The sequence below is a fragment of the Xenopus laevis genome, chromosome 8S (assembly GCF_017654675.1).
Source record: "Xenopus laevis strain J_2021 chromosome 8S, Xenopus_laevis_v10.1, whole genome shotgun sequence".
NCBI lineage: Eukaryota > Metazoa > Chordata > Amphibia > Anura > Pipidae > Xenopus > Xenopus laevis.
This window is the reverse complement of record NC_054386.1, coordinates 103,099,341-103,155,521: the sequence shown is the minus strand read 5'-3', so window position 1 is coordinate 103,155,521 and position 56,181 is coordinate 103,099,341. Positions and strand designations below refer to the sequence as shown.

The 56,181-nt window shown below is 48.5% G+C and overlaps 2 protein-coding genes and 1 pseudogene across 3 annotated transcripts in view; all 3 read right to left on the bottom strand.

Annotated features, from left to right (window-relative positions):
* Positions 1-8,152: 8,152 nt before the first annotated feature.
* zbtb7b.S (zinc finger and BTB domain containing 7B S homeolog) lies at positions 8,153-27,709 on the bottom strand. 2 transcript variants are annotated; one of them, XM_041574056.1, is made up of 4 exons: positions 25,401-25,679; positions 16,125-16,214; positions 12,091-13,121; positions 8,153-10,658 (listed from the first exon to the last, which is right to left on the bottom strand). In XM_041574056.1, the coding sequence occupies exons 3-4, from the start codon at positions 13,113-13,115 to the stop codon at positions 10,271-10,273; spliced, it is 1,413 nt and encodes a 470-aa protein (XP_041429990.1). In that variant the 5' UTR covers positions 13,116-13,121; positions 16,125-16,214; positions 25,401-25,679; the 3' UTR covers positions 8,153-10,270.
* Positions 27,710-33,071: 5,362 nt separating this feature from the next.
* Positions 33,072-36,560, bottom strand: LOC108700695 (annotated as a pseudogene).
* Positions 36,561-54,265: 17,705 nt separating this feature from the next.
* psmd4.S (proteasome 26S subunit ubiquitin receptor, non-ATPase 4 S homeolog) overlaps positions 54,266-56,181 on the bottom strand; it is an 11,441-nt gene continuing 9,525 nt past the window's right edge. The window contains 3 exon segments of the mRNA NM_001090827.1: positions 54,266-54,949; positions 55,227-55,294; positions 55,416-55,547. Coding sequence (NP_001084296.1) covers positions 54,782-54,949; positions 55,227-55,294; positions 55,416-55,547 — 368 coding nt within the window. The 3' untranslated portion in view covers positions 54,266-54,781.

Here is a 56,181-nt window from a genome sequence, read left to right as displayed (position 1 = left end):
GATATTGTACATCAGTCAGGAACCCCACTGTCCCCTCTATACTCCTGTACCCCCAAACCTTGGGATAATAATCTATATCTCACACATATATTGATATTGTACATCAGTCAGGAACCCCACTGTCCCCTCTATACTCCTGCACCCCCAAACCTTGGGATAATAATCTGTATCTCACACATATATTGATATTGTACATCAGTCAGGAACCCCACTGTCCCTCTATACTCCTGCACCCCCAAACCTTGGGATAATAATCTGTATCTCACACATATATTGATATTGTACATCAGTCAGGAACCCCACTGTCCCTCTATACTCCTGTACCCCCAAACCTTGGGATAATAATCTGTATCTCACACATATATTGATATTGTACATCAGTCAGGAACCCCACTGTCCCTCTATACTCCTGTACCCCCAAACCTTGGGATAATGATCTGTATCTCACACATATATTGATATTGTACATCAGTCAGGAACCCCACTGTCCCTCTATACTCCTGCACCCCCAAACCTTGGGATAATGATCTGTATCTCACACATATATTGATATTGTACATCAGTCAGGAACCCCACTGTCCCTCTATACTCCTGTACCCCCAAACCTTGGGATAATGATCTGTATCTCACACATATATTGATATTGTACATCAGTCAGGAACCCCACTGTCCCTCTATACTCCTGCACCCCCAAACCTTGGGATAATAATCTGTATCTCACACATATATTGATATTGTACATCAGTCAGGAACCCCACTGTCCCCTCTATACTCCTGTACCCCCAAACCTTGGGATAATGATCTGTATCTCACACATATATTGATATTGTACATCAGTCAGGAACCCCACTGTCCCTCTATACTCCTGCACCCCCAAACCTTGGATAATAATCTGTATCTCACACATATATTGATATTGTACATCAGTCAGGAACCCCACTGTCCCCTCTATACTCCTGTACCCCCAAACCTTGGGATAATGATCTGTATCTCACACATATATTGATATTGTACATCAGTCAGGAACCCCACTGTCCCCTCTATACTCCTGTACCCCCAAACCTTGGATAATGATCTGTATCTCACACATATATTGATATTGTACATCAGTCAGGAACCCCACTGTCCCCTCTATACTCCTGTACCCCCAAACCTTGGGATAATGATCTGTATCTCACACATATATTGATATTGTACATCAGTCAGGAACCCCACTGTCCCTCTATACTCCTGCACCCCCAAACCTTGGGATAATAATCTGTATCTCACACATATATTGATATTGTACATCAGTCAGGAACCCCACTGTCCCCTCTATACTCCTGTACCCCAAACCTTGGGATAATGATCTGTATCTCACACATATATTGATATTGTACATCAGTCAGGAACCCCCACTGTCCCTCTATACTCCTGCACCCCCAAACCTTGGGATAATAATCTGTATCTCACACATATATTGATATTGTACATCAGTCAGGAACCCCACTGTCCCCTCTATACTCCTGTACCCCCAAACCTTGGGATAATGATCTGTATCTCACACATATATTGATATTGTACATCAGTCAGGAACCCCACTGTCCCTCTATACTCCTGTACCCCCAAACCTTGGGATAATGATCTGTATCTCACACATATATTGATATTGTACATCAGTCAGGAACCCCACTGTCCCTCTATACTCCTGTACCCCAAACCTTGGGATAATGATCTGTATCTCACACATATATTGATATTGTACATCAGTCAGGAACCCCACTGTCCCCTCTATACTCCTGTACCCCCCAAACCTTGGATAATGATCTGTATCTCATACATATATTGATATTGTACATCAGTCAGGAACCCCACTGTCCCTCTATACTCCTGTACCCCCAAACCTTGGGATAATGATCTGTATCTCACACATATATTGATATTGTACATCAGTCAGGAACCCCACTGTCCTCTATACTCCTGTACCCCCAAACCTTGGGATAATGATCTGTATCTCACACATATATTGATATTGTACATCAGTCAGGAACCCCACTGTCCCCTCTATACTCCTGTACCCCCAAACCTTGGGATAATGATCTGTATCTCACACATATATTGATATTGTACATCAGTCAGGAACCCCACTGTCCCTCTATACTCCTGTACCCCCAAACCTTGGGATAATGATCTGTATCTCACACATATATTGATATTGTACATCAGTCAGGAACCCCACTGTCCCTCTATACTCCTGTACCCCCAAACCTTGGGATAATGATCTGTATCTCACACATATATTGATATTGTACATCAGTCAGGAACCCCACTGTCCCTCTATACTCCTGTACCCCCAAACCTTGGGATAATGATCTGTATCTCACACATATATTGATATTGTACATCAGTCAGGAACCCCACTGTCCCTCTATACTCCTGTACCCCCAAACCTTGGGATAATGATCTGTATCTCACACATATATTGATATTGTACATCAGTCAGGAACCCCACTGTCCCCTCTATACTCCTGTACCCCCAAACCTTGGGATAATGATCTGTATCTCACACACATATATTGATATTGTACATCAGTCAGGAACCCCACTGTCCCCTCTATACTCCTGTACCCCCAAACCTTGGGATAATGATCTGTATCTCACACACATATATTGATATTGTACATCAGTCAGGAACCCCACTGTCCCTCTATACTCCTGCACCCCCAAACCTTGGGATAATGATCTGTATCTCACACATATATTGATATTGTACATCAGTCAGGAACCCCACTGTCCCTCTATACTCCTGTACCCCCAAACCTTGGGATAATGATCTGTATCTCACACATATATTGATATTGTACATCAGTCAGGAACCCCACTGTCCCTCTATACTCCTGCACCCCCAAACCTTGGATAATGATCTGTATCTCACACATATATTGATATTGTACATCAGTCAGGAACCCCACTGTCCCTCTATACTCCTGTACCCCCAAACCTTGGGATAATGATCTGTATCTCACACATATATTGATATTGTACATCAGTCAGGAACCCCACTGTCCCTCTATACTCCTGCACCCCAAACCTTGGGATAATGATCTGTATCTCACACATATATTGATATTGTACATCAGTCAGGAACCCCACTGTCCCTCTATACTCCTGTACCCCCAATCCTTGGGATAATAATCTGTATCTCACACATATATTGATATTGTACATCAGTCAGGAACCCCACTGTCCCTCTATACTCCTGCACCCCCAAACCTTGGGATAATGATCTGTATCTCACACATATATTGATATGTACATCAGTCAGGAACCCCACTGTCCCCTCTATACTCCTGCACCCCCAAACCTTGGGAAAATGATCTGTATCTCACACATATATTGATATTGTACATCAGTCAGGAACCCCACTGTCCCTCTATACTCCTGCACCCCCAAACCTTGGGATAATGATCTGTATCTCACACATATATTGATATTGTACATCAGTCAGGAACCCCACTGTCCCTCTATACTCCTGCACCCCCAAACCTTGGGATAATGATCTGTATCTCACACATATATTGATATTGTACATCAGTCAGGAACCCCACTGTCCCCCTCTATACTCCTGTACCCCCAAACCTTGGGATAATAATCTGTATCTCACACATATATTGATATTGTACATCAGTCAGGAACCCCACTGTCCCTCTATACTCCTGTACCCCCAAACCTTGGGATAATAATCTGTATCTCACACATATATTGATATTGTACATCAGTCAGGAACCCCACTGTCCCTCTATACTCCTGCACCCCCAAACCTTGGGATAATGATCTGTATCTCACACATATATTGATATTGTACATCAGTCAGGAACCCCACTGTCCCTCTATACTCCTGCACCCCCAAACCTTGGGATAATGATCTGTATCTCACACATATATTGATATTGTACATCAGTCAGGAACCCCACTGTCCCCTCTATACTCCTGTACCCCCAAACCTTGGGATAATAATCTGTATCTCACACATATATTGATATTGTACATCAGTCAGGAACCCCACTGTCCCCTCTATACTCCTGTACCCCCAAACCTTGGGATAATAATCTGTATCTCACACATATATTGATATTGTACATCAGTCAGGAACCCCACTGTCCCTCTATACTCCTGTACCCCCAAACCTTGGGATAATAATCTGTATCTCACACATATATTGATATTGTACATCAGTCAGGAAACCCACTGTCCCCTCTATACTCCTGCACCCCCAAACCTTGGGATAATGATCTGTATCTCACACATATATTGATATTGTACATCAGTCAGGAACCCCACTGTCCCTCTATACTCCTGCACCCCCAAACCTTGGGATAATGATCTGTATCTCACACATATATTGATATTGTACATCAGTCAGGAACCCCACTGTCCCCTCTATACTCCTGCACCCCCAAACCTTGGGATAATGATCTGTATCTCACACATATATTGATATTGTACATCAGTCAGGAACCCCACTGTCCCTCTATACTCCTGCACCCCCAAACCTTGGGATAACGATCTGTATCTCACACATATATTGATATTGTACATCAGTCAGGAACCCCACTGTCCCTCTATACTCCTGCACCCCCAAACCTTGGGATAATGATCTGTATCTCACACATATATTGATATTGTACATCAGTCAGGAACCCCACTGTCCCCTCTATACTCCTGTACCCCCAAACCTTGGGATAATGATCTGTATCTCACACATATATTGATATTGTACATCAGTTAGGAACCCCACTGTCCCCTCTATACTCCTGCACCCCCAAACCTTGGGATAATGATCTGTATCTCACACATATATTGATATTGTACATCAGTCAGGAACCCCACTGTCCCTCTATACTCCTGCACCCCCAAACCTTGGGATAATGATCTGTATCTCACACATATATTGATATTGTACATCAGTCAGGAACCCCACTGTCCCCTCTATACTCCTGTACCCCCAAACCTTGGGATAATAATCTGTATCTCACACATATATTGATATTGTACATCAGTCAGGAACCCCACTGTCCCCTCTATACTCCTGTACCCCCAAACCTTGGGATAATAATCTGTATCTCACACATATATTGATATTGTACATCAGTCAGGAACCCCACTGTCCCTCTATACTCCTGTACCCCCAAACCTTGGGATAATAATCTGTATCTCACACATATATTGATATTGTACATCAGTCAGGAAACCCACTGTCCCCTCTATACTCCTGTACCCCCAAACCTTGGGATAATGATCTGTATCTCACACATATATTGATATTGTACATCAGTCAGGAACCCCACTGTCCCTCTATACTCCTGCACCCCCAAACCTTGGGATAATGATCTGTATCTCACACATATATTGATATTGTACATCAGTCAGGAACCCCACTGTCCCCTCTATACTCCTGCACCCCCAAACCTTGGGATAATGACCTGTATCTCACACATATATTGATATTGTACATCAGTCAGGAACCCCACTGTCCCTCTATACTCCTGCACCCCCAAACCTTGGGATAATGATCTGTATCTCACACATATATTGATATTGTACATCAGTCAGGAACCCCACTGTCCCCTCTATACTCCTGCACCCCCAAACCTTGGGATAATGATCTGTATCTAACACATATATTGATATTGTACATCAGTCAGGAACCCCACTGTCCCCTCTATACTCCTGCACCCCCAAACCTTGGGATAATGATCTGTATCTCACACATATATTGATATTGTACATCAGTCATGAACCCCACTGTCCCCTCTATACTCCTGTACCCCCAAACCTTGGTATAATGATCTGTATCTCACACATATATTGATATTGTACATCAGTCAGGAACCCCACTGTCCCCTATATATTCCTGGGGTCCTGGGGAAAACTGTGCAGGTGCCTGGGAGCCAGTAAGACTTTTACATTAAGGGGCAAATAAAATAAAAACAAGATTTTTTTTCCTAAATATTTTTATTTTCTGATATTTTCCAACCAACCTTCATTATAAAAGCAAAACAAAACAAGAGAAAGCGGAACAATTAAATAATCGGAACATTTCCCTCTTTTCACACCAGTGTAGAAGTTCAAGTAAAATGATGGGTTAGTTTTGGGACAAGGGAAGGCACACACCTGTCCCCCCTCTCAGGGGGGTTTTACCTGTTGCTCTGCAATACTCTGACACTCCGCTCTGCAGAGACACACAAAGCCTGCTAGCGGCAGGGCAGGGGTTAATGTAATTAGTGCAAGGAAAGAGACATACACAGCAGTGGGGATCCCCCTAAAAAACACCACCTGCTCCTCTGTGTCCCCCCGAGCAGGTAAGGGACAGATCTGGGCTCCTCGGGGAGAGTAGGGTCACAGCTGATTCAGCGCTTCTTGGGCGGCACAGTAGCAACTAGGATTGGTTGGTTACTGACATGACCTGGCCCATTTATGTAAGAAAGGTACCCCCATAATGCACCCCTTTCCTTTGGGGAGCAGCACAGAGGAGCACATACAGGACAATCATTCCACACGTACAGAACACGCTACCAGGCACCTGCTGACAAGTGTCGGGGGTCTGCCAATCAGGAGGAACCAGAGAAGTGACCAATTCTACATGGAAAATGGAGTGCGACAGGTTCAAGTGTCTCAGGACTGGTCAGGCTCTTACCCATGTACAGCACTTTCAGCCTGTGTATTTCCTGCTCCTGGGCTGCTCTCTTTCCCATGGTCAGACAGGAACCTCTACTGAGAGGAATGCAACCTTTCTGCAGTTCTTCCCTGACCATGGGAAAGAGAACAGCCCAGGAGCAGGAAGTACAGAGAATCAGAGCTCTGTACCTGGGTAAGTACTGGGGGAGATTGGATTCACTTACCCAGGGGGAGGTTCCTGTCTGACCATGGGAAAGAGAACAGCCCAGGAGCAGGAAGTACAGAGAATCAGAGCTCTGTACCTGGGTAAGTACTGGGGGAGATTCACTTACCCAGGGGGATGTTCCTGTCTGACCATGGGAAAGAGAACAGCCCAGGAGCAGGAAGTACAGAGAATCAGAGCTCTGTACCTGGGTAAGTACTGGGGGAGATTGGATTCACTTACCCCAGGGGGAGGTTCCTGTCTGACCATGGAAAGAGAACAGCCCAGGAGCAGGAAGTACAGAGAATCAGAGCTCTGTACCTGGGTAAGTACTGGGGGAGATTCACTTACCCAGGGGGAGGTTCCTGTCTGACCATGGGAAAGAGAACAGCCCAGGAGCAGGAAGTACAGAGAATCAGAGCTCTGTACCTGGGTAAGTACTGGGGGAGATTGGATTCACTTACCCAGGGGGAGGTTCCTGTCTGACCATGGGAAAGAGAACAGCCCAGGAGCAGGAAGTACAGAGAATCAGAACTCTGTACCTGGGTAAGTACTGGGGGAGATTGGATTCACTTACCCAGGGGGAGGTTCCTGTCTGACCATGGGAAAGAGAACAGCCCAGGAGCAGGAAGTACAGAGAATCAGTTCCTTAAGTGGGTAAGTAGTCGGCTCTAGTTGTGAGCTTTAATAGGTGGCTAAATATCTCCCAGGGTTCAATCCTGTGGCTCCTGCTGAGCAGACCCACTGTACATTCATTGCCTTGGCTTGCCAAAAGGGTCAGCTCCACCCACAGACACAAATTGGGCGGAGCCGACACCCCGGCATGGCTGCCATACTCCATACCACTGTAAACTGGAGCACATTTGGAATATTAAACTTCAGTAAATAGATTTATATACACAGCAGTAAATATATGCAGTGATGCGTCAATGTAGAGTGGTACAGACAACCAGTCCGCTCGGGGGAGGGAGGAGCTTAAAAGACCAAAATAAAAACAATAACGAAACACCCAGCAGCTGTGCAAGCAGACATAAGGGGGGCAGATATTTTACAAGCCCTTGGGGCTATGGCTTTGGAATTTTGTACCCCACGGACCCCCTTTATCTTTTAAACAAATATATTTACAGAAATTCTCACAAAACCTAATTATGTACAAAATGCAACTGGAACCATTTAGAAACCTGCGTCGTTCCATCGTACCCAGCGGCACCAACGGGTCAGCTCCACCGGCTCCCAGTTATCAGTTAGAGCGCGAGCCGACACCACAATCCACGGATAGATCTATTTGTATGTGGAGCTTTCTCCATGAGCAAAGAACACTGGGGGGGGGGGAGAAAGCATGGGAGCAGCCCCCCAGCACCTATATTCATGGAGAAGGGCACCCAACACTCTATGCACATTAATAAACACCTCAAGGCCCTAAACCAATCAATGCTCCCCATTCCATGCGTCTTAGGGACAAACAACCAGGATTAGCAAAATAAATCAAATAATAAAGGAAACCATTCACATCATGCTGCCCCCCCCCACACACATCTGTAAATGGGAGGGGACACAGCCCAAGCCCCTCCTCTCTAGCCTTGGTCCATGAATAAATATTATTTCATACTAAACATTTCAGCTCACACCCCTCATATCCTGCTGAGCTACAACTCCCAGCAGCCTACACCTGGGAATGTTAGTTCAACAAGATTGTGGGAGGAGCTTGCAGGGACTGCCAATCACACACACACATAATGTATATATATATATAGATATAGGTGGGAGGGGAGAGAGGCCAAGATGTAAAATACGGGTTTTGGTCAACACCTTCCTCAGAGGGACTGGGCCCCGACTGCGTCTCATGGAAACGGGGTGTTTAAAACAAAAAGGGGTAAAAAGTGCAAAACTGCTCCCTGCGTTGTGGGAAAAGCCACCCCCATGTGCCGTGATTCTCTATTGGCCCCCCCACATTATTTATAGACAACTGGACAGGACCCCCCCCCCCATTCCTCACTCTGTTTGCGGCAACATATAATGCTGCTGAGCATCTTTACATCATTCAAGGGAAACTCATACCCCCCCCCCGACATTTCTCAGGGGGTTGCTATTGGGACCAACTCAACTGTACAGCCGGGGGGGGGGGGAGAAGCAGCCAGCTCCATGAGAGGGGATGCTGGGAAATGTAGTTCAGCATCATTAGTACAAGCACAGCCTGAGACTCTCTCGGAAGTGGCAGGACATGGGGCTCATTCACTGGTTTCATTTAAAATAATAATTTAAATAAGATACAAAAAAAAAGTGACCCCTCACCCCCAACCAATTGGATTGTAAGGGGTGATCATTATACATGGACTCCCCCAACCCTTTAGTGCTGCTTCTTCATCCCATTGAGGGGTGGGAGGCATAAGCTCCGCCCCCTGCGCCATGCTCTATAGTGCAGTTACCCCAAACACTTCCGTGCAACGGGCGAGTAAATACGTCATCAAGCAACGTAAATAAAAAAACAATCAAACAAAATGGGGTTGGGGCTTTACCCACTCTAAGCGCAACACCCTCTGTCTCACCGTAAACCCGTTTTCAGATTTATTTTTGACTATTATTTATTTATTTATGGGGGGGGATTAAGACCGAAAGCTGCAGGCGATCATTTTTGGAGAGGTCAATAAAAATGAATGACATCACGAAGTTCTAGTGATGACATCAGAGCCGCTCGACTGGTCAGAGATGGGTAAATATGAACCCACCATCAGCCGGGCGACACCTGCCTGCGCCGAGGGGGCCGCAAATAAGTGCATCCCCCAAATCTATCAAGCGCACCCCCCCCTGGTGCCCCAAACCCACAGTAAAGCACAGCGATGGCGCCCGTTCTTACCCTGACAGCAAGGTGTTGCCATGGAACGTTGCTAGGGCACCGAGACACGGGCAGCCTGGTCACAATATTATTATTATTGCTATAACTTGTCAGCCTTAATCCTAAGCATTTATACTTCTATTTATATATACTCCATAATATATATATATATTTATATAGGCATCTCCATCTCTATATACAGACACAGTATATATTAGATTTCTCATTCAATAAAAAATAGCAATTCAATTTATCTCTTTTCTTCCTAAATAAGGAGACGCGGGGCTGGAAAGTGGCGCCTCATCAACGTGGGGGGAGAGAGGCCGAATTTACTGATCCCTGAGGCTTAAAAACTTCCCGCGCTCCAACAGTCTCTTCTCTTACCCCCTCCTGGGGGCCTTATGGACAGTTAAGTCTGCTATTAAGGTGATGATGTCATCAGATCTGTGTGACATCATCTGGTGTGTAATGCGGGGGAGGGGGGAGTCTCACACTAAAGTGGAGGGGGAATGGGGCTTTAGTGGGGGGAGGGGTTAGCGGAAGTGCTGCAGTGAACTGGGAAACATCCCTCCTGACCCCTATGAAGCGTCCAAAACCCCCTCCGGACTGCCCCCCCCAGAGCGAGGCACCGGGATCCCCCAGAAGCGAATCATGGAGAGAGGCACATCGTCTAGCTTGCCATTGGACAGGTCGAGGGCGGGGTGCATGTGGGGTACAGTGGGCTCCTCCTTGCGTCGGCGTCGGGTGCGCACCTCCAGGCAGTTCTGCCCCTTCATGTGGCGCTGCAGGTGGTCCTCCTTGGCAAAGGCTTTGTGGCACAGGGAGCACTCGAAGGGCCGGTCGCCCGTGTGCAGGTGCATGTGGTTCTTCAGGTCGTAGCTGTGCAAGAAGCGGGCGCTGCAGTGCTCACAGCAATACGGACGCTCACCCGTGTGCTTGCGCATGTGGATCTTCAGCTTGTCATTCCTGCCAACCACACAGAGGAAAGGGTTAATGAATGTGTAACTGTCACACAAACTGACACTCGGGCGGGACATGCAAGAGGGAACACACCTGGCAGCATGAGAGAGGTGGGCATGAGAGAGGTGGGCATGAGACGGATGGGCATGAGAGAGGTGGGCATGAGAGAGGTGGGCATGAGAGAGGTGGGCATGAGAGAGGTGGGCATGAGAGAGGTGGGCATGAGAGAGGTGGGCATGAGAGAGATGGGCATGAGAGAGGTGGGCATGAGAGAGGTGGGCATGAGAGAGGTGGGCATGAGAAGAGGAAGCAAACCCCTGATGCATAGGAATACACTGTGCCAACTGGAGCAATGTTATGCACTTGTGTTGTTTTCCAACCTCAGCCAATCAGGAAGCAATGTGTGTCACACAAACACCAGTGTCACAGACAGAAACAACAAAAGGCTGGAAATCTTTTGTCCGGCCCCTACACACCCCAGAGTCACCCCCCCCCAACGTCCCACACCCCCTGCCCCTCCTGTATTGTACTCACCCACAGCACCCTGACCTGCAACGCCACTAACTATACAACATGGGCACAGGTACGGACTCGAATAATAACTGGCCTCACAGCAGGGACAGACAGACAGACAGACAGACAGACAGACAGACAAAATACACCTGTGCAAAGAACAACCCCTTCTCTCTCACGTAACTGCTTATATGAACAAAGGGGAAACTGCTCTGCCCAATAAACCCAAAGAACCCCACAGACTGACAGACAGAGAGGACAGAGAGAGACGTGGAACAGGAGAAGAACAGACAAGGATAGAGAGAATAGAGACAAAGGAGAGGGAAGAAGAAGAAGAGACAGGCAGGGAAGTGAGGGGATAGACAGAGGAGGAAGAAGAGAGGATGTTTTTTATTGAAACGCTTACAACAGAATATGAACATAATTTAGACATTACAATAAGAAGAAGAGAGTCAGGGATAGAGAGGAAAGAGACAGAGGAGAGGAAAGCAGAAGAAGAGAGAAAGAGAGACAGAGGAAGAGGTGGAGTGGGAAGAAGAAGAGAGACCGGATAACGACAAGGATAGTGAGGAAAGAGACAGAGGAGAGGAAATCAGAAGAAGAAGAGGAGAGAGACAGAAGAGTAAGGGGAGAGGGAAGAAGAATAGTTAGACTGGGATAGAGAGGAGTAACGGGAGAGGGAAGAAGAGACGGGATAGAGAGGAAAGAGACAGAGGAGAGGAATTAATAGGAAGAAGAGGAGAGAGACAGAGGAGTAAGGGGAGAGGGAAGAAGAAGAAAGACGGATATAGAGGAGAGGAGTAAGGGGAGAGAGAAGAAGAGACAGACAGAGAGGAGAGACAGAATAAAAGGGTGAGTGGAAAGAGGAGACAGACAGGGGGGCAGGTAAGAGTCAGACATTAACCCCGTGCAGCCCAACACTCACCTGGTGAACCTGACTCCGCACACCTGGCACACAAAGGGTTTCTCGCCAGTGTGGGTGCGCATGTGCCGGGGCAGTTTGCCGGCTCCGTGGATAATCTTGTGACAGACGGGACATTCCTGGGGCAGCTGAGAGCGTCGTTTCCTCACCAGCTTGTCGCTCACATCCAGTCCTGCACTCACCGGATTCTCCAGGTCGTACGGGTTGTGGAAGCCCATGTCGGACGTCTCCTCATCAGACAGGATTTCTTCTGGGGGTGAAGGGGGGACAAAGATGGTGTGGCCCCCCAATCCATTATCCTGTGCGTATGTCTCGTAGCCCAGGCTTGGCTCATTAGGGGGCGACCCAGCGTGACTGGCATCTCTTTCCAGCGAGTCGTCTGCCCCTCGGAGGAGATTCCCGTTCTGGTTCCTGCGGTTGGGATTGACCTGTAGGAATTTCTTCCTGCCCCGCCGGGGAATGATCTGCACGGATTTGGGGGGCACGGGAATATTGTGAGGATGAGGAGGGGGGCTCTCTGCTTCAGGGGGCGGAGTTGCATTCTCCCCATTCTCCATATAACTATCCAAGTACTGACGTGCCCGCAGGAAACACTCCAGATCCTCCGCGTCGCCCCCCATCTCCTCCCGGTGCCCGTTGCACTGCAGGATGTCCACACACGCATGCACCACGCAGGGGATCTCCAGCAGCCTGGCAGCGCGCAGCACGTCCCGCATGTTGCCATTACTGATGGTCAGGGTCGCCGTGTAGGCAAAGTCCAGCAGGGCACCCAGGGCGTCGGGTTTGAGGAAATCCAGCTGGCACACGTCTGGGCACTTGCCTCGGCCTGGCATGCCAGTGAACATCTTGCGGAAGTAGTCGCTACAGGCCGCCAGCACTGCGCGGTGGGTGGGGTACTCAAGCCCGCGGGTCTTAATGGTGATGTCACAGAGCACCCCGCTGTGCCGCTGCTCATTCAGACTGCTCAGGAGATCACTGCTGTGCTCTGGGAAAGGGATCCCGATCAGCTCGTCCTCAGAGCTTGCCATCTTCACCTGTAAAGGGCAAACAGTCAGTACTTCCTAGCTACAAGTGCGTCTCTACAGGATGCCAGGAGCAGCCCTACTCATGTGCATTATGGTGCTTATTCATAGGACTGCTCATCCAATTACCATAATGAAACAGCGCCCCCCAGTGACCAGTCAGCAAACTTTACCCAATACTGAATCCCTGCTGGGACATGGGGAGGTTCATTTTACTCCCTACAGGGGAAACTGCCCTGAAGTCTTATTGCTATAGTAACTAGGGGTTTGATTGATGGGCTGCAGGATAAGAAAAGAAAGGGACACATATCCTGGTAATAAATCCAACCACAGAATTTGTTTGCTTTCTGGTTTCCAGGGTCACTGCTCCTAGCAACCAGATAGCATTATATTTCAGACTATAAATATAAAGAATAATATAAATACCACTATACTCTGCCTTATGCAAACAGTACATCCTTGATTTCCCCTTGAAGGGCAGGAGTTAGCCCCGGATATGAATGGTTAATAGACTGTAAGCTCCTGGGGAGAGGAGAGGGGAGGCTTGTGGGAGAGAGGGAGCTGGGGAGACAGCAAGAGCTCAGATCCCACCTCTACTATGGGGTAGAGGAGTAGAAGGGGTAGTTAGAGGGCAATACTATGGGTAGAGGAGTAGAAGGGGTAGTTAGAAGGCAATACTATGGGTAGAGGAGTAGAAGGGGTAGTTAGAGGGCAATACTATGGGTAGAGGAGTAGAAGGGGTAGTTAGAGGGCAATACTATGGGTAGAGGAGTAGAGGGTTAGAGGGCAATACTATGGGTAGAAGAGTAGAAGGGGTAGTTAGAGGGCAATACTATGGGTAGAGGAGTAGAAGGGGTAGTTAGAGGGCAATACTATGGGGTAGAGGAGTAGAAGGGGTAGTTAGAGGGCAATACTATGGGTAGAGGAGTAGAAGGGGTAGTTAGAGGGCAATACTATGGGTAGAGGAGTAGAAGGGGTAGTTAGAGGGCAATACTATGGGTAGAGGAGTAGAAGGGGTAGTTAGAGGGCAATACTATGGGTAGAGGAGTAGAAGGGGTAGTTAGAGGGCCAATACTATGGGGTAGAGGAGTAGAAGGGGTAGTTAGAGGGCAATACTATGGGGTAGAGGGTAGAAGGGGTAGTTAGAGGCAATACTATGGGTAGAGGAGTAGAAGGAGTAGTTAGAGGGAAATACTATGGGTAGAGGAGTAGAAGGGGTAGTTAGAGGGCAATACTATGGGTAGAGGAGTAGAAGGAGTAGTTAGAGGGAAATACTATGGGTAGAGGAGTAGAAGGGGTAGTTAGAGGGCAATATTATGGGCTAGAGGAGTAGAAGAGGAAGGTGCCAGGCACATGAGTGAAAGCAGTAGCAGTTGTGTTATTGTTGGAATAATGTGTCGGGGATATTCCTGGCACACACCTTGCCCCCTGGTGTTGGTTTGGCTGCAGGTGCGGGGGGGGGACTGTAAGGCTCTAATTACCTGTAAGCCCCCCTCCCAGTACAGCCCAGAGCGGCCCCTCCCTGCACAGGAATGAGTCCTCGGCTGGTGGGTGTGTGGGGCGGTTGGGGATACAGAGCAGGACAGACCTGTCGGGCGAGGGGCTTTTTAACCCCTGGGCTGCTGGACAGACACGCAGGCTGTGGGAGGAGCTGAAGGTAGAACAGTGAAAGTGTAGGGAGGGAAGGTGCCGGGACTAAACAAGCTCATGTGGGACGCAGAGTCAGGGAATACCAGGCTGGAGAGGCCACATGTAACATATAATATGTAGAGGGATGCTGGGAGTTGTAGTTAAGCGTGGGTGCAAGTGGCTGCTGTACAGAAAGTGATGTTGCGTGGGGCGCGCGCCCGGTTTCACATCCTTTCTCTCTTCCTGTAAACAACTTCCTAGAAGTTTATAAAAAAAATGTCACCCTGTTTCTGTGGCAGTTTGTTGGGTGCCAACTGCTCGCTGAGAATGCTGGGAATGGAGTCTGGTTACCAACTCATGCCAAATGTATAAACCTGAGGGCCCTACTGTGTCCCCCACACTTTGGCACCCCCACACTTATTCCTGGGCATATGGGCACAGACTGGTACCTGTAGGGCTACACAACGTTACTACTCCTGCCCCCCCACTCCTCAGTTCTGACCAATTACACTGTGCTTTACCAGCAAACAGGACTGGCTATGGGGTGTAGAGAAAAAGGGGCCCACGTCTACCCAAATGTAACCAGCCCCCCAGTAAACCCAGGGCAAATGCCCCGCTCTGTGACCTTCAAGCCTGACCCAGCTACAGACAATCTATTAAAGGGGTTGTTTGCCTTTAAGTTAACTGTTAGTATGATGTAGTCAGGGATATTCTGAGACAATTTGTAATTGGTTTTCATTTTTTATTACTTGTGGTTTTTGGGTTATTTAGCTTTTTATTCAGCAGCTCTCCAGTTTGCAATTTCAGTAATCTGGTTGCTCGGGTCCAAATTCCCCTAGCAACCATGCATTGATTTGAATAAGAGACTGGAATATGAATAGGAGAGGCCTGAATAGAAAGATGAGGAATATCAAGTAGCAATAATAATAATAAATGTGTAGCCTCAGTGAGCATTGGTTGTAGATGGGGTCAGTGACTCCCATTTGAAATCTGGAAAGAGTCTGAAGAAGAAGAAGGCAAATAATAAAAAAATAAATATATAAAAAATAAATAACGAAGGGCAATTGAAAAGTTGCTCAGAATGGTCCATTCTATAACATACTAAACGTTAACTTGAAGGTGAACCACCCCTTTAAGCATTTTAATTGAAAGTAACATAAATGACGGCCAATCTGTACCCCCATAAGTAGATATATATATATATATATGAGTATGTAATGGGGCCCCAACGGGTCCCCTGACTTGTGGCCTTCACTTACCCACTACTCTCCTGTCCAATCAAAGAGGTAGAGTAATAACTACCCTCACCCCCATCTGTACCCCATCTGTACCACCCAATCTGTACCTCCCATAGAGCCACAGGCACCCCAAGTCTATACACCGTACCTGAGGGTTGAGCGGGGTCCCTGGTTCTGAGCGGAGAGGCTCCTTGTCCCGTCAGTGCGTCGGAGGCCACCTGTAGCGTGCGAATTCGAGCTGCCGAGAGAAAAAAAAACATCTATATCAATTTATGTCGCAAACCCCAAAAATTCCACCTCCGAAAACTTTTAAAATTTAAAATTTTTTTTTGTCAAAGTCGCCGCCCACATTTGATCTTCCCAGAACTGCGAATAGGAGAATGCTCGGTTAACCCTTTGAAGTTGGGGGTTAGAAGCGGCAGGGTGGGGGTGGAGGGGAGAATGGAAGGAGGGGGCGGGGACATCCTTTGTCACTTGTTTTTGCAGACGACAGTTAGATAAGGGACACATTGTACATTTTCCACCGACACACGACACACATGGGGGGGACAATGACATATTCCCGGGGGCACCCACTATACACAATCATGGCCAACATGGGTAATGGGCAGCTGCAGGAACAAGATGGCGGCCAGGAGAATGGCGGGACTGGGCCCCGGGCTCAGAGGAGTCACATGGGGTGTTGCTTGTGCCAATAGGAAGATAAAGGGGAAGAAGCAGAAGGTGTAGTGGATGTTGTTATTAAAGGGTGCTAATCAGGGTGGGGTCACACACACACACGAGTGCAACACACAGACCAGTGGTCACTCATGTTTCATTACGGAGAGAACTCGGCCGCCTCTTCTCATTACACAAGTGATGGCTGAATTATTCAAGGGCCCCTTCCCCCCTACAAATAAACCCCCCCAGTACAAGAGATCCCGCCACCACCATGAAAATTTAATGGCAGATCCAAGTATCAGATGATTAGAAAGCAAGGCCAGGGGGTGTCCTGTTGTAGGGCTACAGGTTGGAGGATAGCACGAGCCAATGGCAATCCTACACATAGTGCGTGCCTCTGTGCCTCACAACATCTCCAGCAACGGACACCGTCCAGGAAGTGCGTTCCGGTTAGTCTGACCTGTGCCTGTGAATGGTATAGACTCAAATGAGGAGGGTGCAAGATCCTGGGGTGGTACCAGTTAGTGCCCAGCTGATTCAAAGCCAGCAGCTCCTCACAGTAAACTGGAAGTCACAGCATAGGAATGTTAATGAGCATAAGCTGTAATTACACCGTGTCAGACCCAGAGCCAGTCACCAACCTTAATTAACTACAGGGACGGGGCTGCCATTCACCTGAGTGAACTAAGGGGTTAACATACGCTCCCACCTGGCCCTTGTCTACGGAGAATGGGACCAACAGGTTCCAGCCACACCCTCCATTCAATGAGTCTAAAGAAAATACCAGGAGGGCAGCCTGAGCATTATAGTTACGCTGGGGCCCGGCCAACTGGCGACACCCCAAGCTGAAGCCCTGCTAATCTCAGGTGTTTAACCCCGCGTCAGACAGACTACTGCAATTACACAAATAAAAGCCCCGTGCCTTAGCTTCAACTTCTACCCTACCCCTAGATTGTAAGCTCCTTGGGACAGAAAGCTGGCAAATGAGGGAGGGGGAGGGTAATTCAACAAATAATGATTCAGGTGACAGAACCTGCTGTTTGGGTTTGTATACTCTTCGCTGGGGAATATGCAGAATTACCAAAGCATCGGCACATCCAAGAGCTGGATTAAAGGGGAAGGACACCCAAGAATAACCTTTTGCCTAATGAAAAAGCAGGGGATTCTGGGTATTGTCGTAATATACAGATAATTGCAAATGTAACCACTATTAAACGTCCGTCTGTCCATTTCTTGTTCACGAAACAATGTAACTGTCAGTTTCTTCCCCCGCTGCTTCTGCTACGTTGCTTCAAGGAAAGACCCAGAAATGGACAGACAGACGTTGCTTAAAATATCGATTACATTCGCAATTATCTGTATAACCGACGAGAATGAGATGAAAGTATATTGGGATATGACCCAGAATCCCCTGCTTTTTCATTAGGCAAAGGGTTTTTCTTGGGTGTACTTCCCCTTTAACTTGCCTTTACTTCCTGGTATTTGCGGCTGCAGCAGAAAAGAATCCAATAAAAGTAAATGGAGAAAGAGTTGTTTGTGGGTTCAATCCCGTTCCTGCGCTCAGATTCGAATAAACCCCCTGAGCAGCACCCCAATAGCAACAGCTGTCAGCTCAGTCATACGGACATGGAGTCATCCCTTGGCAGAGGCTGCTGGGAGTTGGAGTTCAGAGTCAGTTTATGGTTTTTGGTGGGTGCGGGGAGTTCCTGCTCAGCCTTAAAAGTGGGTCAGCGTGACCTTGAAGAAGTCCTAAGAACAACGTGACTGTGGGATGGTTTGGGGGCCACACGTTATGCAGTGAGATAGGAGGAGGCATGGGGGGCCCCTGATAAGTGCAGGAGGCTGTGGCAAGTACCATGTGACCAGAGATAATAGGTGTCTGCTGGGAGCTCAGGTGAGACAACCCCCCCCCCCACACACCTCAGGGCGGGTCTCACAGGAGTTTATGACGGGCCTGAAGGACTTTGGTCGGATAATCAGCCGCTCCCAAAAGAAAGGGGGCTTGGAACTCCCCCCAGTGGAACCAGGAAACAAACAAGGGAGTTAAGGTGCGGGGGGGGCTGCTGCCTCTCATCTTGGCACCTTCACCTGCCCCACAACTGCACCCACACAACTCCTGGCACCCTGCACCCCCCCAACTGGCCACACTTCAACTACCCCAACTGAACGCCCCAAAAGTGCTGATGCCCCAAAGCTTCCCAGCATGCCCCTCTGCAGAGCAGGAAACAAGTGCAGCAGAAATAGACTGTGGTTGAGCCTGAAGGTCTGCTGAGGAGGTGCAGGGAGTGGCCACACGGACCTTCAGTAGCGGCAAAAGGGGAACTAAAGAAACTGCACTGACCCCTGAAATGCCTCTTGTTCTGGGGGGTCAGGCCTGGAAATGAGGAGCAGTGTATAGAGTAAGGCAAGATGGACTCACTAGGGATTCCCAGAGAGAGACAATTAAGGAGCCTTTGACTGGCAGGGGCTGCTGGGAGTTGTAGTAAGTGTGAGCAGGGCTGCTGGGAGTTATATTGAGTGTTAGCAGGGCTGCTGGGAGTTGTAGTGAGTGAGTGTGAGCACGGCTGCTGGGAGTTGTAGTGCAGTAAGTGTGAGCAGGGCTGCTGGGAGTTGTAGTGCAGTAAGTGTTGGCAGGGCTGCTGGGAGTTGTAGTGCAGTAAGTGTGAGCAGGGCTGCTGGGAGTTGTAGTGAGTGAGTGTGAGCAGGGCTGCTGGGAGTTGTAGTGAGTGAGTGTGAGCAGGGTTGCTGGGAGTTGCAGTGAGTGTGAGCAGGACTCATGGGTCGCTGAGTGTGTGACACAGAGAGACAAGTGTGGGGGGGGGGTGATTTGGTGTCAGTGACATTTCCCTATTTGCCCAGTACCCCCCCCCCCCCCCCCCGGAGCAGCAGGAGAGACAGAGAAGAAACACCCCCAGTTGGCAGTAAATACCAGGACACTGGCACAGATCTGAGGGGGGGGGCTGACACCGCCTCGAAAGCCCCAACTGTCAGTAACGAGGGCGAGTGTCATGGGGTTTCCTTGTGTCTGAACCACTGGAGGATTCTGGGTAATGCCCCGGCCTGACAGAGGGTGGGGGGCATAAGAAGCCAATGGACTGGTGCCCCCCCAGCCCCCAGATAAAGGAGGGGGGAGCAAATATTAGCTGAGTCAGACCCACAAATCACATGTTACACAAACCAAGAAAAACAGCGCAACCCCCCCCCCCGCCCGCCCAAACAGCAAAGAAAAGGGACTGGATCCCAAGGACTGGCCCCCCCACTCAGCACTTGGGGGTGTCGCAACTCTTCCTTCTGACTGGAACAGGGGGGGGGGTATGTAAGGGGGTCTCCCCCGGCCCAGAACAGCCAACTCAGCACTGGGGGAGGGGGGCAAGTAGTACAAATAAACTCCTGCCGCCCACCCCAGCTCTGCCCAACCAATGCCCCCCTGGCACCCCCCTTCCAAAGCAGGAGCCCCCACCAGAACTTACCCCCCTGAGCCTGGGGTGGGACAGCCTTATCTGGGGGGGTTCCAGGCACAGCCTTATATTGCGGGGGGGGGACAAATGTTAGAGTCAGGCCTGTGCCAGGCATTAAAGTAACAGGAGGGAGAGATAAGCCAGGGGGTGGGGGTGGAATTCAGATAAGGACCCCCTCCCCCCATGGGCCCCCACCCAACTCACTGCCAAGGGGAAAGTGTCATTCTGGGTGACAAAAACCAATAACTTCCTTAACTCCCCCCTCCCAATACACACCCCAACATCCTGCTGTACCCCCCAAACACCCCCCCCCCCCGTGCTGCCCAAACAATAAAGGGGTTAATGAGAGGAGCCTGGGAGTCACAGACGGGCCCCACCTAGAATTACACGGCGCAGCTCTGCTCGCACCCACCCTACTCATCCAACTGGTTCTCTGGGATCTACAGGATAAAGACACAGGGGGGCACTGCCCTTCCTCATATCACCCCCCCACCCTTCACTCATGACTAAGTGCCACCAACAACTCCCTCCTACACCGCAGGTAACCCTGGCAACCCCGCTCCCCCCCCCAGGCCCAGCCTGACAATACACCCCCCGGCAACAACACGAGGCACAAGCAGCCCCCCAGCAGCACAATAAGTTGCACACACATATCAGAGCTCACACGCCTCTCCCTGGTATTTACCCCCAATCTACAGATGCCCCTAGTGCCAGCCCCCCCCCATGCACATCTTCTTCAGGGCCCCACTTCCCACACAGCCCCCCCATTGCACATTCCTGGGGCTAAAATGCACCTACGACCTTGTCAGGCAACTCCACTGCCCTTTCCTCACAGAACATCCAATGGCAGATATTCCTTCCCACACAGCTCCACCTTACACATCCCTACCTACCCCACTCACCCTCAGCACATCCCTACCTACCCCACTCACCCTCAGCACATCCTTCATCCTTCTACCTCACAGTATCCCTTCCTACATTGCTCCACCAAACAAGAACCATTTCAATATGGCTCCATTGCAGAACATGCCTTCCTAGCCTGCTACATCACAAGACATTACTTCCTACTTCCCTCCACCTCTGGACCCCTTGCCACACTGCTTCACCACAAGACCACCCTTACAACATGTCTACATCAAGGCTTCCATGGCACTCCTCTATACGATCACCCTTACATCATGGCTTCATCACAGTACATCCCTTTCCATGGCACTCTGTAAGACCTCCAGTACATCTCTTTCCATACACTCCTCTATAGGACCTGCCTTACATCATATGGCTTCACCAAAGTGCATCCCTTTCCATGGCACTCCTCTGTAGGATCTCCTGTATATCATGGCTTCACCACAGTATATCCCTCTCTTTCTATGGCACTCCTCTGTAGGACCTCCCTTACATCATGGTTTCACCACAGTATGCCCCTTTCCATAGCACTCCTCTGCTATGACTTCCATGACACTCTTCTGTAAGTAGGGTTGCCACCTGGCCAAAACATTCTTTTCCATGGCACTTCTCTATAGGACCTCCTATACATCATGGCTTCCATAGCACTCCTCTGTAGGACTTCCCTTACCTCATGGCTTCACCACAGGACATGACTTTCCATAGCATTCCTCTGTAGGACCTCCTATACATAATGACTTAGCCACACTACATCCCTTGGCAAACCTCTGTAGGACCTCCTATACATCTTGCTTCACCACAGTACATCCCTTTCCACTGAACTCCTCTATAGGACCTCCCTTACATCATGGCTTCACCACAGTACATGCCTTTCCATAGCACTCCTCTGTAGGACCTCCTATACATAATGGCTTCACCACAGAACACCCCTTTCTATGGTATTCCTCTGTAGGACCCTCCTTACATCATGGCTTCACCACTATGTCTACCTTGAGTGCCACTCCAGTTCAGGGCCTCCTTAACATGGCAGCTCTCCACTGCAGGATGCCTCTACCAATGAACCTTCTAATTCTGACGTGTCTATGAATTTCATACAGATGGGCAAAATAAAGGCATGTGCCATTAGCTTAATAGCACTGTGAATACCATAGATGTTTATGGACTTTGTTGGGACTTCCGCCAGGGAATCAATCAAGAATTCTGCCATGACTGAACCACAAGTATTGGTAATGGGCAGCATTTCATGGTTGGCATCAGTTGGCCGGGTTGGGTGGTGGGGAAGGAATGTGCAGTTCCTGTCTGAGCAGGAATGTGGCTATACCACCTTTAATGAGACACCTAAATGGATGAGTAGCACTGGTTAGAAGCTGGTAGTGGGGAAGCAATTTTGGGCGAGGACGTGCCATCCTGGTGGAATGATGTCAGACTGGAAGGAGCTAGGTGTGGTGCTCCACAAGGGTTTCGGGAGACCTCTGTCTCTGGGAGTCACCCTCATACAGGGATTTAAATGAAGATGTAAGTGGCCTTCAAGTTCAGGTTGGTAGGGGTATTAATAACAAGCACTTCATCCATAACCCTGCCACAAGCACTGACAGAGGGGATTCTCCTGTCTCACCTGGTAGCCCTGCTGGCTAGAAGAGATGCCAGTGACACCCAGGGGAATTAGAGGGAGACCTCATGCAACATGTGAGCAGATTACATACTGGAGAGAATTCTCCCCCAGGCCCACGTATGCTGAGAACATTGCTCCCTGTGCTAAAGGATTTCTCTTCTGTTTCATCATCTGCTGCTTCTCTTGCCCCGTCCCAACCAACTGCGCCAAGCTTCTCCCCTTACCCTCCGCATGCAGGTGCTTCTTTACCTGCCCACATAACCCAAATCACAGTTTATGTACCCCCTCCTGCTCATCATGGGGGAACCACATGCCCCAGTCAAGCAAATACAGAGGAACACAGCACCCTACTCAGCTCCCCCCCGATAAAAGAGGAGAGAGTGAGGAAGCATGGTCTCACAACTCACTCACACTCACTCACACTCACTCACACTTATACACACTTATACACACACTCACACACACACTGATGCAACTGCAGAACAGTCAATTCCCAGCTTGTCACGGGGTTACTTGGGGAAGTAAAGGGGGATTTCTACAGCCTGGAGCACATGCACCGCTGGGCTGTCTCTGCAACCACAGACTGGGGTGTAAATGATCCAACGGCCTCCAACAGCTGTGTGTGGCCATATGATGGGAAGTGAATGTGAACAACGCACCAAGGGCAAGTGTAACACACATGTGGGCTTTCAAAACAATGTAGGAAGTTGGACAGTAAGGGCCAGTAAATGGGTTCTATGTGGGAGTACCAGCGAGGATGTGCCCAGTATTTAATGGGGTATAGATTGACAGGAGAGGTCATTCTTCCCCTTTACACAGCATTGGTAATGCCCCTTTAAGTATTTGCCATGTCATTTTGGGTTCCAGTTCTCAAATGTAATATCATGGAATTAAACAAAGTACAGAGAAGAGCGACTAAACTGATAAAGGGAATGGAAGGGATCAGTTATGGGGAAAGGCAAGTTGAGTTGGGATTGGTTACACTGGAGAAGAGACAGTTAAGGGGAATATGATCACTATATATAAATATATAAGGGGGATATGATCACTATATATATAAATATATAAGGGGATATGATCACTATATATAAATATATAAGGGGATATGATCACTATATATAAATATATAAGGGGATATGATCACTATATATAAATATATAAGGGGGATATGATCACTATATATAAATATATAAGGGGATATGATCACTATATATAAATATATAAGGGGATATGATCACTATATAATAAATATATAATGGGCCGAGGGACTGCACTATAAACTTGTTGCTATGAAGTTATGAGATTCCATCTTGGAAAGAGATGTACTGGCAGAAACATTAGACGGCTTCAAGGAAGGGTCAGATGCCTCCTTTTTAGCAAGTAAGGAAATACAGGGCTACTGTGGTTAATAATCTTGGTGCAAAGTTTTTCCTGGGACTGGTTCCATTGCCCTTTTCGATTCAGGGAGGAACCCCCCCAGGCAAATAGGAAACGGCTTTGGTTGGGATTTTTCCACGTTCCTGTGAGTCCAGGTGTTGGGCAGGATTTAGTTGACCATAAAGTTGAACTTGAGGAACTGTGTATCCAGTACAGCTGTGTATGGGCACCACCGGGCAGCTCATAACCAGGGCAAATGAAAGGCAATTTGGGGGAGACGTTGGGCATGGGGACTGGCACAAGCCAATGAGCATTGTCAGTGCAATTTCCACACAAAAGCCCAAGGACATGGAGAACCCTTCAATAAAAAGCATTTGGTTTGGTCTGTATGGGGGGTAAATAGAGAAAGTTCCCTTATTGCCCCTCAGTGGGCACAATGAAACAACAGAGACTTGCCTACCCCCCGCCAGGGCAAATATGCTCATCTGTCATAAAACACAGGCCTATCCACAGCGCAACTGGGGAGACACCAATAAACAGGAGGGGGCAGTGAATGTTCCCAAGAGCTAGCAATCTAGAGGCAACCTCTAAAGGCCCCTGTGCACTTGGGGACAGACTAAAACTGCCCCTCTGTAGGTAAATGCATACTTGCTAAGGCATCAAGATCAACCCACTGCCTGCCCACCTACCTACCTCTTCAGGTGGGCAGAATACCTGCAATTGCAGCTAGAACCCACATCTGAGGGACCCCCCATGATGCCACCCAAGTCAAAGAGAAGTTGTGACAAAGTTGGGTGCCCCGTTTCTCTCCTGAAGAACGGACAATCTGAATCATGAAGGGGCAACAATGGGCAGCCTGTGTACATCAGTAGTGAGTATGACGGTGCTGGTACTGGTTACACCTGCAGCCCCCGCCTGCCCCCACTCCAGCAGCCAACTGACAAGGGGGAGGTCACGCCTCGATAGTGATGGGTGCAAATATTTGTACATACAACGGCTTGACACGGCTGAACAAATCTGACCAAGCGCAGGGCAGAGGGGCAGGGAGTACCCCTCAGTAGCATGGCCACAAGTCAGTCTGTAGCTTTAAGAGGCTGATATTACAGTGCTGGGGGCAGATAGACCCAGAGAGAGGCTGGGGCAGTTTAGCAGATGCCCCTGTACCTACAGAGCCGGGGCAGTTTGCTTATAAGACCGGCCCTACAAGCACAGGGTATATGATCCATTGCACTTATAGACTACATCTCCCAGCATTCTCATCCAGCTACAAGAAAAGACAAACGGAAGTTTGAGCCAAACATTAAAGCCGAGCACTCCCCAAGTCTGGGAAACCACCGACGCTGGGCGGCCTTTCCCTGCACAGAGTAGTCCCCTCTCCCCTCAGCACGAGCCCCAGTTCTGATGAAATATTTACCTTGTGGCCCAGTTGGTGCAGCACGGCGGGAGCAGGGTGGGTGCCGCTGGCCATGGCTAATGGTGGGCAACCAGAGGAAGCATTAGGGGAGGAGTGGGGGGTTGTACAGAGAGAAGTGGAAGTGGTTCCAGTACGGCCTGCGGCCAGACTATTGTACAACAGGAAAGCGTTTGCCCTGTCATGTTCCTGGGCGGGGGGTCCCACATCGGGGGGATATACTTGGCACGCAGCACAAGCCTCTTATTCACACAGACCCCTGTTTATTGGCAAACACAGTGCTTGTAGCAGCCAGTCTGCACAGGGAAGGGATTACAGGGGGAGGTGGGAGTCTCGTGTCCTTCCCCCCCCCACCCTAAATCCACGGCGACCTCCATAATGACAGAGCCCCTCACTGCCGTCACCAAGGAAAGCCGGATTAGTACAAGCAGGTTTAACCGCCATGGAGAGGTGACACTTAGTGGGGGTGGGAATCTTATTAACCCACGTCGTGCCACTCGCCAGCCACTACACTACAGCTGCCCCCCACCCACAAGCCATGGGGGGGGGGAAGAGGGGTCAATAGACACCTGGATAGAAGGGGCTGCCATGCTGCTCTCCATGATAATGAATAACGGCTGACAAGTTGGGGTTACATGGCTCAGAGTGCTAGCTCTTGGACCAGACATCATGAATGGCCCACCTGCAGCTGGTCGTTAAACTACAACCCCCCCCCCACACACACACACCTGACACCATTGCCATGACAACCAGAGGCTTGGAGGGTTGTAACCAAAACGACACCTGGGGGGGGGCTGCAAGTTGGGGCCCTCCATTTTCAACAGAAAACATTCAACTTCTCCTTAAACACGGAGATCCCCCCGCCCAGGGTCAGCCATTTGTAATCCCCCCCCCGGGCTGACAGAAGGGGATACGGGTGCTGAGCTAGTAAAGGAGATACTGGGCCAATGGGGGGGGGAGAACTAATAGAGGAATGTGGGGGTACAAACTTATCAAGATACAGGGGGGCACCCACTCACAGGAGAGGGAATGGCAGACACAACCCACGGGAGGGGCACAAGTGATATGGGGGGGCAAGGGACTTATCACAAATCCCATAAGGAATAAGAAGGGAGAAGTGTATGGCTCTACATTAGTATTATACTGGTACTATACTGGCACTACACTGGTATTACACTGGCACTATACTGGCACTATACTGGCACTATACTGGCACTATACTGGTACTATACTGGTACTACACTTTGCACTATACTGGCACTATACTGGTACTATATTGGAACTATACTGGAACTATGCTGGTATTACACTGGTATTATACTGGTACTATACTGGTACTATACTGGTACTACACTGGCACTATACTGGCACTATACTGGCACTATACTGGCACTATACTGGTATTACACTGGAACTATGCTGGTATTACACTGGTATTACACTGGTATTATACTGGTACTATACTGGTACTATACTGGCACTATATTGGAACTATATTGGAACTATACTGGAACTATGCTGGTATTACACTGGTATTATACTGGTACTATACTGGTACTACACTGGCACTATACTGGTATTACACTGGTACTATACTGGAACTATGCTGGTATTACACTGGTATTATACTGGTACTATACTGGTACTACACTGGTACTATACTGGCACTACACTGGTACTATGCTGGCAGTACACTCGCTCTATACTGGTTCTATACTGGTACTATTCTGGTACTATTCTGGTACTATGCTGGCACTAAACTCGCTCTATACTGGTACTATACAGGAATTATACTGGTATTACACAGGCTCTATACTATTACTATACAGGAATTATACTGGTATTATACTGGTACTGCACTGATACTATACAGGCTCTATACTATTACTATACAGGAATTAGACTGGTATTAGACTGGTACTATGCTGGCACTATACAGGAATTATACTGGCACTATGCTATTACTACACTGGCTCTATACTGGTATTAGACTGGTATTAGACTGGTATTAGACTGGCAGAGATGGCGATAGAGTGCCGGGGGTGCCAGCGTGTGACAGATGCCAACTGATCGCAGGCAGCAGGTTGAGATGACGGAGAGGGAAGGAGTGGGGGGCACATGAGGGTTGGGGGGAGATGTGGGAGCAGAGGGGGGAGGGGAGACACTTACCTGCTGGTGTCAGTTGTGCTTCAGAGTCAGAGCAGCAGCTCCAGGGGTAAGTGGGGGGCTGGGGGTCAGGCTGTGGCCCCTGTCTCTCGCCTCCTGCTGCTCCTGTTGCTCCTGGGTGGGCTCTGACTGCAGGAAAGTCACTGCTCTCCCCCCAGGTGTCTCCTCCCTCCCTCCCCAGCCTGTCACACCTGTCCTGTCCCCTCCCACCCTCACCTGTCCCTGACAGCAGCCCCTGGATACAGCTCCTCCCACCCAGCACAGCCACTTCCTGGTCCCCTCCCCCCTCCCCACCTGCCACAGGTTACTGCTCCCTCCCCCACCCCTGTCACTGGCTCCTCCCCGCCACCTTTAAACTCTGCCCAGCTCCCATCCTCATGGGGCCACCTTAACTGGCAACCAGGAAGTGCTCTCCGACCTGCCCTCAGCTCATAGGCCGCTACAGGGGCGGGGACAACCAAACGCTGCACTGGGCTTGGCTGCCTCGTCTGCCAGTCACGGGGAGGGGCGGGGCCGCCGGGGTGATGACGAGTTGTCTGCTGCTCTCTCTTAAAGTGGCCGCGTCCCGGGCCCAGCTGCATTTAGTAGAGGTTCAGCTAGAACGGGTATAAAGTACAGGGAACAGCAGCAGGGCGAGGGCACTACCAACGGGGCCCCAATCTGTGCCAGTGAGGGAGGAGTGGGGACGGGGAGGGGCGGCGCTGCTGAAGGGCGGGGTTTGTTAGGCGAAGGGAGGGCCCGTGTATTGCGCAATAACAGCACGAACAGATAAGTCAGCAAGTTACTAGGCCACAGAAACTCTAGTCCCGGGAGCTGACACTCTAATCCTGATTCAAAGCTCTGCTTGTGTCTGTCTCTTCCTCTGTCTCTTCTCATCTCTCTGTGTCTGTCTGTCTCTTCCTCTGTCTGTCTATTCCTGTATCTGTCTATGTCTGTGTGTCTGTCTGTCTCTTCTCATCTCTCTGTGTCTGTCTGTCTGTCCCTCTGTCTGTCTATTCCTGTATCTGTCTATGTCTGTGTGTCTGTCTGTCTCTTCCTGTATCTGTGTCTCTGTCTCTTCCTGTATCTGTCTATGTCTGTCTGTGTGTCTGTCCCTCTGGGTGTCTGTGTATCTGTCCTGTGTCCCAGGAGTATATGGAATAAAGTCTAATTACCTGCCATTGTCTGTCTGTCTGCAGGTGGGAGGAGTCATTCCTGGCTCCGCCCCACAGAACTATTTGCCCCAGTTTTGTAATTGTGGGCAGAGGAAAATGCCACCAGGAAGAGTCGCTGTCATTCCCGGTCAGAGGAGCTTTCTGGGGTTTATGTGGCACTCCCTAGAATGTGACTCACTGTATATGCTAGATTGTCAGCTCTTTGGCACAGCCACTTTGTTCATTGCTGTGTTGTGTCTCTGGTAGGATGGTGCATCTGGGTGTGTTTTAGGGCCCATTATAAACACAATATATTCTATACACCTGTAACATCATCCCTGTCTAACCAATAAATACTGCCCCAAAAGCTGACACTCTGATCCTGGTACCGCTGTCTGAGTGGGGTGTTGATCCTGCCGATGTCAGTGCAGTCCAGAATGTCCCGGGTCCCTAACCCCAGGGTACAACACATAGTGCCCCGCCCCGTCACACGGCAACAGGGAGGGATTACAGGCTCAACCTGTTCCACAACATCCCCCCCATCCCCACACCTGTTGGGCACAACCTGTTCCTTCTCCTCCCTCACCTCAACTCACCCCCTGCCTACTCTCCTCCAGGGCTGGATGCCAACTCCATGCCCAGCTACACACACATATATATATATATATACAGGGCACACTGCACCCGCTGAGGCTCATGGGAAAGTAACCCAGACTCAGCAGCAACAGCAGTACCAATGGCCCAGTGAGTCCGACCTGCACCCACACGGACACACGGACAAGATACAATCTCTAGTATTAGCTCGTCAGGGCCAGGCCCAGTACTTACAGTGGAACTGAGGAAAGGGCTTGGGGTAAGAACAATGTGGGTATGTTGTAGGAGGGAGTACAGGGGCAGGAGTAAGTAGGTAAGTACAGTTCCAGCGAGTAAGGGGTTGGAGTAAATATGGTGACATTGGACAGAGGGCAGGAGGAAGTGTAGTAATAGTGGGTGGGTGGAAAGTATAAATGCAGTGTCACTGAGTAAGTGAAGCAAGTAGTACAGTGAGACGGGATAAGTAGATGGAGTAAGTACAGTGCTTGTGGGTAAGAGCTGTGAGCTTAGTGTGTAAGTACAGTAGAAGGGGTAAGTGCAGAGTCATGGAGTAAGTGACAGGGCTAAGTGCAGTGAAGTTGGGGATGGAGTAGAAGAAAGTGGCTGCCACTTGAGAATGGTTACAACTAAGCGCAGTGACACTGGGTAGGGAGCAGAAGTAATGCCCTTGGAACTGCATAAGGTGTACGAGTAACTACAATGGAACTGGGTAATGGGACATTTGGTAGGAAGTAGGAGTAAGAACAAAAAACTGGGTTGTAGGAAGTACAATGGCAAGTTAGTGAAAGTGTAGCGAAACTGGATAAGGGGTAGGAATATACAATGTGACTGGGTATTACTAGTAAAGTCAGACTGGCTAAGAAGTAGGAGTAAATACTGCATTGGGGTGTATGGGGTGATTCATTGGCAAGGGGTAAATAGTTTGCCACTATTTTTGAGGTGGAGTAAGTGCAATGTGGGAATAGGAATAAGAAGTAGGATTAGGAGTAGAGCCATTATGACACTGCAGAGTGAGGGAGAGGAAGAAAATACATACATATTGCAGGGCACTAGAGAGTAAATGTGGTGTCTCTGGCTACAGGCTCGGACTATGTGCCCATACTAACACTAATACCAGGGCCACTGGGCAAAGGGTAGGAGTAAGTACAATGTCACTGGGTAAAAGATAGGAGTATATAGAATGGTTCTGGGGACAGAGTAGTGCCATAACCACTGGGTAAGGAGTAAGAACTTGGTAAGGGTTAAAAGTAACTTCATTGACACTGGGTAAGAGATAATAGTAAGGGCAGAGACATTGGTTATGGGGTAGGCGTAAATACACTGGTATTAATAAATGGGTAGGAGTGAGTACAGGAGCAGTGTATAAGGGTAGGAGTTAGTACAGGGCAGTGTATAGAGGTAGGAGTAAGTACAAGGCAGTGTATAGGGGTAGGAGTGAGTACAGGGCAGTGTATAGGGGTAGTAGTGAATAGAGGGCAGTGTATAGGGGTAGTAGTGAGTACAGGACAGTGTATAGGGGTAGTAGTGAGTACAGGACAGTGTATAGGGGTAGTAGTGAGTACAGGACAGTGTATAGGGGTAGTAGTGAGTACAGGACAGTGTATAGGGGAGACAGGTCCGGACTGGGATTTATAACAGGCTCTGGTATTTAAGGTACACAGAGGCCCAAACAGCCCCCAGCACCCCATTATATATGAGTGTTTGTGGCATTTTACAGCAGCCCCTCTGCTATTTGCCTGAACCCACAAATTGCCAGTTCAGGGCTGGGGTGGCCTCATCCAATAGAAGTAAATGAATTGGCTTCATGTATTTAATTGCAGTGTGAGGTTTCTTATTTCCTTGTATAATCTCCTGGGCAGGATTCTGGGAGTTGTAGTTCTGCACCTTATCCATTGGGTTGCAGCGGTCCCGGCTGTACAAAGACTGTGAGTAGGGGCCCCAGTGCAGCAGTATGGCAGCGCCTGTTGTGCTTTGGCATGTTCCCCCTTATCTCCCATCTCTCACTGACGCCTGCTGCTGCCGCAACGTGATTGGCCCAGACTGGGGGGACTTTTATACAACCCGCAAACCCCCAGGAGCCCGTGCAGATCTTGGAAGTGAGCACCCACCCATTTCCTTCCTCAGCCACCCTCACAATAGCACCCCACTTCCACTGCAAACCCCAGCGAGCACCACAGCACCCCCCCACACACACACACACAGGGGCTTCCGCCACAGCAGCTGCTAAATATAGCTCCCCCAAACCACAAGACCCCCACATTAAACGAGCCAGAGGGAGGCTGAGATTGAACAGGAGGAAGGGGGGAACATTGTGGGGAGACACAGGGTTAGAGAGAGAGAGAATAGTGCGCTGGGGGGAGTCAATATACCACTTGCACCCCCCTCAGCCCCCCAAAACTCAGGCCAGGATACGGGGGGATATAATAATTTAATGGAATACACAGGTGTTAGTGATAACACTACTGTCTATAGAAACACTGCCCTCAAGAGCTTATAATCTAATCATGGAGAATCATGGGGAGCATATAAAATAGGAGCAGAGTTCTCCCCTCAAACAAACATCCACATACAGGGAATAAATACAATGCAGCATAATGATACTACTAATACTTTGTAGCATAATGATACTACTAATACTTTGTAGCATAATGATACTACTAATACTTTGGCGCATAATGACACTACTAATACTTTGTAGCATAATGATACTACTAATACTTTGTAGCATAATGATACTACTAATACTTTGTAGCATAATGTTACTTCTAAAACTTTGTAGCATAATGTTACTTCTAATACTTTGTAGCATAATGATACTACTAATACTTTGGTTACACAGAGGAGCCACCCCCAGGCGACACTTACAGCCCCCCGAAAACCCCACCCACCCCGACATTATTCCCACATTATTCGGGTTACATTGCACTTAACACAAAAGTAATATTAATATTACTGGTAAAGTAATGAAGTCATATTAAAGGGTAACTATATGCAGAGAAAAGTGACAGCAAGTAGAGAATTCCACTGCGGCTCAGCGCTGCCACCTAGTCCTGACAGTTGGTAACAATATCATGGAAAGAGCAGAGTTAGTAAAAATGATTGAATTTGTGAGCCAGAAAATATTAATTTCCTTTTTTCCCACCGTACAACTCCCTGCGACACACACACTTGTCTTAAAGTGGACATCAGCTCCCCCATTCTCTTCACCATTTAATTGTGTAGCCAGGACATGGGGATGGACATCAGGTCCCCCAATCTCTTCACCATTTAATTGTGTAACCAGGACATGGGGATGGACATCAGGTCCCCCAATCTCTTCACCATTTAATTGTGTAACCAGGACATGGGGATGGACATCAGCTCCCCCATTCTCTTCACCATTTAATTGTGTAACCCGGACATGGGGATGGACATCAGCTCCCCCATTCTCTTCACCATTTAATTGTGTAACCAGGACATGGGGATGGACATCAGCTCCCCCATTCTCTTCACCATTTAATTGTGTAACCCGGACATGGGGATGGACATCAGGTCCCCCAATCTCTTCACCATTTAATTGTGTAACCAGGACATGGGGATGGACATCAGGTCCCCCATTCTGGTGCACAAACAAGATTCTGAGATGATACAAGACTTGCCTTAATAACAGTGTCCCACAAAATGGCTCCTGCCTGCTTGTTATAATTATGAATTCCCAGACTGAAGGAAACAAGATTCAAATCATTTATACAGTGTAATTAAAGTTCATTTTGCTTCACTAATGTGATAAAATAGGATTTGGAATCATTTTTTTGGGTGACGGGTCCCCTTTAATGAAAGGGGTGATTTGCCAACATTAAGTTACAGCAAAGACATGGGCACATCCATAGATAAAGCGGCCCCTGGGGCCCCCAGGAGGGGCACATGCTTATGACAAAGGGGGGTGCTAAAATGATTTGGCTGTGGGGCCAAGTAAATTCTAGTCAACCCACTTGGGGCAGTTATAATATCTCTTCACTTGCACATATTTCCAGGCCAAGCGAGATTGAGAGGAGGGGTTCAGAGGAGCCGAACCCCTTATTATAACCCTGTTTCCTTCTGTTCACCTTTCCTTCCTCTCCCCAAATGCACGGCCCATACACTCACCAATTGCCCATTTTGTCTCATCACTTCCCTCTTCCTAATTCCATTCTCACTTCCCATAGGGAACATCCTGGGCTCCTCCAGATCTTACTGAGCTACACTTCTCATCCGCTGTTGGTAGATACTGGGAGTTGTAGTTCAATATCATTTTAAGGTAAGCCGGTTTCCCAGACCTACTTGCACATTCTTATCTCCCTCTGCACTAATCAATTCTTCATCAATGATTGGCCAACTGAACAGACCCCCTTGCTAATGTGACCATGGATAGTTAAGCATGAAGGTCCAATAGATTGAATAGAAGGGCTATGATTGGCTTGTTCATCTGTCCAACAGCGGGACCCTTGGTCACCCTCAACACTCACTTCTCTGCGTTTCTCCTATGATTTCCTGCTCATGGAATGTTATCCCAGGTTCCTTTCCATTCATGTTCATGTCATGAACAAATCCAGTGGGTAAGAGAGTTTTATGGGTCAGTCAAGTGTAAAGTTGTACAGAGCCTTGTAGGACTATATAGGATACAGCGAGATTGGTCAGTTGATAAGGACCAAATTGTCTGGATTAAGCAGAAGGCCCAATCTGGCACACAAGAAACTGGGCACATTGCAAAGTTGAGGCCCTTAATGGGCTCCATGTTGGCACCTCTTTTATTAAAGATTAAGGGACCAGGGGGTCTGGATGCTTCCGATGTTAAAGAGGAACAAAATAGATGAATGTCTGGACCCATGAGAAACCTTTAGATGATGGAAGAGGTTACAGATCCATAAATGTTGTAGCACTTAATGGGCTCAATGTTGGCACCTTTTTTAGTAAAACTTTAGTAAGCTTTGATAAAGCTTAAGGGACCAGGGGGTCTGAGTTCTGCCAGTGTTAGGGAAGAACAACATTGAAACATGGATGTCCGGACCTATGAGGTACTTTTAGATGATGTAAGAGGTTACAGATAGTTAAATAATGCTCAAGGCAACATATCACTCATGGGTTCACTCATCACCCCTGAGGGTGTCATTGGTAGCTGTGATGTGGGGTGGGTGTTTAGTAGTCTTCTTCTTTTCATGATGGAGCCTACAGGACATGATTCCTTCAGAAGATACTCTCATCTCTTGAATATCTCGAGGGGCTAAGGAGAATTTCCAGCCAGCATGGGCAGGAGGTTATGAACTGCCTCGAGTATGAAGACCCCCAGCCCTTTGCAAAGCTGATGCATATGCTGTGGGGGTCACAGGGTCCATCCCCTTGGTAAGTGTAGCTGGACATGCTGATCCCTTGCTCAGAGTCAAATACTTTGATGGAGTATCCTGGCAGCACTTTGTAGACTGCCCACGGCCACTTACTGGAGCCAGAGTGGTGGAGTTCACAAAGATGGGGTGCTCACTGTGATTGTAGACCCAGATGCCATCTTGCTCATGGCTAAGGGTCAGGCCCTGACCAATCTTCTTCCGAGTGGGCCTCACTGTCTCATTATGGGTTTCAGAGTGTAGGTAACCCAAGCAGAACCCGCTCCCCTTTGGAAGGTCATGGAAAATGTGGACAGAAGGCTCACTCACGTTGTAGAGTCGTCCCACTTGGGTCCTGTGTTCCCAGTATGCCAGTTTGCACCAGTAACCATCCCTGCTGGTACTTCGGGACAGAGTAGTATCTGAGGAGGAAAAGGAGAACACCCTGGTAAGGCAACACCTATAGAATATCATGCCCCAGACTTGCAGGTCGTTGGGGCCCAGGAGAAGAAACTATCATGATATGAGTAGGATGGAAGAGACAGAACCTCACTTACAGAGGCACCCTGGTACATTGGGCCAAACTCACCCTCACCCTAAAGGTTCAGGGACAACCCATGTATCAATAGTGACTAACAACCGGAAAAGGCTTTCCTATTATACCTTCACTGAACTTCCCAACAGGTCTATACCACCAGACTACAAGCTCCTTGGGAGAAATGCATGAAATGGGGAGAGAGAGGGGTCATTTTTCTCTTGGGGACCCCCCTACCTATCTGTTGGGATACTAAAGTGATGCCATAAGCACAGCTAGGAGTCTAGAAGATCAACAGACCCTATGTCGGCACTGAGGTGCTCATACTTATGGTTGATCATATGTGAGCCCTAGGCAGACAGCTCTATCTTGGGACCCCAGTGGATTTAATGAAGGTAATGAAGGTAATTATGGCCTGGGCCAATCAGAGGGAAAACCCATGCCTGACCATTGTCATCTCCACACATGGAGGGGAGAAAGAAGAAGGACAATGGTACAGGGAAGGCAATGGCTCCCCCCAGACATGTCGCAGGTAGACATTATAAAGACAGTGAATTCTCAGTTCCCAGCATCCCCTGCAGACCTGGAGCTGCCAGCCGGCTGAAGTGGTAGGGGTTAAAGCACAAGGACTTCCCCTCTCCGCTTTTCCTCCAGAAACTCTCACATTGGATCAATCTCTTGAGTTCGGCCCAGTGGCAAAGGTTCGGCCATCGATAGAGTTTATACAGGAGCACGTGGGGGGGCAATGGCTGCTTCCGTGAATCCCATGGTAAAAAGACACGCCCACATTCCCAGGATCCCCTGCTCTCCAGCGCCTCCGCCAACTGCCGCAGCTGCTCATCCTTCAGTTTCTTGATGAGCTGGTGGGCTGCAGGCCGCAGGGCATTCTGTTGATCCTCGGGGCTGGGGGGCGCCCCCTCCCCCTGACCCCGGCCAGGCAATAGGCACCGCTGCCACCAAAGTTGCCCTGCAGAGACAGATCGGCGGGAACGGAACATAAGATGGAGATGGGCAATTGGCAGGACCCCAGAGGTTGTTGGGCAAGATATGCTGTGTGATAAACAGAAATGAGGATCAGAAACAATATGGCGGCTCTCACCCATGTGTATAACTACAAATGTGCAGCCACTTGCCTGAAATGTCCAAACGAGAGACTAAAGATCTACTGGGACTTCCAAATGGACCTGATACCCTCCATGCCGGTAATTGGATTAGTGTATAAACTCCATCCCCTGCCAATATAATGCACAAATGGTAAATCATGATGCTCCCATAGTCCTACAAAGGGAAGGTGGAATTGTATGCTGGGAAATAGTTGTGCAATTGGCGCTACTATGGATTACAAATGGAGGTCTTGCCCAAAGAGAAAGGTGCAATATAGCTTGAGATATAAGGACTCCTATGCAGAAATAAAGGCTAATGTGACAAGAATCCAGGAACATGGAGTATGGGAAAACAAAGAGAAATCAACCCTTATGGAGTCCAGGGACTTAAGGTGAGATAAGGTCTGAGATGTGTGGAGTCCAGGAACTAGATGCATAGAGTCCACCAAAATAAGAAAAGACAATGCCTGAGATATACGAGGTCCAGGAACTTAAGGATTGATAAAAATGTATGGAGTCCAGGAACCTGTGGAAAGAAAAAGCCTGCGATCTATGGAGTCCAGGAAAGATAAAGTCTAAGACGTATGGAGTCCAGGAAACTATGGAAAGTTAAAGGCTGAGATGTATAGAGTCACGGAACAGAAAGAAAGCAATGAAGCCTCAGATGTATGGAGTCCTAGAACATAATGAGAGATAAAGCCTGAGGTGTATGAAGTCTCCAAAGTGGCAGCATCCTGCATGGAACCTATAGTTCTGCACAATTTAGTCTCATCTGCACAAATAGAAACAGTACTTTCAATGGCCACCTCCAGGTCATTAATAAACAAGTTGAAAAGCAAGGGACCTAGTACAGAGCCCTGCGGTACTCCACTAACAACACTGGTCCAATTAGAAAATGTTCCATTTACCACCACTCTTTGTAGTCTATCTTTTAGCCAGTTCTCTATCCAGGTACAAATACTATGTTCCAGGCCAACATTCCTTCATTTAACCAGTAACCTTCTGTGTGACACTGTATCAAATGCTTTAGCAAAGTCTAAGTAAATCACATCCACTGCCATCCCAGAATCAAGGTCTCTACTCACCTTCTCATAAAAAGAAATTAAGTTAGTCTGGCAAGATCTATTACACATAAAACCCTGCTGGCACAAACTCATAGTATTATGATTTGCTATGAAGTCCAGTATCTTATCCTTTATTAACCCTTCGAAAAGCTTTCCTACCACTGACGTCAGACTAACTGGCCTATAGGTTTGAGGCTGAGAACGGGATCCTTTTTTGAATAGAGGCACCACATTAGCAATTCGCCAGTCTCTCGGCACAATGTCAGATCTCAATGAATCCTGAAAAATTAAGTAAAGAGGTTTGGCAATCACAGAGCTAAGCTCGCTAAGTACCCTGGGATGAATACCATCTGGCCCCGGACCTTTGTTAATCTTAACATGTTCTAGTCTCTTTTGAATTTCCTCATGTGTGAACCATGCATCATTAGTTGTATTACTAGAATTGGGAGTGTTAAGAAGGAAACCTTCATTAATTGGCAGAAACGGAACTAGAGGGGGACGGGCCCTGGTGCAGGACGCGCAGCCGGGCTCCCCGCCCCCCTCCGTAAACCCGGAACTGGCCGGGATATGCGCGGCGCATGGACTGCCGGGGGGCCCTGAGGGGGTGCGGGCCCTGGCCCGCTTGCACCCCCTGCTCCGCCAGTAGTTCCGCCCCTGTTAACTGGTTGCTTATTTGTGCAGACAGACGAAAAATATGAGTTCAGTATGTCAGCTTTTTCTCTGTTCTCATCAACCAGCTGACCCCCCTCTGATATCAAGGGCCCCCCCTTCCTGCTTAATTTTTTTACTATTTACTTATTTAAAAAATAATTTTGTCTGACCTCATGGCGCAGGGTTTAAGAGTTTGTTGAGATGTTTAATATTTAAATAAAATGAAAGTTTTTTACCAATGATTTGATGACCAAGCGATTCCTTGATGTGATCCGAAGAGTGCGCTGTCCAGAAATTAGGTGTGTGCAGTATCTCGTTCCCCTTAGCGACGGACTCAGAGCGGCTGCACCTGGGTCACAACGAAGTGCGGGTAAGACAATATACCTTTATATATTTTGGAAGCCTGATCCGGTGATTTTACGAGGGGTCTGGGGCCTTGTGCACCCGGACCAACAGAAGTGAAGGGTAAGCCCAAAACCGGCACTAGGCGTAATTAAATAAATTCAATAAAGTGAAAGTTTACCGCAGGACTCGTAGGAAAACTTTTTGAATCCCAATAGTATCGCTGAATATTCTTTTTTTGCTCCTTGTACCTTAGAAATGATTCGGCTAACTCCCAGCTAACTTAAAAGCTTTAAAAGCAGATCTTTTTACCCACCTCAACACCAACACTTCTATTGAACCAAAAAGGTTTTGCTTTGTGACACTGCCGTTCCTTATTTACAAGGGGAATATACTGACATGTAGATTTATTATAAAGACTTCCCATTTTTATTCTGTGTTTAACCCTGTGAAAAGCATTTCCCACTTAATATGTTGCAGAGATGCCCTTATACTGTCACAGTTCTACGCAGGGAGTAGATGAATACAGGGGACAGAGTTATAAGGGTACAGGGAGTAGATGAATACAGGGGACAGAGTTATAAGGGTGCAGGGAGTAGATGAATAGCAGGGCGAACAGAGTTATAAAGGGTCGCAGGGAGTAGATGAATACAGGGGAAGAGGTTATAAGGGTGCAGGGAGTAGATGAATACAGGGGACAGAGTTATAAGGGTACAGGGAGTAGATGAATACAGGGGACAGAGTTATAAGGGTGCAGGGAGTAGATGAATTACAGGGGACAAAGTTATAAGGGTGCAGGGAGTAGATGAATACAGGGGCAGAGTTATAAGGGTGCAGGGAGTAGATGAATACAGGGGACAGAGTTATAAGGGTGCAGGGAGTAGATGAATACAGGGGACAGAGTTATAAGGGTGCAGGGAGAGGGGACAGAGTTATAAGGGTGCAGGGAGTAGATGAATACAGGGGACAGAAGTTATAAGGGTGCAGGGAGTAGATGAATACAGGGGACAGAGTTATAAGGGTGGCAGGGAGTAGATGAAACAGGGGACAGAGTTATAAGGGTGCAGGGAGTAGATGAATACAGGGGACAGAGTTATAAGGGTGCAGGGAGTAGATGAATACAGGGGATTATAAAGATGAATACAGGGGACAGAGTTATAAGGGTGGCAGGGAGTAGATGAATACAGGGGACAGAGTTATAAGGGTGCAGGGAGTAGATGAATACAGGGGACAGAGTTATAAGGGTGCAGGGAGTAGATGAATACAGGGGACAGAGTTATAAGGGTGCAGGGAGTAGATGAATACATGGGGACAGAGTTATAAGGGTACAGGGAGTAGATGAATACAGGGGACAGAGTTATAAGGGTGCAGGGAGTAGAATGAATACAGGGGACAGAGTTATAAGGGTGCAGGGAGTAGATGAATACAGGGGACAGAGTTATAAGGGTGCAGGGAGTAGATGAATACAGGGGACAGAGTTATAAGGGTGCAGGGAGTAGATGAATACAGGGGACAGAGTTATAAGGGTGCAGGGAGTAGATGAATACAGGGGACAGAGTTATAAGGGTGCAGGGAGTAGATGAATACAGGGGACAAGAGTTATAAGGGTGCAGGGAGTAGATGAATACAGGGGACAGAGTTATAAGGGTGCAGGGAGTAGATGAATACAGGGGACAGAGTTATAAGGGTGCAGGGAGTAGATGAAACAGGGGGACAGAAGTTTATAAGGGTGCAGGGAGTTAGGATAATACAGGGGACAGAGTTATAAGGGTGCAGGGAGTAGATGAATTACAGGGAGCAGTTATAAGGGGTGCAGGGAGTAGATTGAATACAGTTGGGGACAGAGTTATAAGGGTGCGGGAGTAGATGAATACAGGGGACAGAGTTATAAGGGTGAGGGAGTAGATGAATAACAGGGGCAGAGTTATAGGGGTGCAGGGAGTAGATGAATACAGGGGACAGAGTTATAAGGGTGCAGGGAGTAGATGAATACAGGGGACAAAGTTATAAGGGTGGCAGGGATGTAGATGAATACAGGGGACAGAGTTATAAGGGTGCAGGGAGTAGATGAATACAGGGGACAGAGTTATAAGGGTCAGGGAGTAGAATGAATACAGGGGACAGAGTTATAAGGGTGCAGGGAGTAGATGAATACAGGGGAACAGAGTTATAAGGGTGCAGGGAGTAGATGAATACAGGGGACAGAGTTATAAGGGTGCAGGGAGTAGATGAATACAGGGGACAGAGTTATAAGGGTGGCAGGAGTAGATGAATACAGGGGACAGAGTTATAAGGGGTGCAGGAGTAGATGAACTACAGGGGACAGAGTTATAAGGGTGCAGGGAGTAGATGAATACAGGGGACAGAAGTTATAAGGGTGCAGGGAGTAGATGAATACAGGGGACAGAGTTATAAGGGTGGCAGGGAGAGATGAAATACAGGGGACAGAGTTTATAAGGGTGCAGGGAGTAGATGAATACAGGGGACAGAGTTATAAGGGTGCAGGGAGTAGATTAATACAGGGGACAGAGTTATAGGGTGCAGGGGTAGATGAATACAGGGGACAGAGTTATAAGGGTGCAGGGAGTAGATTAATACAGGGGACAGAGTTATAAAAGGGTGCAGGGAGTAGATGAATACAGGGGGGCACAGAGTTGATTGCAGGGAGTAGATGAAATACAGGGGACAGAGTTATAAGGGTGCAGGGAGTAGATGAATACAGGGGACAGAGTTTATAAGGGTGCAGGGAGTAGATGAATACAGGGGACAGAGTTATAAGGGTGCAGGGAGTAGATGAATACAGGGGACAGAGTTATAAGGGAGCAGGGAGTAGATGAATACAGGGGACAGAGTTATAAGGGTGCAGGGAGTAGATGAATACAGGGACAGAGTTATTAGGGTGCAGGGAGTAGATGAATACAGGGGACAGAGTTATAAGGGTGCAGGGAGTAGATGAATACAGGGGACAGAGTTATAAGGGTGCAGGGAGTAGATGAATACAGGGACAGAGTTATAAGGGTGCAGGGAGTAGATGAATAGCAGGGGGACAGAGTTATAAGGGTGCAGGGAGTAGATGAATACAGGGGACAGAGTTATAAGGGTGCAGGGAGTAGATGAATACAGGGGACAGAGTTATAAGGGTGCAGGGAGTAGATGAATACAGGGGACAGAGTTATAAGGGTGCAGGGAGGTGATTAATACAGGGGGGGAACGGGGAGTTATAAGGGTGCCAGGGGAGAGTGAATCGAATACAGGGGACAGGAGTTATAAGGGTGCAGGGAGTAGATAAATACAGGGGACAGAGTTATAAGGGTGCAGGGAGTAGATGAATAACAGGGGACAGGGTAGTTTATAAGGGTGCAGGGAGTAGATGAATACAGGGGACAGAGTTATAAGGGAGCAGGGAGTAGATGAATACAGGGGACAGAGTTATAAGGGTGCAGGGAGTAGATGGAATACAGGGGACAGAGAGTTATAAGGGTGCAGGGGGAGTAGATGAATACAGGGGACAGAGTTATAAGGGAGAGGGAGTAGATGAATACAGGGGACAGAGTTATAAGGGTGCAGGGAGTAGATGAATACAGGGGAGACAGAGTTATTAGGGTGCAGGGAGGTAGATGAATACAGGGGACAGAGTTATAAGGGTGCAGGGAGTAGATATAGAATACAGGGGACAGAGTTATAAGGGTGCAGGGAGTAGATGAATACAGGGGACAGAGTTATAAGGGTGCAGGGAGTAGAGTGAATACAGGGGACAGAGTTATATGGGGCGTTAGGGCAGGTAGATGAATACAGGGGACAGAGTTATAAGGGTGCAGGGAGTAGATGAATACAGGGGACGAGAGTTATAAGGGGCAGAGGGAGTAGATTAATACAGGGGACAGAGTTATAAGGGTGCAGGGAGTAGGATGAATACAGGGGACAGGAGTTTAAGGGTGCAGGGAGTAGAATGAATAAGAGGGACAGAGTTATAAGGGTGCAGGAGTAGATGAATACAGGGGACAAGTTATAAGGGTGCAGGGAGTAGATGATAATACAGGGGACAGAGTTATAAGGGTGCAGGGAGTAGATTAATACAGGGGACAGAGTTATAAGGGTGCAGGGAGTAGATGAATACAGGGGACAGAGTTATAAGGGTGCAGGGAGTAGATGAATACAGGGGACAGAGTTATAAGGGTGCAGGGAGTAGATGAATACAGGGGACAGAGTTATAAGGGTGCAGGGAGTAGATGAATACAGGGGACAGAGTTATAAGGGTGCAGGGAGTAGATGAATACAGGGGACAGAGTTATAAGGGAGCAGGGAGTAGATGAATACAGGGGACAGAGTTATTAAGGGTGCAGGGAGTAGATGAATACAGGGGACAGAGTTATAAGGGTGCAGGGAGTAGATGAATACAGGGGACAGAGTTATAAGGGTGCAGGGAGTAGATTAATACAGGGGACAGAGTTATAAGGGTGCAGGGAGTAGTATGAATACAGGGGACAGAGTTATAAGGGTGCAGGGAGTAGATGAATACAGGGGACAGAGTTATAAGGGAGCAGGGAGTAGATGAATACAGGGGACAGAGTTATAAGGGTGCAGGGAGTAGATGAATACAGGGGACAGAGTTATAAGGGGTGCAGGGAGTAGATGAATACAGGGGACAGAGTTATAAGGGGAGCAGGGAGTAGATGAATACAGGGGACAGAGTTATAAGGGTGCAGGGAGTAGAATGAAATACAGGGGGACAGAGTTATTAAGGGTGCAGGGAGTAGATGAATACAGGGGACAGAGTTATAAGGGTGCAGGGAGTAGATGAATACAGGGGAACAGAGTTATAAGGGTGCAGGGAGTAGATGAATACAGGGGACAGAGTTTATATGGGTGTAGGGAGTAGAATGAAATACAGGGGACAGAGTTATAAGGGTGCAGGGAGTAGATGAATACAGGGGACAGAGTTATAAGGGTGCAGGGAGTAGATGAATACAGGGGACAGAGTTATAAAGGGTGCAGGGAGTAGATAATACAGGGACAGAGTTATAAGGGTGCAGGGAGTAGATGAATACAGGGGACAGAGTTATAAGGGTGCAGGGAGTAGATGAATACAGGGGACAGAGTTATAAGGGAGCAGGGAGTAGATGAAATACAGGGGACAGAGTTTAATAAGGGTGCAGGGAGTAGATGAATACAGGGGACAGAGTTATAAGGGTGCAGGGAGTAGATGAATACAGGGGGACAGAGTTATAAGGGAGCAGGGAGTAGATGAATACAGGGGACAGAGTTATAAGGGTGGAGGGAGTAGATGAATACAGGGGACAGAGTTATTAGGGTGCAGGGAGTAGATGAATACAGGGGACAGAGTTATAAGGGTGCAGGGAGTAGATGAATACAGGGGACAGAGTTATAAAGGGTGCAGGGAGTAGATGAATACAGGGGAACAGAGTTATAAGGGTGCAGGGAGTAGATGAATACAGGGGACAGAGTTATATGGGTGTAGGGGAGTAGATGAATACAGGGGACAGAGTTATAAGGGTGCAGGGAGTAGATGAATACAGGGGACAGAGTTATAAGGGTGCAGGGAGTTAGATTAATACAGGGGACAGAGTTATAAGGGTGCAGGGGAGTAGATGAATACAGGGGACAGAGTTATAAGGGAGCAGGGAGTAGATGAATACAGGGGACAGAGTTATAAGGGTGCAGGGAGTAGATGAATACAGGGGACAGAGTTATAAGGGTGCAGGGAGTAGATGAATACAGGGGACAGAGTTATAAGGGTGCAGGGAGTAGATGAATACAGGGGACAGAGTTATAAGGGTGCAGGGAGTAGATGGATATGGGGGGCAGGGGAGTTAAAGGGAGTAGATAATTGTAGGCTGCAGGAGGGGTGCAGGAGTAGATAAATATAGGGGGACACAGAGTTGAAGGGGGGCAGTATGATTACATATGAGCAGTCCTGGGGAAGTCCCAAGTGCCATTTGTGTAGGTAACAGTCCCATCAATCTATCCAGCCTGGTGGTATTTGGGGCACCTGTCCTCCCCCCCAGCCCCCCATGCACATTCCCATGGGACACAGAGACTGACAGTTACACAGGGCAGTGAGGGGGTTAATCAGGCAGTTGTGCCCAACAGTTCCACGGGACTCCCACACAATTAGCCCAATTATTCAGCAGAGGACCCCCAGTGCCCAGCAAGTTACCCACCAGTATAAGCAGCGACTCTCTCACTCCCGGCTCTGTATGTATGTGTGTGTGTCTGTGTGTGTATATATATATATGTCTGTGTGTGTATATCTGTATATATGTGTGTATATGTGTGTGTGTGTGTCAAACACAACGGCCCACAGACTTCCTGCCCCCCACCCCCGACACCTCCCCATTCATCACTCTCAGACTGCCCCCCATGTCACTGACCCACAATAGACTGTCATTCAGAGAGCGCACCCAGTGGTGCAGAAATGGGCCCCCCACCCATGGGAAACACATTGTGCTGCTTCTGTGCCCAGTACAGTACTCTCATATCCCAGGGGCTGGGGATTTACTCAAGCACTTTATGTCCAGGGGAATCTCTCGTGCACTTTATTTCCAATCAATCACTCCCACAGTTTATATTCAAGGGAATCACTTGTGCATTTTATTTCCTGCACTTTATATCCAGGACAATCACTTGTGCTCTTTATATCCAGGGGAATTATTTGTGCACTTTATTTCCAGGGCAATCAATCATGAACTTTATGTCTAGGGGATTCACTCGTGCACTTTATATCCTGGGGAATCTCTTGTGCACTTTATTTCCAAGGCAATCACTGGCACAGTTTATATTCAAGGGAATCACTTGTGCATTTTATTTCCAGAGCATTTGCTCCTGCACTTTATATTCAGGGCATTCACTTGTGCACTTTATATCTAGAGGAATCACTTGTGCACTTTATCTCCAGGGGATTCACTTGTGCAATCTATTCCAGGGCATTTACTTGTGCACTTTATATCCAGGGGATGCACTTGTGCACTTTATTTCCAAGAAATATTCTCATGCACTTCTGGGGCAGTTGCTTGTGCACTTTATTTCCAGGGGATTCACTCGTGCAATTCATTTTCAGGGCATTTACTTGTGCACTTTATATCCAGGGGATGCACTTGTGCACTTAATTTCCAAGGGATATTCTCATGCACTTCTGGGGCATTTGCTTGTGCACTTTATTTATAGGGCATAAACTCATGTGCTTTATATCCAGGGCATTCACTCCTGCACTTTATATCCAGGGCATTCACTCATGCACTTTATTTTCAGCTCATTCACTTCTGCACTTTATATCCAGGGCATTCAGTCCTGCATGTCATAGCCAGGACATTCACTCCTATATTTATTCCCAGGGCATTCACTTATAAACTTTATTTCCAGGGCATTCACTCGTGCACTTTATATCCAGGATATTCCCTCCTGCACTTTATATCCAGGGGATTCACTTGTGCATTTACTTGTACACTTTATATCCTGGGGAATCACTTGTGCAATTTATATCCAGGGGATTCACTCCTGCACTTTATACTCAGGGGAATCACTTGTGCACTTTATATCCAGGCGATTCACTCCTGCACTTTATATCCATGATATTCGCTCCTGCACTTTATTACCAGGGAATTCACTTATGCACTTTATAGCCGGGTAATTTGCACCTGCACTTTATTTTATATCCAGGGGATTCACTAGTGCACTTTATTTCCAGGTCATTCACTTGTGCACTTTATATCCAGGGGATTTACTTGTGCACTTTATATCCATGACAATTGATCTTGCAACTTAATTCCCAGGGCACTCACTCATACATTTTATATTCTGAGGAATCATTTGTGCACTTTATATCCAGGGCATTCGCTCCTGTGATTCATTTCCAGGGCATTTACTTGTGCATTTTACATCCAGGGGATTCACTTGTGCACTTTATTTCCAGGGCATTCACTTGTGCACTTTATGTCCAGGGGATTTACTTGTGCACTTTATATCCAGGGCATTCGCTCCTGCACTTTATTTCCAGGGAATTCACTTGTGCACTTTATATCCATGACAATTGATCCCGCACTTTATTTACAGGGCACTTACTAATAAACTTTATATCCCGGGGAGTCATTTTTGCACTTTGCTTTATTTCCAGGTCATTAACTTGTGCATTTCATATCCAGGGGATTTACTCATACACTTTATATCCTGGGGAATCATTTGTGCACTTTATATCCAGTGAATTCACTCATGTACTTTATATCCAGGGGCTTCACTCGAGCACTTTATATCCTGGGGAATCATTTGTGCACTTTATATCTAGGGTATTCACTCATGCACTTTATATCCAGCGGAATCAGGTGTGCACTTTATATCCAGGGAATTCACTTGTGCCCATAATATCCATGACATTAGCTCCTGTACTTTATTTACAGGACATTCACTTGTGCACTTTATAGCCAGGGGATTGACTCACTCACCATCTGAGCTCACAATTTCTTTCCCAATTTCACTATTTTTTCATAAGGAACAACTGAACCCACCTGTATGTTGTTGGACTGATGGGGGGAAAAAAGTGCAGAATGCAGAAAACCCCACCACACACAGCTAATCCCATTGCAAAGTTACATCAAAGGCTGTTGCACTGTTATGGTGATGCACAATGATTACTCTTGCAGGCTGTTGCACTATTACACCAACTCACAGTTACTGTTACAGGCTGTTGCACTATTACTGGGATGCACATTTTCATTTACTAACGGTTATACTCAGACTGTTGCACTATTACACCAACACATGGTTACACTCACCAATTGTACTGTAATTACACTGACACACAGTAACGCTCGCAGACTATTGCACTATAACACTGATTATACAGTATGGCTGGTGTGACAGGGGCATGGAGAAGTGCACAGAGGCACACAAGGGGTTACACAGTTTACTAGAACTCTATCTACTCATTTCCTTCTCCACTGTGTTTACTCTGCTCCAAACTTACCCAGGACATCAGCCTGGCGCCTGCTCAGCCCAACTCCCAGCACCGGCCCTACAGACCCAATGTGCAGCTCCCACATGCAGGGTGCAGGGATATATGCAGGGTGCAGGGATATACGCAGGGTGCAGGGATATACACAGGGTGCAGGGATATACGCAGGGTGCAGGGATATACACAGGGTGCAGGGATATACGCAGGGTGCAGGGATATACACAGGGTGCAGGGATATACGCAGGGTGCAGGGATATACACAGGGTGCAGGGATATACGCAGGGTGCAGGGATATACACAGGGTGCAGGGATATACGCAGGGTGCAGGGATATACACAGGGTGCAGGGATACTGTATACGCAGGGTGCTGGTGATTGTGGGTGCACAAGGGATGCTGGGTAATGACCATGATGGAGTGAGCACAGAGAACAATGTACAGTATGAGGCAAACAGAGAGCTTTCCATCACTGTATTTGGGGGCCCCATGTGCTCCTCTCTTTTCTGCTACCCCCCCCGACCCTTTTAATAATGTAAGTGTATTCACCCCCCATTGTACTTCTGCTCCATTGTCTTTGGCCCTCGCTGACACTCAGTTTGGCCCTCAGTGGCATTTAACCTCCACATGCCTGGACTGACCAACACAATGGGCCAGTTCCAACCCAGACCTCCTGATACCCCCGACCATCTCTACTAAGGATTTCACCCAGTCAGCTCAAACCATACAGAGAAAAGAATCAGCACGTGTCCCCCAATGACTCCATGTCAGACTGAGAAGCCTCGGCCCAACCGCGCATGTCAATCAATGACAGATTCTACATGTCAGTCAATGGATTCAGCCAAGGCAGGCGGGAGCTTCCATAGGAATTGCTCTTTGTCTGGAATGAGAACAGCCACCATGATCAGCACAATTACCCACAATCCTGTGTGGGAGAAATTATTATCCTTCCTAATCCCAAATCCTTATAATGACAAGGTGGGGGTAATGGCGAAAGATGATCAACTCTAAGTATCACTCATGTACTATAAGGGATAATGTACCCCCTACTGTAAATGATAAGGATATTAGAAGTCACTGAGGGGTTGTTCTGTGACCATATAAAGGCACAAGGCTGCAGGCTGAGTTATACAGGGAACTCTGAGTATCACTCATGTATTATAAGGGATAATGTACCCCCTACTGTAAATGATAAGGATATTAGAAGTCACTGAGGGGTTGTTCTGTGACCATATAAAGGCACAAGGCTGCAGGCTGAGTTATACAGGGAACTCTGAGTATCACTCATGTATTATAAGGGATAATGTACCCCCTACTGTAAATGATAAGGATATTAGAAGTCACTGAGGGGTTGTTCTGTGACCATATAAAGGCACAAGGCTGCAGGCTGAGTTATACAGGGAACTCTGAGTATCACTCATGTATTATAAGGGATAATGTACCCCCTACTGTAAATGATAAGGATATTAGAAGTCACTGAGGGGTTGTTCTGTGACCATATAAAGGCACAAGGCTGCAGGCTGAGTTATACAGGGAACTCTGAGTATCACTCATGTATTATAAGGGATAATGTACCCCCTACTGTAAATGATAAGGATATTAGAAGTCACTGAGGGGTTGTTCTGTGACCATATAAAGGCACAAGGCTGCAGGCTGAGTTATACAGGGAACTCTGAGTATCACTCATGTATTATAAGGGATAATGTACCCCCTACTGTAAATGATAAGGATATTAGAAGTCACTGGGGGTTGTTCTGTGACCATATAAAGGCACAAGGCTGAAGGCTGAGTTATACAGGGAACTCTGAGTATCACTCATGTATTATAAGGGATAATGTACCCCTACTGTAAATGATAAGGATATTAGAAGTCACTGAGGGGTTGTTCTGTGACCATATAAAGGCACAAGGCTGCAGGCTGAGTTATACAGGGAACTCTGAGTATCACTCATGTATTATAAGGGATAATGTACCCCCTACTGTAAATGATAAGGATATTAGAAGTCACTGAGGGGTTGTTCTGTGACCATATAAAGGCACAAGGCTGAAATAAACCGGTACAGAGATTTAAACTCCCGGCAGTACACGGGGTGCAGGGAGTTGCAGTACAATCACAGGGATTCTTGGGTTTGTTTCTCCAGCCAGTCTGGGACAGTTTCCTGAGCTCTGAGAGACCCGGATCTTTATGTTCAGTAAAGTGAGTGACAGAGAGAGACTGGCAGCCGGGGGGTGAGAGGGGCCGTTGTGCCTCGCGGGATCCAAAGGAGCAGAAAAGAGGTGACAAAGGGGTTAGTTTGGGGGTAACAAGACATTAGTGTCCCCATTGGAGGGCACAGGACAGTAGCGACACTACATCAAATAACGCAGAGAAAATACAGGTCTGGGGTGACATCAGGGGGAACTGGGGGAAACCCTCGTGGGCTCGGTTGCGACTCTATGTGCCGGGACCCCCGGGAGACACAAAGCCGCTGAAGTAGGAGCCGAGATGAGAAGGAGCAAAGCTGCCGAGGAAGAAGTCAGGGAAGTTCCCTGGGCCTCATTTTTAAAATATACTTTATATGGGTGGGGCCTGGCCACCAATATTTATTTTCTAACTTGTGGGGGGGGCCTGGCCATCTATGGGGTTTTTACTTGTAAGGGCCCCTGGCCACCAATTAACTTGTAGGGGGGCAAGAAAAATGTGTCTACTGGGCCCCACTAATCCTGATGGTGACACTGGGGGTTACAGAGGGGGCAGCAGAAGAGAAACCAGAAGCCCTTTGCTCCGTCCCACGTGACCGAATAATAAAAGTGTCGCCGGTCTGACGGTCCCTAGAGGAGGAGGTGGGGGGGGGCGGTCGGCCCTCGCTTTCTATTCAGGGCCTGGAATTTCTTCTCTCCCCTGGGCCCTTTCATTTGTGTTTAGATTCACTTCCTTATCAGTGGGAGGCGCCACTTGTGCAATTTGGCCCCGCCCCCTTGTGACAGGGATCACGAGCGTGGGAACCATTTCCATTATGGCCGTCTGTCCCACAGCCACTAGTTCCTTTTCTCTACTAACATCAGACCTGTGAGGATTGGGGAGCTCTGTGCCCATGAAGGAGAGACCTGTGAGGGTTGGGGAGCTCTGTGCCCATGAAGGAGAGACCTGTGAGGGTTGGGGAGCTCTGTGCCCATGAAGGAGAGACCTGTGAGGGTAGAGGAGCTCTGTGCCCATGAAGGAGGGACCTGTGAGGGTTGGGGAACTCTGTGCCCATGAAGGAGAGACCTGTGAGGGTTGGGGAGCTCTGTGCCCATGAAGGTGAGACCTGTGAGGGTTGGGGAGTTCTGTGTCCATGAAGGAGAGACCTGTGAGGATTGGGGAGCTCTGTGCCCATGAAGGAGAGACCTGTGAGGGTTGGGGAGCTCTGTGCCCATGAAGGAGATACCTGTGAGGGTTGGGGGACTCTGTGCCCATGAAGGAGAGACCAGTGAGGGTTGGGGAGCTCTGTGCCCATGAAGGAGAGACCTGTGAGGGTTGGGGAGCTCTGTGCCCAAGAAGGAGAGACCTGTGAGGGTTGGGGAACTCTGTGGCCATGAAGGAGAGACCTGTGAGGGTTGGGGAGCTCTGTGCCCATGAAGGTGAGACCTGTGAGGGTTGGGGAGTTCTGTGTCCATGAAGGAGAGACCTGTGAGGATTGGGGAGCTCTGTGCCCATGAAGGAGAGACCTGTGAGGGTTGCGGAGGTCTGTGCCCATGAAGGAGAGACCTGTGAGGGTTGGGGAACTCTGTGCCCATGAAGGAGAGACCTGTGAGGGTTGGGGAGCTCTGTGCCCATGAAGGAGAGACCTGTGAGGGTTGGGGAGCTCTGTGTCCATGAAGGAGAGACCTGTGAGGGTTGGGGAGCTCTGTGCCCATGAAGGAGACCTGTGAGGGTTGCGGAGGTCTGTGCCCATGAAGGAGAGACCTGTGAGGGTTGGGGAACTCTGTGCCCATGAAGGAGAGACCTTTGAGGATTGGGGAGCTCTGTGCCCATGAAGGAGAGACCTGTGAGGGTTGGGAAGCTCTGTGTCCATGAAGGAGAGACCTGTGAGGATAGAGGAGCTCTGTGCCCATGAAGGAGAGACCTGTGAGGGTTGGGGAGTTCTGTGCCCATGAAGGAGAGACCTGGGAGGGTTGGGGAGCTCTGTGCCCATGAAGGAGAGACCTGTGAGGGTTGGGGAGCTCTGTGCCCATGAAGGAGAGACCTGTGAGGGTTGGGGAGTTCTGTGCCCATGAAGGAGAGACCTGTGAGGGTTGGGGAGTTCTGTGCCCATGAAGGAGAGACCTGTGAGGGTTGGGGAGCTCTGTGCCCATGAAGGAGAGACCTGTGAGGGTTGGGGAGTTCTGTGCCCATGAAGGAGAGACCTGTGAGGGTTGGGGAGCTCTGTGCCCATGAAGGAGAGACCTGTGAGGGTAGAGGAGCTCTGTGCCCATGAAGAAGGGACCTGTGAGGGTAGAGGAACTCTGTGCCCATGAAGGAGAGACCTGTGAGGGTTGGGGAGCTCTGTGCCCATGAAGGAGAGACCTGTGAGGGTAGAGGAACTCTGTGCCCATGAAGGAGAGACTGATTATTTTCATGTTTAACTGATGACTATGAAGCCAATTGTCAGTTCTGCATATTTGACAAGTTCTGTGCTATATCGCCCTCTGCTGTTGGGAAGTAACATTGCACCTCACTGTATAATAATATGTCTCCTCACCCTTGTACAGTGCAGTGATACAGGTGCAGGAGGGCCGGCAGTATTTGCCCAATTAAAGGCCAACCCAGGAGCAGGAAGTACAGAGAATCAGAGCTCTGTACCTGGGTAAGTACTGGGGGAGATTGGATTCACTTACCCAGGGGGAGGTTCCTGTCTGACCATGGGAAAGAGAACAGCCCAGGAGCAGGAAGTACAGAGAATCAGAGCTCTGTACCTGGGTAAGTACTGGGGGAGATTCACTTACCCAGGGGGAGGTTCCTGTCTGACCATGGGAAAGAGAGCAGCCCAGGAGCAGGAAGTACAGAGAATCAGAGCTCTGTACCTGGGTAAGTACTGGGGGAGATTGGATTCACTTACCCAGGGGGAGGTTCCTGTCTGACCATGGGAAAGAGAACGGCCCAGGAGCAGGAAGTACAGAGAATCAGAGCTCTGTACCTGGGTAAGTACTGGGGGAGATTCACTTACCCAGGGGGAGGTTCTTGTCTGACCATGGGAAAGAGAACAGCCAGGAGCAGGAAGTACAGAGAATCAGAGCTCTGTACCTGGGTAAGTACTGGGGAGATTGGATTCACTTACCCAGGGGGAGGTTCCTGTCTGACCATGGGAAAGAGAACAGCCCAGGAGCAGGAAGTACAGAGAATCAGAGCTCTGTACCTGGGTAAGTACTGGGGAGATTGGATTCACTTACCCAGGGGGAGGTTCCTGTCTGACCATGGGAAAGAGAACAGCCCAGGAGCAGGAAGTACAAAGAATCAGAGCTCTGTACCTGGGTAAGTACTGGGGGAGATTCACTTACCCAGGGGGAGGTTCCTGTCTGACCATGGGAAAGAGAACAGCCCAGGAGCAGGAAGTAGAGAGAATCAGAGCTCTGTACCTGGGTAAGTACTGGGGAGATTGGATTCACTTACCCAGGGGGAGGTTCTTGTCTGACCATGGGAAAGAGAACAGCCCAGGAGCAGGAAGTACAGAGAATCAGAGCTCTGTACCTGGGTAAGTACTGGGGGAGATTGGATTCACTTACCCAGGGGGAGGTTCCTGTCTGACCATGGGAAAAGAGAACAGCCCAGGAGCAGGAAGTACAGAGAATCAGAGCTCTGTACCTGGGTAAGTACTGGGGGAGATTGGATTCACTTACCCAGGGGGAGGTTCCTGTCTGACCATGGGAAAGAGAACAGCCCAGGAGCAGGAAGTACAGAGAATCAGAGCTCTGTACCTGGGTAAGTACTGGGGGAGATTCACTTACCCAGGGGGAGGTTCCTGTCTGACCATGGGAAAGAGAACAGCCCAGGAGCAGGAAGTACAGAGAATCAGAGCTCTGTACCTGGGTAAGTACTGGGGGAGATTCACTTACCCAGGGGGGAGGTTCCTGTCTGACCATGGGAAAGAGAACGGCCCAGGAGCAGGAAGTACAGAGAATCAGAGCTCTGTACCTGGGTAAGTACTGGGGGAGAGACTGGATTCACTTACCCAGGGGGAGGTTCCTGTCTGACCATGGGAAAGAGAACAGCCCAGGAGCAGGAAGTACAGAGAATCAGAGCTCTGTACCTGGGTAAGTACTGGGGGGAGATTCACTTACCCAGGGGGAGGTTCCTGTCTGACCATGGGAAAGAGAACAGCCCAGGAGCAGGAAGTACAGAGAATCAGAGCTCTGTACCTGCCACTAATGTTTTTTTTTTTTAAAAATATTCTCTTGGGCTCCACTGTTTCTTATAAGGGGGGGGGGCTGTGCCAATGGGTTTTGTTTAACGTATAAGGGGGCTCAAAGTTTAGTTGTAGGGGGCCCTGTGATTTCTAATGGAAGCCCTGCATAGACATTCCCAATGCTGACCAGTGAATAGTTGAGTCTGGTGGAATCTGAGCACCACAAGTCCATTTGGCCAAAGTATTTCTGCACCAACTGTGAGTGAGGGAAGGTCTTCTCTGCAACACCATGGCCACCACCTCGATTGTCACATCATTGTAGGTCTGCCTGCTGACCCCGACATTAGTACATAGGTGTAACGGGAAGAGAACCCCGATATCTCCCCAGCTATGATGTTCACCGAGATCTTTTTGACTTGAACCCCGATGGAACGAAGCGTCTTCCACATAAATACATGAGTGATACTCAGAGTTCCCTGTATAACTCAGCCTGCAGCCTTGTGCCTTTATATGGTCACAGAACAACCCCTCAGTGACTTCTAATATCCTTATCATTTACAGTAGGGGGTACATTATCCCTTATAATACATGAGTGATACTCAGAGTTCCCTGTATAACTCAGCCTGCAGCCTTGTGCCTTTATATGGTCACAGAACAACCCCTCAGTGACTTCTAATATCCTTATCATTTACAGTAGGGGGTACATTATCCCTTATAATACATGAGTGATACTCAGAGTTCCCTGTATAACTCAGCCTGCAGCCTTGTGCCTTTATATGGTCACAGAACAACCCCTCAGTGACTTCTAATATCCTTATCATTTACAGTAGGGGGTACATTATCCCTTATAATACATGAGTGATACTCAGAGTTCCCTGTATAACTCAGCCTGCAGCCTTGTGCCTTTATATGGTCACAGAACAACCCCTCAGTGACTTCTAATATCCTTATCATTTACAGTAGGGGGTACATTATCCCTTATAATACATGAGTGATACTCAGAGTTGTCTGTTTTACACACTGAGGACACAAGCAACTCATACAGACTCACACACAGCTCAGAATAACACACGTGTATTTATTATATAACTGAAATTAGAAACAGATAGCCCCACCCCCAGTCTCTCAGAGTGCTCAGCAAGTGGCAGCTCCTGCGCCCGTCATTTCTTCTCCTCCTTCTTGTCCTTCTTGTTGTCCTTAGAGGCCTGGGAGGCCAGGGACCCCATAGCATTGCGAATGGCTTCATTATTGGGGTCCACTCCTGGCAGGTTCTCTAGGACACTCTGTAAGAACTCGGGGTCCTGCATCACGTCATAATCATCTTCCTCCTGCAGCAAAGAGAATCGGGTGATGGTACAGCCTCATGGTGTTCACCCAGGACAGAGAGGTGCTGGGGATCCCCCAATATATGCAGAGATGGGAGGAGTCTAATGCAGGGGGCGGATCTCACACAGTACAGAGAGGTGAGAGGATTATGGGAGTAGGGATAGGCTGCAGATCTCATGCAATAGAGAGGGGAACGTCCAGTTGCACTAGAAAGAGATGCACCCCCTGACCCCACCAGGAGAAGAGAAAAGGAAACATAAAGAGAAGAGGAAGAATCACCTTTGCAGGTTCTGAGGTGTCCATTACAGCACTGCTGTCCAGCTCCCCGGCCTCCACTGGGCCAAACTCTGCAGTGAGAGAGGAAAGAATAAATATAATGAGCCCTGGGGTCTTTCTCCAAAGCTAATAATGAAAGGACCCCCAAAACCAGCTTTTAACCCTAGATGTGCACTCCCAGGCCCCACTCACCCGCCCCCTGTAGCGACATCTGCATGGCGTATGCAATCTGCTCATCCTCCGTCATACTGCTGAAATCTGGGAGCCCACTGCGAGTGCCCTCCTGCTGCCCAATGGTCATCTTCAGCAGCGCCTCATCCGAATCTGAAACAGACGCAAATTCTGTGCTCAAAGCTCATTCCATGGTGAGTTGGGCAGGGGAGGGGCCATTATGTGTTGGGTGGGACAGGGGAGGGGCCATTATGTGTTGGGTGGGACAGGGGAGGGGCCATTATGTGTTGGGAGGGGCCATTGTGTGTTGGGTGGGACAGGGGAGGGGCCATTATGTGTTGGGTGGGACAGGGGAGGGGCCATTATGTGTTGGGAGGGGCCATTGTGTGTTGGGTGGGACAGGGGAGGGGCCATTATGTGTTGGGTGGGACATGGGAGGGATCATTATGTGTTGGGTGGGACAGGGGAGGGGCCATTATGTGTTGGGTGGGACAGGGGAGGGGTCATTATGTGTTGGGTGGGACAGAGGAGGGATCATTATGTGTTGAGTGGGACAGGGGAGGGGCCATTATGTGTTGGGTGGGACAGGGGAGGGGCCATTATGTGTTGGGTGGACAGGGGAGGGTCATTATGTGTTGGGTGGGACAGGGGAGGGGCCATTATGTGTTGGGTGGGACATGGGAGGGATCATTATGTGTTGGGTGGGACAGGGGGGGGCCATTATGTGTTGGGTGGGACAGGGGAGGGCCATTATGTGTTGGGTGGGACAGGGGAGGGGTCATTATGT

What these genes read in the sequence shown, in the direction of transcription:
- zbtb7b.S (XM_041574056.1), bottom strand. Translation starts at nt 13,115, where the DNA reads ATGGCAAGCTCTGAGGACGAGCTGATCGGGATCCCTTTCCCAGAGCAC. An exon ending in TGCGGAGTCAGGTTCACCAG is followed by an intron (nt 10,659 to 12,090) that starts GTGAGTGTTGGG and finishes TGTGGTTGGCAG; the next exon opens with GAATGACAAGCTGAAGATCC.